This window comes from Battus philenor, unplaced genomic scaffold (assembly GCF_028537555.1).
Source record: "Battus philenor isolate CCGP_79_NKW_IND1 unplaced genomic scaffold, ilBatPhil1.0.hap1 SCAF_17, whole genome shotgun sequence".
Lineage (NCBI taxonomy): Eukaryota > Metazoa > Arthropoda > Insecta > Lepidoptera > Papilionidae > Battus > Battus philenor.
The window spans coordinates 13846788-13918876 of NW_027181679.1; the positions used below are offsets into that span (position 1 = coordinate 13846788).

Here is a 72089-nt window from a genome sequence, read left to right on the forward strand (position 1 = left end):
TAATAAATTTTAGCAGTTTGTCAAAAACCAGTTACTCGATAAAGGCTATGAATTAAGTAAAATTTGAATGACACATAACAAAGATTCTTCTAATGTAAATTGATGTAATGTTTCTAGATTTTTAAAGACAGTAAGTGTCGAATTTCTTACAGCTTCTTCTACATCTAAAAGCTAGGAGTACTTTAAAAAAAGATTTTTAATTTTTTTTTTTATTTATAATGGTTCGAGCCATTACTTTTCGTGTTTTATTATCACTTAAAATACGTTACAATGTAATACAGTATTTTTACAACTTTTTGGCACAGTGGCGTTCAAGATGATGGATATTGCAAAAAGTTTTGGTAGTACCAAACCGTCGTGTACTTCCTGCCGCAAATTTTAATGACCCGACACCATTTCCGGTTTCCCGTCCACGCAGACGGTAGGGGGAGGCAATTGAATTGCACCCCGCAAGTCTGCAGCGATTCCATTTCAAACCGGATATAACTGCTGACTAAAGCAATTAAGTGTCAAAATGAAAGTGCGGAGCTTTTGGAGCTTTTGTACTTAGAGTCGTTTTTAATAAGCGAAGTCACTATTTTGTAACAAACCCTTTTATTGTTTCATAATTTTAAAGAGATATACATGGTTATTGCTAATAGGTGTATAAACTTAGAAGGCTGAATATGTCGCTCATTTTTCAACAAAAACCTTTTACCCCTATTTACAATCACTGTATAAAAAGTGATCACTATGAAATAAATTACTCTAATTTGTTTTTTCTATTGAAATGCGACAGATAAATAACTGCTGACTGTACAAATTCCGACATAAATAAAAATTATTTTTTCATGTACAAATTCGATTTCCGGAAACGAATTATCATTCTCAAACGAATTCTCATAGTATTATCATTAATTTATATATTATTTCTGTAACAGCTGATGCTTATACAGCCTATGAATAGTACTATGTAAAAAGTGGCTGAATATATAGTATATAAATATATATGTCGTTTTTTTTTTTGTTTGGTCCCCGCTGTTGGGGACCTCTCGTTCCCCTATCTCGTGTGGAACAGGGACTTTTTATTTCTAGTAATTTATTCATATTTTTTATTATTATCATTGTTCTCTTGTATGTATCATCTTATCTGTCGTACTGTTTCTTTCATTCTACAATTTTCCCAGTCTTTCTCTTTCATTTCATTAGCTATCCATCCATCCTCAACAACTACATTCTAGGTTTCCTTACTATTTTATTTTGCAACATTACATTTATTGGTTAAATATTTAACACGTATTTTCTTTGTAATTATCATCTTATATTATGCTATTTATTGCACTATTTTTGGTACTACTATATTCCTTTTATTTCTATATTTTAGTGTTTGTTTTATTTTTACCTATTGCATTTATTACCACCTTCCTGCAGTAGCTGAGGAAGCATTCTCTCTCCCCTTCGTTTTGAATGATGGCCGAGACATTTCTTTCCTCTATCTTTTTGCCCATCCGACATTCGGAATCTGCGCGCAGTCTTCCGAACGCCGGACAGTGGGATATATGTCGTTTTAGCCTGTAGACGCTCAATGCAAAGCATAAGTCTTCCCTCAAAGATATCTACGAGGGATATACAATAATCGCCACGCTCGGCAGACCGGTTGGCGATCGTAGTGTACTACTATGGTACACAGAACTGCTGCCCATTATATCGAAATTTGTTTGTGAGCAGTGGCAAAGAATGTATCCCGAGAATCGAACCTGCGACTTATAATTGCAAGTCTCAGTCCTTACCACTGGTCTACCACTGCTCAGGAGTCGTAATAATGTATTTGTTGGCGACTGACTAAAATGATATTTAAATAACTACCATCATTTGCATCTATTTGTTCAGTTTTTACAGTCCACACGCTCGCCAACAGTATTATCTACAGCAAATAAGCTGTATATTCTCCCCTTTAAAACTTTTGCATCTATAATTAACCACCCTGTATTTTGCAAAGTTAAATTTGATCACTATTTATATTAAATCATGTTAGTGATACACTAATTATATTGAACTTTTTATCACGTTGCTCGCCGCTGCCATATACCACATGATTACGAAGTGGTTTAGCAAAACAAAAGACATACATTAATGTTGACGATTACATTTCGTTCCTCAACAATGGCTTAATATGTATAAAAGGTACCGGAAAGTTATGTCGTTTTGTTGACATATTTTACTAAAAAAAAACGATTGATTTTTATCGCTCTGGCATTGAATGAACACTAGATGGTAAAAGCGTTGATAACGAAGATGAATATATTGTTGAATAGAAATATAAGATTGTTATGCAAGTAAAGTCGTGTGAATTTAGCTTAAGAAAGCGACATTACTTTCCGATCCCCCTAATACAACTTAAACATTAGTAAAAATTGTTTTATACTCGTATGAAAAATGTCTGAACTATAGGTTCTAACTTAAGTGGGCTTTTAAGAATTTGGCCTCATTATATCATCATTACCATTTCAGCAGTAGGTCTTTTGCAACAGGATATGGGTATCCTCCATAGATTTCAAATAGGATTAGGTAAGAAAGTTTTACCACGGCTTCAAAAAAGTCTACTGTCTTGTATTCTTACTTACCATCTCACAAATACTCTCAGATGAAGTGGGAAAAGGGAGAGTAAATGAAAATAACAATACAAACAAAATGAAGAAAATTCATCAAATTTCATTAATTAAACGAATAAAATTCAATATTTAATTACAACTGTTCACAATCATGGATTCCGATATCACTGGAGTCACTCGACGTCCGAATGAAGCCTTAAACATTATTTTATAAACAACTTTCAAATACAAAGATCTTCCACCTTCCCTGCTCCGACCATGCAATCATTTAGATAGACGTTTTATTAGCTCAACAAATAACAAACTCGGACGATAATAAAACTCTTTTGTACACCTTTACTCGTGTCTAATATACAGGATGGTTGGTTTTAGGTATAAAAGTTTTAAGGAAGTGAATGTACAGCACACTAGACAGCTGTAACCTTACAAGCTTTAATGCACATTTCTAATCACCTTTTACAAAATGATCACTGTAACTAATGTAATATTTATCTTTTTTTCAATTACTTCTGGCAGTACAAATTATACAAGAACAGATATTAAATAATGTTTAATTTAAATACATAATAATTAGAGTTTGAAAACACTTTTCCTTACATTCTTTAATTGATATAAACCTTAAAGTTTCTTCCATGTATAACCAATCATCTTGTATTTAGTTTTCCATATGACGTGTCACTAGATGATTGCTTGGCCTTATAAATTTTAAAAACATGTATTATTATATCTTAGCTTGACAACGATCACACGTGGAGTCACGTAGCGGCGTAGACCTCGATAACGATCGTTAGCCTAAAATAACCTAAATTACAATTATTATCGTAGAGCGTCGTAGCCCGTAGCACTCTCGTAGCGCTACGCTTGGATTGACTATATTTACATGTTAATTTCCATGGAAAAATTCATCTCTCTTTATTTATTATGAAAGTTCCTATGTACTTACTATGTATGTTCAATACATTCATAGCATAGGTCATTCTGATTTTCCCAATTAAAACATTTTTATATGCTTTTTTTACAATTTCATAAATAGTGAATTTTTTTTGGTATGGTCATAGTCGATGTTAACGTATTAAACAGATTTTTTTTTATTTTAATTTATATCTCCAATTCAATAACAAATACAAAATATTTTCAATATCCTAATATGTAAGAGGCGGCCGTCAATTGATGTTTTAGTATGGTCAGTGGACGGACTCAACAAAACGAAATGCTGCATACTTTCGGTATGTTATAGTACATTTTTTTACTTTGTACATAACCAATGACCTCTGAAACCTTAAGGTTCTGAAGTGTAGGCCCAAGGTCCACAAACGACCTAGTTAACATCATTGGAACACGTTGGATTCAAGCTGCTTCTAAACGTTCCAATTGGAAATTAATATTGAAAGCCTTTGTCTAACAATGGACACCTTAACGCCGAGATGATGATGATACAATTTACCGACCAGTATACTTTCTTTTTAATAAGACCGTATTTTAGCCTATACATGGTACAGTAAGAGCCATTGTCTCTGAAAAGTTTTTACGTAATTTAAATATTAAATTACGATCGAGTTTACATTTATTAACTTGTCTCCAGGAATATGTCATTGTTATGCACAACAACCTTGTCAGAATACCCTTGCAAAACTTTGATGAAATGGTTAATATAGTATATTGAGATAATTGCTTACAAAGTAGCAAAACAACAGCTTTGTACCAGATATAGTGGTTTTATAGTTAATGCGCGTTATAACGCAGCGAATTATTGTCCGCAAACATTGTGTTGATTGGTTACGAGGCGTAAGTCGGTCTGCGGACAATGATCTTAACGCGAGTGAACTATATGTTGACACTGACGTGAAATACCGAAATGTTTGAATTTATAATAAAAAATATTTAACGTTTTTATTGTAACTTGAGGCGTTTAAGCTACACGTTTCAGAACGTGTTAGATTTTCGTTAAAAAATTACTTAAACCAAATTTAGACCATTACAAGTTTACCTGCATACGCTTTTTAAACAACCCACAAGAAAATTTAGGTTTTTAATCGTTCAATCAGTATAAACGTCACCAATAGCCCAATTTTTCTTAAAAAAAAAAATTGACCATCGTTGGTCTACATTCTACGGCATTATTTACAAACATTTCCATTAGGAGTTTCTTATAAAATTTTTAAATATGTGAAAATGGTAAGAATTAAATAAGGTTGTTTTGTGATCAATGGTTCATAATAAAGGTCTGTTAAAAAAAACCTTCACAGTGTTTACATTACAATACATCAATTCGTGTCGTTTTTGTAGTTTATAACAAATCATCATTCAATTATCAAATAACTCTACGCTCAGTCTTATCCAAATGTTACATTCGGTTCAGCCGATTTAAATGCAACTCTCCTTCACCCGTCTTGAGGACGTGACCACCTCTGGCCGAAGCCTTGCCGCCGCTATGTCCGCGCTACGAGCTGTCACGCCCCTGTTTACATGTGCTACGCTCTGCAAAGGAATAATATTGTTAAACATCACATTAACTTGCTGTGTAATACCAAAACTTAGTCCCTCGCGTTGGCCATTTATCCCAAAGATTCCATAAAGCCTATCTAAGAGCTACCTTTCATATACATGGATATATAGAGGTTGGTTAAAGGTGTAAAACCTATAAGGCATCAATATACAGCTCATTTATCAGCGAAAAGTTTTGAAACTTTTACACCTATTTTCAATCATTCTGTATGTATTGATCACTCAGAAAGACCATAGGCTAGTGATTTCTGGCAGCTCAAAATAAACAAGCAACAATTAATTTGAATACGTAGTAGTCTGAAGTTAGTAAACACATTTTCACACTATATTACCGTAACGTTATTTATGATGTCTGAAATATTGATTTTTGAACAGAATTTACCATACATTAATTGGCAGCAATCTGACTTTTATACATATAACCAAACATCCTGTATAAAGTGACTATTCTAAAACTATTGGAATGCGACATACCAAAAACTTCTAAGAATATAAAGTAAATCAATTAATCATTATATATTTGTCTTTGTTAAGTTCTAAACATTACAGCAAACGTATCAAAAACTCCGACAAACGTATGGTTTATATAAACTTTAAATAGATTATTCTTCTTTACAGAGAAATGTTCAATATAAAGATTGATAACAGAGACTTTATCCACGATCTCCACTTATAAGTGGATATATCTAGGTTTTTGTCTACTACGGTAAATAGGTATTTAAAAGTGTCCGGAAATGAAGACTGAATTTCTTAAGCAAGTTTATTTATCTAAGAGCCTTAAAGGTTTTTTAGTGATATTTATCTATATTTTTCACTAACTCTTTAAGGCACTTAACAGTATTTTTAAATGATTGTATAAATATATTACTCAAATGGACCTACCTAATTTTGAAGCCTACAACTGCAGAGCTTTATTTCAACAAAACGACGCAAAATTCCATATACCTTGTGAGAGAGTTGTAAACGAAATTATTGGTGAAAAAATCGTTAAAAAAATTTTTGCCTGCGTGTAATTCAAGTTCTCGATGTGAATAATTGTACATTGTGACATTAAAACCTCTTTTTTTTAATTTTTGGTCGAAAAGCTGTACCAGAGGTAAGCATGCCATTGAACAAAATTACATATGAGATATGTACATATGTATGAAACCACGCAGCATTGCTGCAACGCATCTCTCGAATTAATTAAAGAGATGAGAATTTTACCAACGCATCCCTCGCTACCACTTCTACGTTATAATTATAAATGTACATTTAATTTCAGGAGAGAAGTAGGCCCGAATTTTATGAAATTAAGTACGATACGTAGCTTATTGCGTGAATTAAGTAAAACTCGTGAAAGTCATACTCACGTTAGAGGACAGTGACCGTCCGCTGTATATCCTCATTGTATCGTTTTCATGATACGCTGCCTTCGTGTAACTTTCCATTGGCTTTTTTTCTACAACAATAAAGTATATATTAAAGAAGATTTAAACGAGAGTTACATTTTCTTACACGTGAGCTCTTAGGAATATGAAAAATGGGTAAGACTTGTTAAAGTAAAGAAGACAAATTAAAACAAAGTATATAAGGCAAGGGAAAAAAAGTGTTAAAACTGGGGTTTTATAAAATGTAAATAAACAAAATAAATATAGTCTGTGATAAAAAAATATTTGTGATAATTAATGTAAAAAACTATGATCTAGGAGTGTAGATGGAGAAAGAAGATCTGCAAGCGAAGAATCAAAGATCATGTGAAGCATAAAAGAGAATGAAGAATAAAAATAAAATGAAAACTGAAAAACTCTTTTTACCCGAATTTGTAACGTATATACGCAAGGCAGGAGTAACGAGAGACGACCAAAACGAGGGTCATTAAAAAATAACAAATGTGAACCTGTTAGATATGCCTCTTGATTTAATTGCTCATTATTATGGAATATATAGATATATATGGCTGTACAAGCTTTAATATGAAGCTCATTAGTCAACAAAATTTTTAAAGCACGACTCCGGTCACATACAGACAGATATTAAACATTAATTAATTTTAAAATGTTGTAAATCAAATTTGAAAGTCGCTTTTTATATATTTTATTTTTTATTTATAGATTTTATTTATTTTTGAAAACTTTGATTTTTGGATAGGGTGTACCTCCCATTAATTGACAGCCAATGATATACATTTTAAATCTTTTGAAGCTTTTATACCAACTAACCTGTATAACAATACATATTTTAATTTTGACTGTCTGCGAATTGTGTATGTATCTATTGAATATGTGATATGTATCTCAAGGATCTCTCAAGGCGTATGATACTGGCGTGATAATAGTTTAACTCTTGGACGAAAACCATAACTTATATTTCTTTAAAGATTTTGCGCTTTCCGAGAATCAAATTCGCGATCTACAATAGTGACAGCAAGCATGGCACATCTCTCATGCAACTGACGGCTGAAAGGTTCTCGAGTTGTGATCACGAGACGGTAGACTTAACGTGGGTAGGCGGATCGACTACATAACTACTCGACTACATAACCGGTCATATTGGCGATCTCTGGGGAAGGTCCATGCTTTGCAGAGAGCGTCTATTATGATGATATATCCGCTTACCATAATGAAATGGAATAATGTCGGGATCGGTTTCTTCTATGTCCTCGTTTTCCATTTTCAGCTCATATTGGCTGCTGTAGTCGATTTTTGGAGAAGCGGAATAAGTCACGTCATCGCCTTTGTCTCTCCTCGGAAAAGACTCCACGCTGTCTTCTGAATATAAAGCGTTGCTGGTAAAATAAAAAGTAATAGTTTTGTTAAAAAAATTTTCTCACATGTATAATCAACATTCGTTAAATCATTTGATAGAGTGGAATAGAAAGAGAGAAGTACTCACGTGGAGGGAGGATGCTTCTGATGGCGGGCGGCGTGACGTTTGTACAGCGCTGCTATCACGCCACATACAGCCGCACTTAACACGCCCGCCGTGGTCAGCAACGACAGGAGCATCGGGGATATTGCGATGCTCGTACTAGTTCCTATAGAGAAATCATCTTGCAATTTTAACCCTACTGGATATATACTTATATTAACATGAACTGGAATTCATGATTGTGGTTTTAAGGTGTCTACTGCTGAAGTAGTTACTCTCATAGATTTCTAATAAGACCATTTAAAAGCGGCTTGCATTAAGTTTCTTCCAACGGCATTAACAAAATCGAAGGATATCTAAATGCTGCACTTGACTGTTTGTTTTGTCCACTTTAAAACCCTAGCTTCATCGGCCATCGATTCTTCGTGTTATATCGCTCGCCTGCTACTATTTCGATTTGCTAATCCGTTAGATTAAGTCAGTCAATATCACGCGTCTACGATTCGATCAATAAATGACAGTACGTAGCTGTAAAGAATATTTAAGCAAATATTTTACTTAAAATACTTGTTGTTGTTGTAATACTTAAGTAAGAAAAGGACCAATATTTAGCCCCTTCCGCACATGCAGTGGCAGTCGTTCAATGAAATGCACCACCTGCCAGCCTGCTGATAAATGCAGAGTAGTGACTCTGTGCTTGGCACTAATCGGTGTAACATAACTCCTGAAGATGTCCCGTGGAGGGGTGAAACACGTGTTGTGTAATTTGGTGGTGGCGGTTGTGTGATTCGCATTGTTTGCCGCATACGCATTATCAGCGGGCTGGCGGGCGGTGCATTTCATTGCACGACTACCACTGCATGTGCGGAAGTGGATAAATATTGGTCCTTTTCTTACTTAGGATGGACTTCCGCGAGGTAACCCCTGATTCCATTAAAAAAAAAAGTAATACTTCTTGTTAACGGCTAACGTTGCTCCGAGCGAGAATAAGCCCCACTCCTTATTTCTGTCAAGAGATTAGCCCAAATGACCAGAAGACGATCTGTCCCACCAGCGCATAGGCTCAAGTAAACAAAATAGAGAACCGTGCACCGTGTCCATGCGCACTGTCTCTCAGATAAGGTACCTCGTAAAATAACATAGTTTGTATTGTTTAGTTTTTGTTTTTATTTGATCCAGTTTTACTAGTTACTTTTATTATAAATTAGTTTTTGTATATTTAAAATGTAAATTAACGTGTTTCTTTACTGTATCGTCATTTGAGTTTCTTTTGTGTGCTAACCTGAAATGTTACTTTACAGCTCAATAAATATCAAAGTTAAAGTGCCTGTGCGGAATATGGCCGGAGGTACAGCAATACTTCTCTTTCTCTGTTACTTACTTACTTACTCCGCTGGCTCAGTGACCCAAAGTGGGTCTTGACCTCCGAAGCGAGAGACTTCCACTTTCCTCTATCTTGTCTGCCATTGGTTATTCAATTCGCGCAAGTCTGCCACAACGCGATCGATCCAGCGATACCTGGGTCTACCCACTGGTCTTCGACCCCTCGGTTTTTCCAGGTACGCTACCTTCACGCTCCGATCCGAACCCATTTGCTCCAAGTGACCAAACAAGCGGATTCGTTAAGCTCTTTCTCTATTACTTTATTTTAAAAAAATACATGTATGGAAGGTGGTTCAAAATTTAGCTCAGGTGTAAAGAGATATGTCCCATCTCTTTTGCGTGAAAATTTTAAATAAACGTAGAAATTGCTTGTCATTTCAAATAGAATTTTTTTAATTTTCTACAGACATTAACGTAAGTGCCTTTGTTTTTATAATTACGTTTAATACTTACAAAATTTTTTGCTGCGTTTCAGCATGTCAGTGTTTAGCAAGTTTCCTTGAATTATTTCCTAACTTACACCTTAGGTCATTAAATCATTGTTGTTTTGTTTTTCACGACCTCTAAACAATGTTCTGTTTTTAAAATAACGTTTCGTACGACCATTTCCTCCTCGCCACTCCATCTTCGGATTGTACGCCAGTATTTGTGCGGAGGTTGGTAACCAACCAAACTACAAGTTGTACAAGACACGACAGGACAGTATGCGTCATTTATTGTACTTATAGTACTTCATATTACAGCTTGTTATACATATACGTTTTGAAAATCTACGGTTTATTAGCCGTATGTAGGCAATGGTGTTAGTATTGTTTGTATAAATGACAGCAAAACATCACGGCATCGCAGCATGCGCGTTGTCTCTCAGCGAGCCGCGTCTTTTTCTCTCCATTTTTTAGTTTTATATACAAATAGTATGTAAAGGTAACCTTTCTCTTGTAAGAATTCATAGTGAGCACGCCTGTAACTAAGCACAGAATAATTCCAACTAAGCGGCACTTGGCTGTTGTCTAGAAAGGTAGATTAACCGTGCCATATACAAGCTTGCACGAAAACGTACCGTAAACAACAGGCTATAAGCTACCTGTAGTTTATCCATGAGTTAAAAACATTTCTATTTAAATTACTTATTACTATATTATTCATTAATAATCAGTTTGTAGGAGTGGTCGTAGTACTGTAGCTTCTTGTTCTTCGGTAGCCTCTTGTCCTTCGGTAGCCTCTTGTCCTTCGGTAGCCTCTTGTCCTTCGGTAGCTTCTTGTTCTTCGGTAGCCTCTTGTCCTTCGGTAGCCTCTTGTCCTTCGGTAGCCTCTTATCCTTCGGTAGCTTCTTGTTCTTCGGTAGCCTCTTGTAATTCGGTAGCCTCTTGTCCTTCGGTAGCTTCTTGTTCTTCGGTAGCTTCTTGTTCTTCGGTAGCTTCTTGTTCTTCGGTAGCTTCTTGTTCTTCGGTAGCTTCTTGTTCTTCGGTAGCTTCTTGTTAATGTTGACCGCACCTCCGCTAGCACTTATAATGAGCGCGGAACTCTCAACAGCGCGATGCAAATTATTGTTGCGTCTACTGTGGCGCCATCTGTCATTTATCCGTTTCATTGCCGCCGCCGCCGCGATGCGATCGACGGTCACGTGGGTAAGAGCTCGTTGCTAGGCAAGGCGTGTTTGAGTGGCGCACGATATGCACGCCATAAGTTTATTGACAATTATATAAACTTGTTAACGCATCTTACCTTTAACTTAGATGTTAAAACCTAAACCAAGTTAGAAATTTTTATAGTTCGTACCTGTATATTTGTCCGGAGGCCTAAGCGCAGTTGTGTACAAAGTGACGACTTGGCTGCGTCCCTTGGCGTTGCCGGAGTAAAGGTTCAGCATGTAGCTCACCCTGCTGTTCACGCCCAACACTTCAAAGCTGGGCGTGAAGTTTGACGATACGTTGGCACGAACCTGTGCGTACATTTATTTAGTTATTTCAAATGAATACAGGCTTGGACGGTGCACAGGAGGAACCAACAGAGACTATCTCTACTCAAGGGCACCCACCAAGGTGAAACCTTACTGCCATTACTACAACTTTATAAATTATAAGCGCTGAAAGAAGAAGTGACGGAAAAAAACTTCAGCAACGATAGAATTCTAAAATGTTTTGCGTTTTGTCCACTTCATTTATTTTAGTTTAGTAGCCATACCTGGCTTAATTTATTACTACTTCAAAAAACGAACTGTGTAACACACACACACGCACACGCACACGCGCGCACAAACATACACACACGCACGCACACACACACATACACGCACTGACATGCAGACACATATGCACACACAACACTGTTCCTTTCGAAACAACTAACAGATATAGACTTTCTGTATATTTTTGAAAAAATAGTGTACTATTATTGATCAAGTTCTTTGTCTACTATATTCGGTGAAGTAATTATAATTAAACACATTTCTATCTGTTTTGCCATAACTTCAGTTCATTCTGTTTCATTTTTACTTAATTTCTATTTTGAATTTGTATCTTTTGTGTATTTTGTTCAAGAAATATAGTATATAATTATTATAAACAGTTTTTTGCACAATCCAAAGCGACTTAATAATAATATCACCTTTTTTATATTTAATATATAAATTCAAATTAAATCTGATAAAATACGAGCAGGCGTCGTAGAAAATTTGTTCATACATCTCAAATCCGTTTTAACGACTTCGCCGAATTGTAATCAAAGGCATCTACCGCGTCATAACGCAGATTATCGGCTTCAAATTGGCGAATTGCTTATTAGATAACCGTATACATGATAACCCAAATTAACATATGGTTTATTACTGAACCTATACATGACAGTGAGTATATTTTCTATTTTATATCTCTGTTAACAATTAGAGAAAGTATATTGTTACGAATTTGTTATTTATTTATTCCTCTTTGCGTCATATCTCTCAATATTGAATTGTCACCTTTTTTGTAAAGTTTGTCCCACTCGACAAGCCATACAGGAAACGCACAGAATTTCTTTATGAGATCCTATTAGGAATATAGAGACAGTAGATTAAAAAAATAAACATCATTTATGGCTCAATGTATACGTACACGGAGAGATTAAAAAATATATTATTCTAAATATAAATATATTATTCTGTCCAAGAGTACTATACTAATGTTAATGCGTGGAATTAAACATTGGTGCTTACTCAGGAAGCTAATTGTTGTCGCGCACTCTATATAAAACTGTATTTGTAAAGAGCAACTACCTTCCGAGCCGGTGGCAGCTTCCCATGGGGACAACAATGTCGACTTTTTATATTGATTGAAGATTCAATAACGGCTGTGCCTATTTGAATTAAAAATATTTTAATTTTGAATTGACGTAACTTATGGGATTTAAAATTATCATGTTAAAGAGACATAGTTCAGGCCACGTATTACGCAGAACATATGTCTGCTAGAGATTCAAGGTTCTAGGATGAAGACTACAGACCATCAAGCGCAGTGTAATATGTCAACTCACAAAGTAGACATATGATATAGGCAATACTGAATATAGGCCGATTTGAACTGGTCTTATTGGAAATATTAGCAGAAACCCTATTCCCAGCAGTCGACAACCTGAGACTGTAATAAAGAAGACGTATTTTTTTCGCACGATCTATCACTCGATCTACTGCCACCCATCACATATTCTATCACTCTTTATCATTCGTCTGCTCACATTCTTCACCTTTCAATCTTTAACTTAACATTTTTATCTTAACTTTTTTTTCTTGTTACTACTCACTCGCTTTTTGTATAATATATTTGCAATATTTACGGGAAATATGTCGAAACTGATCGATGCTTATTAGAGAGGATATGGTTTAGTGTCAAGCTAATTTCATTTATAAATTCATTCAGCACAGATGACAGACGCCCGCTGTAAAGCTTAGGACTCCACCAACTTCGAGTTTTTCGTAAGATTATACACAAGTAGTGTAAAAATATAAAGTGTTATCTATATTTATCTAGATAACAGATGTTAGGACGAACGGAACTTGAGATCCAATTACGGTCAGAAAATACGTCCAGCGGCACAAAGCCGGCCCCCGAGTAATTGGCAGACTGAGAAAATAAACCAACGTCCTCTTGTGAGGAAAAATACAACTGAACTAAACAGTTAATTCAGAACATAGGGACGGGGAAAAACTTTTATAGTGATGCTAGCTATATGCTATATAACGAAAGACTTCCTAGATGTAACGTAAATAATATTACGATATGCAGAATCAAAAGGTTAATAATCGTCATTCACAGTGAGGACGGGAAACCTTGTTCGGGAGTCAAAATGTTCGAGAAGCACGAGGTACTTTGTTAGCACCTGTATTGCTTTAAGCTCAAGGAGAGTCCCTAGAACATCTGTGACCCAGAGGTGGACCAAACCGTGGGGCACATAATTGCCGGTTGTTCTGCTTAGAGTCCACCTATCTCTTCAGATTTCAGGGTCAAGATGTCGAGATAGAGATAGCACGCATCGCCCACCTAATGGGCGATGACAATCTGCGCTCTTTACTTCTTGAGTATTGTAAAAAAGTGGTGCAGATCACAATAAATAGGAATTAAACTCAATTCCAGATACTAAGGGTCGGTAAGACTCACAGGAAATAAACAAAACTGTTGAGAAAAATCGCATAAAAAGCAATACAGGCAAAAGAATAGAAATTTTTAAAAATCGAATTGTTTATTCTCTAGTTGTAAAACTATTATAAAAATACAGTGTATATCACGTATAATTGTGATCATGGAATGAAGATGAGATAAAGGGATGTATGGAAAAGATTTGAAGATGAGGAAAGACAGAACATGTGAAGGACAAAAGGAAGCCTTAAATAATTATGAAGTTAGGGTATGTAAATGAAAATAATTAAATTTTAAAATCTCGTTTGCCCGAAATGTAACTTCCCTGCCCCACACGAAGCAGGGAAAGCGAGAGGACCCCAAAAACTAGGACCATACCAAAAACCATCAAAACTTTGTTGAATTGCCGGAAATCGCTTGACGAAGGACGCTTTCGACCAGTCTAGTTGGAAATTTATCAGGGAGACCTACGACCAAGCAACTGACGTCATACTATTGAAATAATGATAATATGTGTGTGTTGTGGTGTAATGAAATAAACGGATGCAATTGAGAAAACCCTAATTTATTGTTCACACAACCACTATACAAAGGTAGGCGCGTCGGAGCGAGAATTTATTACGGCGTGCTTGCGTATGCGCTGATGTGCAGCCGAACCCAGAATGAGACGAGCGACTGAGGATCAGGGCTACTGGCTTACGTCAATGCGCTAGGGCGCGCATGTTGCTGCCGCGGACAGGACAGTCCGACGTAGTGGGACTGTCCGCTATAGGTGTAATGAAACCAAGATACTTGATGTTTACTTGTATAATGTTTAGGTTACATAGATCCAAAGTAATATCGCACAGTTCAATATTTCTAATGCGGGTAGTGTTTTCAAGCAGCGCGAAGGAGCGACGTCAGATATTTAATGTTCAATAAGTAGGACGAGAAAGTTACCACAATAATGATTTTAAAATGTACTCACCATTAACGAAGGTAATTCTAGCACTTCCATAAAGAAGATCTGGGGCAGACCTCCGTCGAAGCCTTCTGTACATTCGACGCTAAGGCTGTCTGAGCTTTGATTAACTATGGAGCAATTCTGTAGAGCCGACGGTCGATCTAGACAAAAATCCAAATTTAAATTTAATTTCAAGTCGAACCTTATTTCGTAGTTGATTTGTTTTACCTGCGGCTACGATCCTGTAGATGCACGGAGATTGTTGTCTCCCTGCCGCGTTAAGAGCTATGCAAGATATGGTTCCGTAGTCCACACTGCTTACTGGAGTATAGTGGAGCATCGACGTGTAGTTTGCCGACGTGTAGAGACTACAAACAAGCATAAACTACCTTGTATACTAGCTTCTGAACTACATCGCAGGCATGCATCATGTTGGCAATGAAGGACAATCTTGGAAAATGTATAATATTAAGAACATCGCTTATAAATAAAGGTCCGGGAATCGAACCCGCGACCTACTATCGCAAATCCCAGTCCTCTACCGCTTGGCTGTTACTGCTTAAAATAAGATATACATTAACACACATATATACATATATGTATATATATATCACTTAATACATATTTGCGTTCATTATCTTCATCATGTCATCGGAAAGATGACCACTGCAAGCCATAAGCCTTCCAAAAGATAGAAACGATGACCGGATGCTATGACATGATGATTTATATATACCTATATACATATATACACATATAGTTTTAGTTACATTAAAATATATGTGGCGACATAATGGCCTTTACGAAACACCTAACTCCCATGTGGTCATTCTGGCACTTTTCATATATATGTTATTCACAGACATTGACACAGACTTTTCCTCTGCTAGGACTACGTATGCTTGTGAATGTATTATTAAAGCATTGTATATATTTAAACATTGGAGTCAGAACAAATGGGAGATTTCATTCCGTATCACCTCCCAAATAAATAAACGTAGGTTAAGTCGATCGTTGCAAACTGTAGTAGTAAGTATAACTATATGAGTCTCAGATGACAACGCCCATCTTCGTCCAAATATTAATAAAAGTGGATCATAAAACTTGTTGCTAAGCAAAAAACTCGAGAACGATTCGACCAATTAGATTAATTTTTTTTTTCATAAAACTTATTAAAGCACGAAAAAGGTTTTAATGGTAATTATAAATTTAAAATGCGTGTGTAATTAAAAACAACTCTTTTTTATCGTACCAAGACTTTATCCAAGAATTTATCCTCTGCCTAATATTTGACGTCGATCAAAAAATATCGGCAACTATGAAACATAACAATCAAAGTAAAAACTTACTATTATTAAAGTCTTCAGTGAATGAAATAGATAATATATTTTTAAATAAAAGCACATAAATAAGCAGATTAATGACTAAAATATACAGGGTGATTGGTCAAAGTTGTAAAAACTATTACGGGGTGGATCTGCAGCTAATTTGCTGTCAATTATTTTATTCTACACCCTGTATAACAAAAGCTTTTATAATAAAAAATAACATAATGATAATGTAGTAAGAAAAGGTGCGTTTTAAAATTTAGGCATTTAGGATTACATTTTATTATTTTATTTAATATCTATCCCTCTAGATTTTGTACGGCCTGAAGTATTTTCCTTCTGAATTTCAAGAGAAATAAATAATTAACGTAACATATTTCAGAGTGACTACACAAGTTATAACTCTGTATACAGAATGTGTCAAAGCTTTCAAGATTTTTTTCATAGACTACACATTGATTCATTTAAAGTTTTCACATTTAGAACTATATTAATATTATAGAATGAATTTTGGAAGTTTTGGCGTTGGAATTGTACTAAATAATTCCACCATCTCCTTTCTCCCATCGGACAACAAGTTGCACGAATTCATGACATCCGTACACGATTGAAATTCCTTCCACCAACATTTAGTGTTTCTATACTATTTAATGGCATCAGGAGTTACCTTGTGGAAGTCCATCCTAAGTAAGAAAAGGACCAATATTCAGCCACTTCCGCACATGCAGTGGTAGTCGTGCAACAAAGTGCACCGCCCGCCAGCCCGCTGATAAATGCGTATGCGAATCACACAACCGCCACCGCCAAATCACTCAACACGTGTTTTACCCCTCCACGGGGCATCTTCAGGAGTTATATTACACCGTTTGTTTCTATACGTATTTTTTATTGGTTAATTGTTACAATACAAAGTCTACCAGAACAGTCTGTTTGTAAAGTGTATAAAAATATAATATTAATTTTCCAATGCATAAAGCAATTGGTAAATTGGTAATTTGTAAAAAGACTTTTCAATATTTTTGAAATATCAGTTGTACCTCTCAACGGATATTTATCAATAAAATTTCCAATTTTATAAAGTGTATACAAATAATATTTATCCAGGAATAATGATTACATAGAATTCTGTCTGTGAATTATATTTATTCTCTACTTGGAAAAAATAAATCCTTTTTAAAGAATCGTTTTTTTTTTATTTACTAGCTGGATGCAGACAGTATACTGAAAACTTGTCATACGGTTGGCTCGAAGTTTTTAAAGTGCTCCGTACCGAAAGAACCAAAAAAATCTTTGAACTGACTCTCACGCTGATGAAGAAGAGGAACAATAGAAGAACAATCGGAAGAAGAGATCGGTCTACTGGACAGAGCGTGCTGACGTAGCTGAAGATCGATAAGGGCAGGATTGTATTTTGTAATTCCGAGGTGATGAGAGAGGTCCAGAAGTTCTATGGGTAGATACTCTTCGACAAGAGAACCAGTTACCATTGGCCAAAGATCCACAAGCTAGATTAACTCTGTCCTATATAGATTTTTAGGACACCAGCCTGTTTGAGATTAGTATGGACCTTACAGTTAAAAAAACAACAAGGCTTTTCAAGGTAAGTGGTGGACATGGCTTAAAACGCTTTCAAAAGCTGACAAAACCAATATCATAATTCACGTGACCTTATTTAAGTATTTTGTAGAGTTTTAAATATAGTATCATAAGTATCTTTTCACGTAAGAAAGCTCAGTAATACTGGCCAATACGCCAACAAACATTTTACAATTAAATTATTCTTTTGGGTTCAAATTTCAAAAACAACTTTTTATATCATAAATACTCACTGCTATTGTGTTTATGTGAAAATTGTAAATAGTCTCGATATATATATAACACACACCTTCTAACTTATTCTGGTTTTCATTTTTTTCGCTTTCACGAAGGAATATATACATATAAGTGTACAACGCGTGAATTTCTTACGTTATAATTCTTTACTGTGAAATCTATAGTGATTTATTCGCGTATGTCTGCACAATATGCTAGGTGACAGGATCTTATGGCAGGTTATATGCGAATGCTTGTATAGCATGTTTTCCTACAACGCAGAACTAATCTACTGCGTAATGTAGTTATTCACTGTATTTAGTTGCTCAATAAATTCGATTTTTTTTTTCATTTTTAAGATAGTGCAAACACATTTAAAGCCTTTTGTTGGATGGAATAGTGTTCATTTTACAAATATTAACACAAAATATACAAATAGACGATATTATATATAGCTTTTCCGAGAAAAATGTTCACATTGCTTTAATTTAATGATGTTTTCAACGACAATTCCGTTGAATTAATTAACAAAAAAAATTCAGTCTTTTTGTTTACAACAATTTTCCTGGAACTCGCAAATCCCTTTCTCATTTTATTAAAACGCTTCATTACTATTATCCCTTTTCATTTTAATTCCAATAGGATTACGTGTAAAATGGGCTAAAGATTTTCGGACTATAAACAAATTATAATTTTTTAGGCAGAAAAATTGTTTACTGGTGTTTAAGCTCTACAGGGATGAGTGTCAGAATGTTTCATTTGTCAGCAAAAGGCTTTGCAGCATTTACACCCATTTCAAATCATACTGTATAGTGATTGTTCTGAAATATGTTACTTAAACTTATCTTTTATATAGTAATGCTACAGGCCAATTACTTTCCACAGTTCCTAAAGTCTGCAGACACATAGTAAATAATGATTTCATATGTTGTTATCCGAATATTTAAAACGCTTTTTCTTACAATTATATCAATACATAATTTATTAAAAACTTTTTTATACAGGGTGTACCATAGATTAATTGACAGGAAGTGATCTATACGTTCATTTATTTAAAGCTTTTATATATATTTCACGGAGAGTCCGCTGAAGTGAAGATAGAGCTTGAAGGTCTAACAATTTGGTGTAATAGTATGTGATGGCTAAGAAAGGGACTAATATGTAGCTACTTCCGCTATAACGCAGTAATCATGCAATGAAGTGCACCCAAAGAGCGAATTAATAATGGTAGTTGTGTAATTCGCATTGTTTTCCGCATGCGCATTTATCAGCGGGCTGGCGGGCGGTGCACTTTATTGCATGACTACTGCTGCATAGCGGAAGTAGAGATATTATTAGTTCTTACTTAGGATGGACTTCCGTAAGGTAACGCCTGAATCTAATAGATAAGTGATGGCTCAGCAGAGTCTCCCCAAGAGCCTTCCAGCTTTGCTACCTTAAAAAAACTATGCTACTTTGAATCCGCGAAATCTGCAAAAGCCTCTTGGACAATAATGAAAGTTCGTTCCAAAAATATATATATAATCAATCCATCTGCTAAGCGTTGCTGTTAGGGTATGTCCCCAATAGATATCTTTGAGGGAGGCTAATGCCTTGCAGTTAGGGTATGTCCCCCATAGATATCTTTGAGGGAGGCTAATGCCTTGCAGTTAGGATATGTCCCCCATAGATATCTTTGAGGGAGGCTAATGCCTTGCAGTTAGGGTATGTCCCCCATAGATATCTTTGAGGGAGGCTAATGCCTTGCAGTTAGGGTGTATGGGCTGAAACAACGACGATTAATATATTCAATGTCAAAGTTACCTGTCCTGCAGTTCAGCCTGACCTCCGGAGCTGTTGAGGGTCCACATGAACTTGGTCGGAGGCGGACTGGAGTCCACTGTGCAAGGTAGCTGTATGGTCTCTTGCTTCAATGCACCGTACACTTCGCCAACATTCGACTGCTTGCATATCGGTGCGTCTAAAACAATTTTTTTTCTTGTAACATTTTTATCAACTATCGGTCAGAATTACTGCCTTTTTTAATATTCTGGGGGGGGGGGTAATCTTCAAGGTTGACTCAATATACCCTACCATCTAAGGCAAGGACTGAGCTATGTGGGATTCCTGCCCACTAAAACCCCGTCTATAGTCATCTTCGGTACTTTTGGACGGGCTTCCAGGTCTCTATGGAAAGCTGCTCCTCAGTACTGTGCCAAGACATATCTCGGGCCTACCTCCCTTAGCAGCGTTACTGCCCCAATAATAATACAGTATTTCCAGAATTAACCATATATTTCGATTTTGACATTTTTTATTAATTTACGAGACAGTAAAATATTTAGCATTATTATCATAGCTTATAGTATACCAATAATAATATTTGGTTCATCATCATTTCAGACGTAATGTGTCCACTGCTGGGCATAGACCATCATAGATTCTAATAATTTCAGTAAGACCTGCAGCACTCTCCGACGACCTTGACAAGGTGCAGCGAAGGGTTTCCATCCACAAGATAAGGTGGAAGCCCTTCGCTGCATTTGACGTTCCGTACCGACGTCACCACTCGCCTTAAAGTCCCAAAGTTTTGCCCAGCCGTCTGTTTTGTTCGTGTGTAGCTTGTTCGTGTAAAATGAACACACTCACATCTAACTTGAAGAGTGACCGTATTGCTGGTAGCGCTGCCTTCGCTGTTGTATGCCAAGCAGCTGTATTCCCCAGAAGAGGAACGGTTTACACCCTGCAGCACCAGGCTTTGGTCACTGAAGATTACTCCTGCACTACTGTTTTGTGGTATTTCCTTCGTCTGCAAATAATTTAGTTAGTTTAATCTCTGTTTGGTATTCACTGGGAAAATTAAAACTGTCATATACCCAAAACCATTTTTGTGTTCCAAAGCTCGATTCCATCAAGAAAGCAATTTTTTCCATGGGCCATATTCAAGGATATATTTTATGATAAGATCAAGATAGAATAATCGGAAAAATAAATTTGAAGAAAAAAAACCTAGTCAATGAATTTTGTGTGGTTTCCCGTTTCGTTCAAAAATTAATTTAAAAAAAATTCTTTATCAACATCAGAGTAAATGAAAAGAAATAATATTTAGGAATATCAAATTCCAAAACTAGGAGGATCGACGGCATAGTTTAGGTTGCAGGAAGCCGCTGAATGTAGACGGCACAGAACTGGTCATCCTTGGAATCTTTTGGGAGAGACTAAGGCCTTGCAGTGGGCATCCATCAGCTGAAGAGATTAAAAAGTATTGCATATGATGTATCTTATTTGCATTTTTAATGGAATCAGTCGTTACCTCGCGGAAGTCCATCCTAAGTAAGAAAAAGAGCACTAAAGGCACTAATCGGTGTAACATAACTCCTGAAGATGCCCCGTGGAGGGGTGAAACACGTGTTGAGTAATTTGGCTGTGGCGGTTGTGTGATTCGCATTGTTTGCCGCATACGCATTTATCAACGGGCTGGCGGGCGGTGCATTTTATTGCACGACTACCACTGCATGTGCGGAAATGGCTAAATATTGGTCCTTTTCTTACTTATTTGCATTTCTTTTATTGATAATATAAAAGGCACGGCATTTTTTTTCGTACCCAAAACATATGGAAAGTGCCTAGAAAGGTTTCGTCTATGAAAGGTATTTATATTATTCAAGACACCTGTTCGTTCGTATATTATATATTATCATATTCCAGGGCTTCTTCAAACTACTAAGATATACTACTCATTGAGTTTCAGTTAGTAAAAACTCTACGCCTCTCCAAAGGGCACTGAAAGCTTCTACCTCGGCTTAAAATTTGAATTACCTACGAAACTTCAGGAACGTTGAAATATATGCAAATGTAATGATTATATTACCCCCTTGTACCACGTGAGCCGGCTGACTTTGGGATTAGCTTTAACGTTGCATTCAAAGTAAACGTCCTCGCCTTCCTTTATGTGGCCCGGATTGAGCGTGGAGCCCATCTTTAACGTCACTATCGGCACATCTGTAATAAGATTGTACATTAGCACAAATTGTAAAGTAGCGTATCAACTCTTGTAGGCAGACTCTTTACATCAATCACAACAACATTTGTTCATTTAAAGTCACATCCTACAAAATATTATAAATTTCACATGTTATATGTATAAGACAATTTCTTTTGACAAGATAGTTGTTGTGAAAACAGAGAAACGACATTTAAATTGTCGATTACTTTGTAAAAGTTAATTCTCATAAATTTTTTTCACTTTTTCATTACGAAAATCCACTTCTTTACCGATCGGCGATCGCAATAGATATGCCATCACAACACCATTATTAACAGCGCTGTCAAGTGTCAAGATTAAACAGCCACTGATTTACTTACATAAAATAATCACGGCACAGTACAAAATATAATTGTTCAAGATACTAGTTCATTCACATACACACACACGCATATATATATATATATATATATATATACATATATATATATATATATATATATATATGTATGTATATGTATATATATATATATATGTGTGTATGTATGTATGTATACGTTTTCTATACCAAGTATTAAGTTAATTAATCAATGCTTTTAGTACTGTTTGTTTTGAAATATATGTAAATATTTAACTTGTAATGAAAATGTACAAAGAATATACATACATGTTCATTAAATATATATTATGTAAAACAATATCAAATCAAAACAAGATAATATTTACGACTTATACGAGAATAAAAGTATTTTTTCATCAATTTATAGTCCTTTATGGAGTATAGGACAACTATTGTATGTTCACAGCTGAACATAAGCCTTCACTATAGAACTCCAATATGACTGATTGAAAGCTACATATATCCAAAGTTATAAGTGCTATTCGGTTTCTCTGAATACTATAACAAATAAGAGATATTTTATATATTCATTGCATATTGTAACTAATAAGGAAATACAAATGTTTAATGTTTGTACACATACAAGCAGTTCGATGATATGTCAAATATTTGTCGAAACTTTCCCGGACAAGAATAATCTTGATACGTTCAGAATTAAATTCGTAGTTCTCGAAAGACAGCAGAATTCATATCGTATTATTAATATTAAACATACCTATTTTTATTGCATATGTATTACTAGAATTAAACAGTGGCAGTACATCTATATTAATAGATCGTCGATCGCGAGTTTGATTCCCGGCACAGAGTATTATATACAATAAACACTTTATTCAATATATAAAGGGGATTTCCACTGCTTGCTTACAAGCAAGTTTCCAGACTGGCAATAATGTTCTCTACGTAACACAATACCACACTGTGATAAACAACACGCGTTCAATCGTGGCGATTATAGTATATTCCCCCATTAATATCTTTAAGGGGGGGGGGGGGGCATATGTCTTGCAACGGTTGTCTATGGACTAAAATGACGATTTAAAATTTGTAATTGAAAATTTTCTTGTAAGTAAATAATATACGATTAATACTACACATCCTTGTTTAATTTGGTCACATTGTCCTTAAAAACGAATCGGCGTGCTAAGATAAGGTTCAATATTGTAGTTATTGTTATTCTAAAACATTTTTAATTTTTAAAATTTAAATTCGACAAATACTGCACCTCTGGTTAATATTTAGTAGACTGTAGCGCAATAGGCAGGGTTGGTTAACAAAAGAAACTTGCAGGACGATACAGCGGGAAACGTTTATTGACATTGGTTTAAATACCAACTAAAAGTAAAGTAAGGCAAATATCTTACAAGGCGTCGTATTTGATACAGTACAAGCGTCTCTACATTTAATTACTCAGGCCTGCGCTCTGGTTGGAGATGTTGCCATCCGGTCGTTTCAGCGAATCTCTCGAAAGCATTGGCTTGGGGTGGCATTCCGCGTATGCATGTTAGCCATGCGCAATGCAAGCAATGTTCTCTTAATTGAACTTTGGTTTTATTCCAATAATTTATAAAAACCTTAAGATCACTTTGCTCATTATTATAATAGTGCTAAAATAATGCAATAAACTACATAGAATAGGGTTATGTGTGAAAGTAAAAATATAACTTACAATGTACGTTGAGCCTCCAATAGTCCTCCACGACTGCGTTGGCCAGACGCGGGTTCTCCGCTCGGCAAATAAGGTTTTCATCGTTGTCTTCCGCTTCCGGCACGAAATTCAAAATGCTCAACGTCGAATTTGTGTCAGAGAACTAGATAAAATAAGACTTATTACAATTCCGAATGCCTTTACTTCTGCGACTTACATTTATAATTCAAATTATTTATAAACGGTCTAAGAATAAAAAGGGTTTCTTGTCATAAAAAGACTTCTTATTATTATTTTTTTAGACCATCATACTACTACTTATTGATCTGATTGTTTTTTGTTGTTTTGTCTTTCTCGTGCTGTGGTTGTCAAAATTTAACATATATCACACAAATTCCAACACATCCTATTTTTAATGGTATTTTATTTGCATGTAACATTGTAAATTTTGTTGGCGATCTGTAATAAATATAATTAATACTTACAATATTTGAAATGTGAATATTTATGATTTAAAAATAAATCGCTTCTAGTTTAATCTTAAATATAGCCTACAATTGCATCCTCTTCCACCTTGCTCTTCCGTGTATAACAGGTAAGTTCCACTTATACAAAATAGAATAAAATAAAGCTACAATTTATTTTATAACTAACAATGATCATGATCATGTCGACCGACATTCTTCCACTGCAAGGCAAAGGCTTCTCTTAGAGAACACCTCGATAAGGCTACGCAGGAAACCTGCGTCCCGCGATTTCCCGCCCCCTTAATAATGTCCTCGGTCTACCTATTATGGACTTACCGACTACATTGCATAAACGTTCAGGAGTAATCAGGTAATCATATTGATAAAAGTAACAAAACCCATTTATTTTATCCGTATTTAAGTTATACAAAACATATCTTTAAATTTTTGACAAAAGTGCACAAGTTTTTGATTAAAGCGTAAAAAATAACGTTATTTTACGTTCACGTTACGTCCGCTGCCACGTATTCTAGGTATAGCCTTCCGAAAATCAATACTGCGTTGATAACTTTATACCAAAATGAAATTTAAATAATTGCATCCAATCGTTATTTGATCGAGTATAAACTTTTATATTTAATTGAACATTTAAATTTTTACGAATAAGTCATGTTTACAGAGTTGTTTTTAATATTTTTATTTACGTACGTGTAAAATGTTTGTAATAGTAATGTATAAAATAAATGTCCGAAGTGACAGCGGCCGGGGTACATCGCTCTTGCGACTGATGGCCGTTGGGGCCGAAAGTTTTCGAGCCATGACCACGAGCTGATAGCACGGTGTATTCGTATTTTCTCGTATGAAGTTAGTGCTGTTAGCCTTGCGGCTCTTACACCTTCATCGGTGGAGAGTTCACGGAACGGAGGGATCCGTGATCTATATAAAATTTACAAGATTCGAGTTTCGGAACTCGCATCAGTGCTCGGCGGAGAGACGTCGAAGACACAGGGAAGTGGCCGCGAGATAGAGGCAGCGGGGCAACCCAGCCTGCCCTCGAGGACACAAACCCAGCACGACCTTGCTGGCCGGCAGAATTTACGACTAGCGCGCATGTCTGGTCAGTGTTGCTGAAGTGTACTGAGTGAAGCACGGTGTGAGTAGGCGCCACATTAAGTGGATCGAAGTTAAGGGGGCGGGAAGTAGCTGAATGCGGGGAGCACAGGACCTGTCATCATAACCATCTTTCTGGAGACCTATGCCTTGCAGTGGGCGTCCATCGGCTGAAAAGAAGAAAAGTGTAGGTCTGTGTAGTTTATTATTAATCAAAGAATGGTCTTATGGAGAGAGGATGTGGTGCTGGAGATGGATGCTCAAAATTCCGTAGACCGTGCACCGAAGCAACGTTTCGATTCACAAAAAATCAGCATAAAAGAGAGGTTATCGTCAAGTGCGTATACGAATCCTCAGCTAGTTTGGACGTGTCCCCGTAATGAGGACTCAGAGGAACGTTTAGTGGCGCAAGACAAAGTGGAAGGAAGCAATCTCGCATTTTATACACATATTCATTATACATGTCCATATACATATACTTATGCATATACATACACATATACATAAACGTATACATATAAATGCGTATAGTTCTCCATTTTGCCAAGGTCTTCAATCGACTGGGGTAATATCTGCCTGGTCCATCGCGGAGCCTTCGATTTCTGATAAATCTGCATATAGCCTCTCGGCTAGTTCTTCTAACTACAATACTGCGATTTAAAAAGCATTTAATAATTGTTTTGAAATACAGACTGTCTTAGCGTTCCGTCTCAACGGCCTCGTCCCCTTCCACCAGGACATCTGCGCCTCGGGCCTGGAGCCCGTGGACTTGCACTCCACCTCGTAACTCCTGTCCGCGGACAGCTGCCGACTCTTGTTCAAGATCTGGACGGTGAGCGGTCGCACTGTAACAAAGTTAATTAGTAACACCAGTCGCAGCACTTTACATGCTCCAAATAAGATTATAAAAGAAATTATTACAAATTAACATTAAAAATAGAAGAAGAACAAAATCGTAGATAGAAGAGTAGAACAGAGTCTAGTTTAGCAGAATAGAAAGAAATGAGCCCTGTATAGAACAATAAAGTATAAAACAGCAGAACATAGAAAATGTTAAAAATGTGTAGAAAGTTGAAGAAATAATAAAATTAAATTACAAATCAAAAACAATCAAAAGAATTAATGGTATAGTACTTGTAAAGATTTTTGTTCGAATAATATTTTATTTCTTCTTTTGTAGATGACATTAATTATTATAATTTACGATAGTATATTTGATATTACATTAAACAAGTTTATAAAAATTCTTTAACCCTCAATAGCCTGATTTACGAAAGTGGTTTTTTTTAATTTCGTTGGAAAGAATATTATACAACAGTAAAATACGTACAGCCAACCTATAAAAAAACTAATAGTAATGTGAACATTCGGTTTGTTCAAAATTGAAACTCTAGGTTATTAAGGGTTAAAAATGACGTCAGTTTGTTAATACGTACAGTTTATCTCTAATATGAGGAGTTTGGTCTGCGGCGGCGCCAGGTTGGTGTTGGAGGCCTGGCACACCAGGCGAGCATTCAGGTGCTGCCGCCCAATGCTGGGGAAGGTGAGCGCGTTCACCGTCACTCCGTCGCTGCGCTGCATGAACGAGTCGTCGATCACTGTATTTTCTAAGTACCAAGTCAGCCGGGGCCGTGGGTCACCTGCGACAATCAAAATTCTGTTAAATAGAACATAGAAAACACTTAATTAGAAGAACATCTAACAAAAAAGAATAGAATCGCTAATAATCAAAAACCAAAAAAAAATACTAGTGTAAAGAAGAACGAAGAAATAACAGAGAAAAGAGCGGAATATAGTAAAGAACAAAAAAACAGTTTACAAATAAAAAACAAAAGTAAATGAAAAACAAACAGTAGAATTGATAAGACATTGTTATATAAGAAAGAGCGGAAAGTAATGTCGTTTCTGTCAACATATTTTACAGAAAAACTGATTGATTTTTAAACACTTGACAAAAAGTTGTTGATAACGGAAGTGAATATATTGTTGATTAGAAATAAAAAATTGTCGAAATTGTAGTCGTGTCAATTTAAGAAAGCGACATTACTTTCCGGCCCTCCTGATATATATGCATGCATTTATATAAATTCACAAATTAATAAATTTACCTATTATTATTATATGATAGGTGTGAAAAAATATTTATTTTCATATAATCCTAAAATATGACAATGATATACATAGTACGTATTTAATGGATATATATGTATATCCATTGTATATATTTCATAACGAATTAAATATCTATTTAAGCATATGTATTTTAAATCAAACAGATACTTACAGCATTTGGTTGAATAACATAATACTTAGAATAGAAAGCTTGCAATTTAACTTTAAGTAAGAGAAAAGGTTTTTGATTAGCTTAAAGAATAGCTTTGTTAATTGTATACTTGCTTAAACCTAAAATCGGATCCCGCTCCGCCTAACTTTAAGAGCAACAAACAATGACATTATCAAACAAAACTTACTGAAAGGATATTTGATTATATCTTTCAATAATTCAAAAAGGTTGTATAGGTAAAAAATTTGTACTCCCGCTATAATAATGTACATCCGCTATGAAAAGCTTTTTATAAAAGTTTCGTTTGAGGAAGAAGACGTGACAAGAATGATTCGAAAACAATATTTGACTACACTTCGACAAAGTGGTTATTTAAATGTATTTCGAATCTTTAAAAAGTGAGATATAAGTTGTTTTAATTGTTGAATAAAAGGTATTTACTTCACTAAGTCACTTTCACTTAACTGTATACAACATTATTTGAACTAATATGGAAATCTCTGATTTTTTTTAAATCTCCCTAATTTTATATTTATATTATAATTAATTAAATTACAACTGATGCCATTTACTATATGATTGAGGAACTGCATATGTCGGTATACTTTGTTATACAGTTCAAAAATGGATAAATGCGGTGCATGAAAATCACCGTTACAATCTTATCAGGTGATAGACGCTGAACTATGTTTTCGTTAAAGATAGCTACCATGACCGATCTTTTGCAGGCACATCACGGGGGGGGAACCCAACTCCGTCTACCAGCTCGAGTTGGGAGCTTTTGAGCCCAACGACCATCGATTTAAAGTAGTAATATAGTTCAAATTAGTAAAATAACAAAATAAATGAAAATTTAAAAAACTGTGATCTAGGAATGTAGATGAAAGAAGTAAGAAGATATAAAAAAAGATCTACAAACGAAGAATGACAGATCGTGTGAAACGTAAAAGGAATCAATAAAAGATAATGTGAAGCGTTAAAAAGAATTTAGAATGAAAAAATTTAAAAGCTCATTTTATCGTTCGTTATGTCCTTGCCGCACATAAATCAGGGGGAACGAGAAGCCTTAAAAAACGAGGGTCATAAAAACAAAGAAAACCGAGCACAGGTTGCACTATCGAAGTGCCCGCGTGTAAATAAGAATGCCTTAATAAAGTTCTTACCGCCTCTAACTTCGCAGATGAGCTCCAAGGTGTCGCCTTCGTCGTAAGGCTCCAACAGCCGCGTCTGGTCCTTTGTCTTGGCGTCAATTATAACCGGCCGGTTGGGAGGTGCTGCGGTAACAACATTTGTGTGACAGTAACGAATTAAAATCAACGTCTAGTTCGCGGACTTGTGATTGATTCAATTTCATTTGCACCTCGATTTGAAAGGGGACTTTAAAATTTATTGTCTAAAGTTATTTAAACTTTTGCTGTCGTGTAGAATTAATAAACGAATTGGGCATATTTTAGTGTTTATTTATTATTTTTTAACTCGAGATGTCTTTATCAATATTGACGCAGTCCTATTGGAAGTTTCTTAGACAGACTTTTGTCCAGCTGTGGGCATCTGACGATTGAAATGATGATGATAGTTTATTGTACTTGTAACAGAAAGAAATATAAACACTAATACAATAATTAAAAAATACAACGAGGCAAGTTTTATAGACAATCACGGAATGGACTCACAATAACAGGTAGCGGGTAGTCGATATGTACGAGATAGAATAGAATATCATAAGTACACAACGTACTTATAAAGACATATATTTATATATACTTATATGTTAATTAAAAATGCTAACTTACAAAATCAAGTTTTAATGTTTTATGTACCTCATGAATAGAACAATAATTGGATTATAATACGTTTATATCGGCATCCAGAAGTTAAGAGCTAAGGACAGGTATTTTTACTTACTTTTTAATTTGTAGAGCGATATAATGTTTAGTTTTAACTATTTTGTTTTAGCTTTTACAAAGATAAGAAAAGCAGTTAATTTTTGTCACACAAGGCTAACAAAGATTTTTAATATGTTGTTATTGTACAACTAACCGCTATTTGAGTAACACATTTCATAGTTTTACAGCCGTCAGCGCCCTTCTCTTTAAATATCAAAATTATTAAATGTTACATTCAAATATCATACATTTCAAAAATTTTATCTTAAGGATTTTGTAACACACAAGCTCATAAGCAGCAAAAGTACATATATATACATATACACACGCCTTAGTAGTATGCGTATGTGGGTGTCTGTGTGTATTTTTATATTCGTATGTATGTTTGTGTGGGTTAAAAGGTATGATCCTTTTATTTAAGAATCAGTTTTAAGCTTTTTGCTAACAGTTACTTATGGTAATTAAATAACGTTTTTTATATTATTACTTGTGTGTACGTAGAATTACTTTGTAAACAACTCCTGAAACCAAGAGACAATCGACCTTAATCCTTTACTAGTAAAGTCCGATCTTTCTCGTATTAAGTACTACATATTTACACCTATAGCGATACATAACTAGGAAATAAAAGTTTCATTATATTGCGGCGTTTTTTAATTAGTATTGAAGTAGTTAGTAGTTTACAAGTATTACCCAAAATCAATTACATATTCTAAAGGATCCAATAAACTGTTTATTTCAGTGTCCTGAAAGGATACCGCTGAATAGAATGACCCTCACACAGTTTGCTTTGTCAGCTAACTCGATGCTCCCCGATATTGTTAAAGTTGAGAAAGAGGAAATTTCTAAGAGTTTAAGGATATCTTTACTGTTTTATGTGGGTCTGGTTAATGGGAAGGAGCAGATTTGAAATTTCTTTTGAAGTTACATAACACTAACTTATAATACTTAATGAAACGCGTATTTATATTTACGAGAGACGAAAAACTAAATATTACTTATTATCTCAAAAATTGATACAAAGAAAATTATAATCTTTATATAGTTTGAAAGCTAATTTTGTACTGAACAATCTGAATATTTATATTTGAAAAAACAACCGCTTCGTAAGATCTTTTTATTTTTTTTGTACTTTACTTTGTTTATTTAGAGAAATGAAAAACATAACATCGCCTTGAGATATCAACCACTTTTAATTAGAAAATTATGGAACAAATTGACAAGGTATATTCGTACTCATAAAAATTGTAATAACGATTTGATTTGAAAAATTGTAATAACGATTGTCATATTATTCGGAGGGGCGGATATATATTGGCTTTAAACTTAAATAACCCAAAGTGTTGATAATGTAAGTTTAATATCTAATATAAAATTCTCGTGTCACGGTGTTCGAACTTGAACTCCTCTGAAACGGCTTGACTGATTTTTACCAAATTTAATATGCGTATTCAGTAGGTCTGAGAATCGTCTACTATCTATTTTCTATATCCCTAAGTGATAAAGGTTGTTCACACTTAAAAAATTATTTTTATTTTTTTAACGAATTTTTTTGTTTTTATTTTTTTATGATACAGCATTCAAAAATACATACAACCATAAATTTTCACCCCTCTACGATCAACCCTTATTTTTTATTTGTAAATTAAAATATCAATTTTTTTTTTGCAAAACAACGTTTGCGGGATCAGCTAGTAGTGATATACATGAAAGGCGTTTAATAACAAAGAAATAAAATGAAATCTAACGAATCGATATCCTTCGCCAACCTTTTACTGATTTTTCTATGAGATCACTTCGGTCTACGCTCCATAGAGTGACTAAGCTCAAAGGCCCCAAGAGGGTTGACCTCGGCTTGGCCGGTTGCTAATGCCTGGTTAATATCACTACTATCACTTCGACAAGCATTAGCGCTGGAAGAAAAAGTGGCGGAAAAAACTCCAAAAATACTTCTATCTAGTATGATTGCTTATTTTGTTTTATTTAACAAAATAAAAAAAAATTACATGTGGAAGTATATTATATAGTCGTACACATTTGCCCACGAAATAATTTTATGGTGCCTAGAGAGAGGTATAACATGATTTTATTTATTTATTTATCTGGTCCAATTTGTAATAGCGGACTTAATGCTTCATAGGCTGGTAAATACATAGAACTATTTTATCATATTTTCTCTAAAAACATACTAGATGGCGCTAGTCAATAAGTGTCATAGATATAGTACTGATTTACCGACGTTTCGTTCTCTTTACAAATCACCCAGTGTATACGTGTAATACTTGTTCTGAAATACAAATAATTATTTATGACAAAAATTGTCTTTGTCTTCCTGGACCTTGAAGAACAGCCTACCGCCGTCTGCATAGGCAATCAACCTAGCTTAAATTTAAGTTTAAATTTGTTTCTGTTCCGTAGGTTGTTAGTTATAAACAGTATCCTATAGGCCTCTTGTATTTAATCTCTTTTTAAATATCAAATAAAGAGCAGCCTGACTGACCACAAATTAACGGAGGTAATAAAAGTTAAGGTCCTCGTTATACTTAACATTTATTTTATGGACCCCATTCCCAGCGCCTCCGCCGGTCTAGTGCTTAAGAAAGTAATTCTGTCTGAATATTATCGAAAACGAGCTCAACTAATGCCTATTGCAAACTGGACCATTTCCGATTACTGTCTTATTAATTACATTTCTACTACCTTCATGATTTACGATTTAAAAATCAAACCGATGATAGTTTTTATTATATATTACGTTTTTTTTTCTCTATTCAACATCATCTTCAATTAATGTACGGAGTCCACTGCTATATATACCTTCCAAATATAATTCAAATGGAACCAGCAAGACGTAGGCTGCATCCGGCGTCTTCCGTCACCCTTACATACGTCGCCTGTCAACCGTGTAAATCAGAGTTCCCCAAACTTTTTTGTGTCGTAGACCCCTTGCCATGTTTTTCCGTGTTTGGTAGACCCCCTACTTACCTGATATTGATTTCCTGTAAATTTCTAACTATAGTGAAGTTTAGTGTTAAAAACCTAAAGTAAAAACACATGTTAATTTATACATTTATTAGGTTTTTACTAGTTCAAAATGTATTGCGATCACAAAGCGAATACCAACATCCTACAACTTACACAATTTAATAAACATATATAATAATTTTTTTACTTCATATGTACTTTTATAAATTATGTAATTTTTTTTAATATTATAAAATAATATGATGTAAGTAAATAGGTACTATCAGTGTATGTGTTGAGATCCACTATCATGGGCCCCCATTTTCATTTCATGGATCTCCAAATTTTTTTTCGCTGAAGTAGACCTCTTGCAGGTTGTCATAGACCCCTAGGGGTCGATATAGACCACTTTGGGAATCACTGGTGTAAATGAACGTACTACGCTGCGCTTTATCATGTCGGAACCTTAAAGCCCAAACAGTCTCAAATTCAGAGCACTATATGGCCAATTACTTCCCTCTTGATCCGTATATCATCATATCATCGGCATGTGAACTTGCCAATTAGGCCTTGTGTGTGAGATCACAAACATTATTCGTAAACCTTGGTTTTTAGGCACTGATGATTATTAGACGAGAAGAGAAATATATTGCAGAAAGCCGCCCAGCCGAGCTTGGTGACTTTGTGAGCTTACGTACTCATAGAATAACTGTTTACCGCAGGGTACACTTTCTCTGAGAAAGCTCCCCATCCGCAGTCCGAGACCTGGACGTCGAAGGGTATGTAGGAGTGGTCGTAGTACTGTAGCTTTTGTTAATGTTGACCGCACCTCCGCTCGCAGTTATAATGAGAGCGGAGACTCTCAACAGCGCGATGCAAACTTTTGTTGCGTCTACTGTGGCGCCATCTGTCATTTATCCGTTTCATTACCGACGCTGCCGCGATGCGATCGACTGCGTGGGCACGTGGGTAAGAGCTCGTTGCTAGGCAACGCGTTTTTCGAGGCGCGGTCCAAAGGCGGAGCGGTTAGCGAGTGGCGCGCGATATGCACGCCACCGGTATTATACCGCGCCATTCACCAACTCCCTTAGCATGGCCTTGGCGACGAAGTCGGGGTGATCCGCCACAAGTAAGGAGTCAAGGCACTAGGCCACCGCCGTTGAAACTGCGGTGGCATGCGAAAGTGTTCCCGTAGTTTCAACAAGAGGCGTTCAATAAGACCGCGGGGTTTTAGCCAGTAGGAGTCCGGCATAACCCTTTCGTTGCCCCCGCAGCGGACGAGTATACCATGCAAGATTTTCCCGCGAGTTAAAAAAAGGATACTCTTACTCTATTAAAACACTAAAATCAATATTTAATGGAATTAAGCGTTACCTTGCGGAAGTCCATCCTAAGTAAGAAAAGGACCAATATTTAGCCACTTCCGCACATGCAGCCGCCAGCCTGCTGATAAATGCGTATGCGGCAAACAATGCGAATTACACAACTGCTACCGTCAAATCACTCAATACGTGTTTCACCCCTTCACGAGGCATCTTCAGGAGTTATGTTACACCGAATAGTGCCAAAATCACTCTGCGTGGCGGGCGGTGCACTTTGTTGCACGACTACCACTGCATGTGCGGAACTGGCTAAATATTGGTCCTTTTCTTACTAAAATCAATTGTATTGTATTAATTAATAATAAATGGAGTATTCAGATTAGATTAGATCTTAAGACATTGTTAAATCCTTTTTTAATATAAGAAGTTTCTTCGAAACCGTGTTTATTAGTAGAGTATTCTAATAAAGTTTTTAACCGCAAAGTTGCTGACATCACATTTTCTACAAACAACGCTCAAGATATTTCTTCGACATGTACCGTTGTTTATTATTTTAATTGAAGTATATCTTTATTACTTACTTTTTCGTGAAAACCTTTGTAATTTAGAATTCCTTTCATATATTCACAATTTTTAAACCAAAAAGCTGCTCTAGTAAAAAGTAAAAGGCAGGTATAAAGTAATACTTTGGTTAAAATAAAACAAAACTAAGTTAAAAGTGGAAAGGAACTGCTTCGTACAATTATTTCAAGTTCTCTTAAAAAAAAAACGTTAAAATTTTATTTGTGTTATTTCTGATATTCGTATGAACAAAAACATCTCAACTTAGATACAATTCTTCATTTATTTACCATTGAAAGATATCGATGAACGTTTCAATTTTGTTATGTGTAAAAGCGAACAGTTTTTTTTTTTTATTTAAAACAATTTCAAAGCTATGGATTTTCTTCTCCTTTATACCAATACATTAAATTTTTTTATCTCTTGTTCGGAATAATTAAACTTGGCTTTGTGCAACTGTTCACTATTTTTAATCACTCAATATATAGAGGAGTGTGCTTTTGGATCAAAATCACTTTTAAGATTTTTTATATACATATAACCAATAACCTTTTATTAGAAGTAATATTAGTGTAATAAGCCTGTATTTAATAATACTAAGCTTCCATTCCTAATTAAAATAAGTCATTACTTCCGGTCGATAGCTGTATTGTACTCATTATATATCATCCATTATGATTTACTTTCACGAAGCCACTATCGCTTCGCTTTTACGTTTAAATTAAGAATTTATAGCACTTCCGGTCTCGAATATTAATTGTTACTGAATGACTGTTAAAATGAATACGATTGTTAATTTAATGGATGTTTTTATAAACTGCTATCGCTTTTTAAAACTGTTAATAGCTTATTAGGATTTCTATTGTGTTTTATTGATAGTTTCCTAAAAGGAATGCTTGAAAGTCTAATCAAAAGGTTAGAAAAAATTTGGTGCCTATATGGAAGCATGAAAAATAAACATAAGTTTGTCATACATTTCTCTAGGTTCCATAACATTATTAATTCTTTTGTAGGCAGCTATGTACAATGCAAAATTTAACAAGTTCATTAAACAGACTTTTTAAAGTAATAATAAGGCTTGGAAATGAATTGTTCCACTACTGTATTATATATTGATAAATTGACGACAGAAAGGAAACAAAACCAGTCTGAGTTTTTTGTAAGTTGTTTTCAGATCATGGTGCGCGCAAAGATCATGGAGTGGTGACCACGACCATGACAAGAGGATAGACGACATAGTGAAGACCGAGGATGCGGGCAGCGCAATATCGATGGTGACGATGATGGTGATCTATGAAGGAGTCCCATGTCTTGCTGTGGACTTCTACTGGCTGACATAATTTGGAACAATTTTCTTTAAAATTTGTAATGATTTCATACATAACCAACGTACATATGTAAGTAAGAAAAGGACCAATATTTTGCCACTTCCGCACATGCAGTGGCAGTCGTGAGAGAAGAGAGAGAGAAGATGTCCCGTGGAGGGGTGAAGCACGTGTTTCACCCTTCCACGGGACATCTTCAGGAGTTATGTTACACCGATTAGTGCCAAACATAGAGTGCACTAATCGGTGTTGAGTGATTTAATGGTGGCAGTTGTGTAATTCGCATTTTTTGCCGCATGCGCATTTGTCAGCGGGCTGGCAGGCGGTGTACTTTGTTGCACGACTGCCACTGCATTTGCGGAAGTGGCTAAATATTGGTCCTTTTCTTACTTAGGATGGACAAAATAACGCCTGATTCCATTAAAGTACATATGTAGACAAAATAAACTCACTTATAACAGTAAAGTTGAGCCTCAGGTTTCTCGTGGGCGAGTTCTTGAAGTCAACCCTGCAGCGGTAGACGCCTGCGTCAGCGGTGAACACGTTGTCCAGAAGGAGTGTGGCTGGCACAGCCGCGGCGCGGAAGAAAGCCCGCGCCCCGAAAACAGCGGGAGACGACCAGAGCTTCGGCTGCGACAAAGCTCGCCCGCGCACGTCGTAGCTGACAAAATAATAAGGTACTTAATGAAATCTGCTCAAAATAAATTGTTAACTAATAATAAGAAATAGAAAAATAAATTTGTAATAAAGAATTAAGTAAAACAAAAGTGTAAATAAAGATAAATTAAATGTAAGATAAAATTAAAGAATAAAAATAAATAAAATATACCTAGCCACCTTAGAGTAAGGAGATGATGGAAGAAAGGCGAGGAAAGAAAGAAGGTATAAAAGAGTAAAACGAAAGATATTGTGACGCGTGAAAGAGAGTGATAAATAAAGAAAAGACTGAAAAAAAAAATATTGAACAATAAAGTCCCTAATCCCAAAAAGTTAGGGGTACGAGAGGCCCCCAATAGCCATTAAAAAAAACTGTCAAAATAATCAATGATAACATTTTTATTTGAATACACAAGAAAGTAAGCTATATACATGGTGATTTATTATAGATTTAAAATGTTTAAAGTGGTAAATAGTTAGTTCAGTCAATAAATAGTTGTCAGCAAGAAGCTTTAAATCTGTTACACGTATTTCTGGTCACCGTGTATAAATTTCAAGACTGAAAAATGGTATATTAATTAATTTTTCCGGTATAAATGTATGACCTAAGATTTCTGATATAAATTCTGCAGCGACAGATAATTAACAATAATTAATTTCAATATGCAGTAATCCAAATTTGCTGAAATGCTTTTTCTTAATGTTTTAACATTACTTTATCTATTTTTTTTTGAATCTATTAATTTTTAGTTAAAGTTTTTACACCTATAACTAATCTTATCGAAAATTTAGATTGTGACCCCTGCTGGTTTTACACAAATAAACGCAATATAAAGTATAATAAATACATTTAAAAAACTTTTAAGTTAAACGGTTTTCTGATACCCATATTGTGGTGGTTGTGGAAATATATGTACCTAGTCCGTCATATTGGAACGGCGTTTATCTTGAATTTTAAATTTTGACATAATCATCGTGTTTTACTAGTGTAGCCCTTTCATTTGATACCCATATTGAGGGGGTTAAGGAACAATACGTAATGCGCCATTTTGTATCGGCGGCCATCTTAGATTTATAATGTTATTGATTTTATTATATTGTATTGTCATCTAAATTAAATGTGTGTACCAAATTTCAGATCAATCTGACAACGGGAAGGTGCTTAAATTTCAATTTCTAATTTTGATCCAAATAAATTCCGTACGGGTCGAACTAAATAAAACTGTTTAATAAAAGACTGAAATGAAGCTCTTACTCAATTTGTATAACATTATATCATAGCGCTGGAGCATCATAAAATATACACGAGTTACCTACAACTTAAATACTTTGAAACCTCATCGCAACTTCGTAAGCCACGGATATTTAATAGTTACAGTGAATTTTGTACAAGTAATTAAAATACTTTTATGACTATGATAACTTAAAATACACTCATACATTATACATGATGTTGTTAAACCATTTCAAGAATATTGAAACATGTTCTAAAATAATTCACTGTTCCAGGAAACAAGTATATCTTAACACCAAAATAATTTAACTAAATAACTATAAATTATCATAATGACATTGTATACGGTGGAGGTAATGAGTAAAGGTAATAACTACGAAATCTTTCTGTAACTTGCTGAAGGATTTAAGCCTGTGAAGATGGAACATCAGCTCATAGATGAGGCGGGCTTTCAAAGCAGCATTAAAAGTCATTAAAAATTTGGCTGGGTAGGGAAAAGAATAACACCACGCTGGTCTTCTTCTTTCTTTTTATATGACTTCCTTTTTTGGAGACCTCACGATTCCCTGTCTTATTGTGGAACATGGACTTTGATTACACTAAGTTTTCCAGTACAGTTTTATTTATTTTCTTCTTTTGTAAGTCTTTATATCTGACATCCTATTTTCTTCAAATTTTCATTGTTACTGCTTTTATTTACATAACTTTTATGCATCGCCTTCTATCCCTAGCCACGTTTTTACGATATTACATTTATTTTATCTATTCTTCATATTCATAATTCATACTACTCGAACGAATTCATGGAACAGAAGCGTCCGTGAGATATATGGTGCTGAAGGTGTATCCTACGAATTTTAAGGAATAACCGTAGAACCAGCGCATCGATGCTGATGAAACTTGGAATCTCCACTTGCTTTTCACTACGTGTACAAAATTGATTTCTGTTTGTGGTCACATAGATGGAAAAGACGGTGGGGAATTAGAAAAGCTTGATTACCGAAGATATGGAAGGACGGCGACCACGAGACCGCAGCACCATGCGCTGCTCTGTTCACTATTCTCAACAATACAATGAAGAAAAGGACCAATATTTAGCCACCTCCGCACATGCAGTGGAGTGCCAAACACAGAGTCACACACACTAATCGGTGTAACAACTCCTGGAGATGCCCCGTGGAGGGGTGAAACACGTGTCGAGTGATTTGGGGGTGGCGGTTGTGTGATTCGCATTGTTTGCCGCATACACATTTATCAGCGGGCTGGCGGGCGGTGCACTTTGTTGCACGACTACCACTGCATGTGCGGAAGTGGCTAAATATTGGTCCTTTTCTTGCTTAGGATGGACTTCCGCAAGGTAACGCCTGATTCCATTAAATCAATGCTACAATAGCCGAAGCCCCACATCAACCAGTCGATTTCAAGATATTGTTGTAGATATCTGATCATTCGTATTATTTTCACGTTTGTGTCGTTTTGACGATCATATAAACGTAATATATACAGGATGATTGGTTATATGTGTAAATATCTCATTTGCTGTAAATTAACATATGGTTCGTTTTATACAAAAATTCATTGTTTTCAAAAGTAAAAAATACATTATTGTTAAAAAATCGTTTTAAAATTCTTATTACTATAATATGTATTACAATTTATTATTGTTTACTGTTTCTGCAGACTTTGAACTGACAGAAGTTATTGGTAAGTTCCTTTCCAATACTAAAAATAAATAAATATTTCAGATTTACTACATACAGCAAGATTGAAAATGTTTGTAAAAGCATTAAAGTTTCTTGCCTTCATCCATTCAGAAGGTCTGAATGGATGAAGGCAAGAAAGGTCTTCATCCTTTAGTCACGACGAAGTTAATGGTGTTTTTTAAAATAATACCTTCAAGAGTTTACCTGTATAGAGGTTCCCCGTCAGACTCTTTGAACCAGAGCACCATCGCAACCTGATCGTCCGCGGACAGGGGCTGAGTGTCGCAGGGAAGAGAAGCCTTCTTTCCCACGACACCTTGAACGTGTACTGTAGGCACTGCGGACAAATACGATAATTAGTTTTGTGAACAATATCTCACATGTTACTGCTATGTATTTTTAACGAAAGCCGAAGGCACAATGTTCTAGGTAATAAAAATATATTCTCACCGTCCTTATTGTCATGATTTTAATTATAAGATGTCCACTATTGAGCATAGGCCTCCTCTATAAATTTTCAATAGGACCAAAGTGGCCTGCATTCAGAGTCTTCCGAAAACCTTGACAAAGTCGTCTATCCACCATGCGGGTGGACGTCTTGCTTGCCTATCCGTGAACACGCTTCAAACCCTTAAATCACCATCTCTTTTACGAGCTATGTGGCCTGATCTTTGCCACCTCAATGACAATCCATTGTTTTATATCGGTTATTTGAGAAATATATAATCACATTATAACTAAACTCTTATAGTATACGAAATAAAAAAAACTGTTTGTTTTACTAAAGTTGTAAATATTCAATACATTAAATCGATAAAAAAGTCATAGCTACAGATCTCTTTTAATTTTTTAATTTTGCTTTTGAACTGCAAAAGGCGAATAACTTGTAATAAATCTAACAAGGCAGTAAATAAATTAAAATAAATATTAATAATTGTCTTAAATTGCATTGCAATTACAGGTTTATGTGTTTCGATATGATCATCGTCATCATATCAGATAGGCGTCCACTGCAAGGTACTGGCCTTCCCAAAACCCTTTAGCCTGCGTTCACTAAAATAAAGCTAAGTTACCCTGTCATAAGTGTCGACTTAAATGGCATCGGGTTTACGAGCGTTGAGGGTGGAGACTTATATCGTCCACTCAATGCATACTTGAGTATTGCAATAACGCGAAGTGGTCTCGTGTTACTCCGGTACAGCGAGGATGCTGAAAGAGAGACAGCTTCTCTGTGCTTTGGCATAGTACTGAGGTGCAGAGATTCGGCCTCTCCAAAGGTATCGAAGGAAACCACTGAGGAGGTTTTAGTGGGTAGGAATCGTAAATAGCTCTGTCCTTCCCCCAGAGGACACGATATCTTGTGTCCATTCAGAAGATTTGCCCCCGGTGCAAAAAAGAGGAATCCCCCTTAGATTACGACGATGATAGGTCTTGCGCAACTTTTCGGGTCATTAATAATTTTTTATATATCTTTTTGCTATTATATATTCTGTGCATTAATATAAATAAATAAATAAATAGACAAGTTTTCCTTTTTCCAAATACGTAATAACGGAGCTTCGACCGCTCGTCGTATCAAATATCCCGAGACCGAACCGATAATAATTTCTCATAAAGTTAAAGAAATAAAGAACGTTAAACTTGTTACTCTTCGTGGGGGAAACGAAGTTATTTTTAGATAAGTTGAATCTAAGAGAAAAAATTTTCCTGTAGTAAATAAGACTTTTCTTTAATGAACCTTAACATCATTTGGATGAAACTAAATAACATTCAAACATATCTGCACAGCTGCGTTCAGATATAATTAAAGTTCAAGTGTCATGAAGTAAATTATTAATAAATTTATTCAGATTAATAAAATAACCATTTACTGTGACTATCTGCATGCGTTGAGCGGTGGTAGCCCAACGGTAGAGGACTGAGACCACCACTGGGGTTCAATTCCTGGGATATTTTCTTTTATTATTACGTTTAATATATCTGAGTTCTTGCAAGTTAGTGTTTACTAAGTCTCAACCTATTTACTAGCTTAAAACTTAAACTTATTAAACTAAGTTTAAGTCAACTAATTATTAACAATATTTTTTAAAATTATTGGTATTTTGTTTGTTTTATACGACACCCTAACAATGTCCAGTTTTTAAAATTACGGTACGCGTGCGATTCCCGGAATACAGCCTTATATAAATTAACACTTCGTGCATTAATTATATAGGTATGCCATACATTAAAAAAGTTTCTAGAAGATGAGCAGCTGAATCCTTTACGTACAATAATACCACACTACAATCGCCAACTCGTCTGCCAAGGGTGGCGATTACAATATATACCCCATAAATATTTTTAGGGGAGACCTAAGACTTACAATGGGTGTCATGGTCTGAAATGACATGTGTACAACATCAAAGAAAACTCGAAGAATGAATATATGTGATCTAAGTAAGGAGGCGATAGATGTCGTCAATATATTTCATCATGTAATATCGATTTGCAATTTAATTTTTTAAAAAACTAATTCGAATTTTAAGTCCTTTATTTTTAATAATTATTATTAAGTAGATTGTCAACTCTTCTAATTACATATGTGTATATTTTTCTGAAGGCAAGTGGTATTTGGAGGTGTTGGTTGTAGTATAGTCGTGTCGATAACTGTATTTAACTTTCAAATTAAGTTATAAATTCTTATTATACGCGTAATTAATGACAACGCCATCTGTATTTGATAATTAACGCCTATTTTAATGCATGATTCTTGGAGGGCCCTTGTCAATAATCATCACTTTAACTGGTCAAGCTACTCCTGCGTACAGAGTCTTCCTCAGGATCTAGAAGATATCCCTTTCTATTATAGACTTTCAATTGTTACACTAGCAATATTTAATAAGGCATTTTAGTGTTATTTTCATTTGTGCGTAGCTTGTGTATTTAAAGTGCCTTATCTTCTGTTTTCTATTAAACTAGATAACAGAAGATAGGGCGAACGGAACTTGAGATCCAATTACGGTCAGAAAATACAACGACCAACGAAACAAAGGCGACCCAATAATTGGCGGGGGAGCGGAAACAAACCAACGAACTCTCCAAATGTAAAAGAACTTCCATTAGGATATTTTAAGATTTAACACGGGAAGTTTTATAAGATATAAAATAAAATTATAATGGAATATATTTAAAGAAAATAAACTTTTTATTCAAAATAAATTGATGATGATTTAAAGTCAGTTTAACATACATATATATAAGACAATTAACTAAATGGTTGACAAATACTCACAACTATATTATTATGCATACAGAGTAAATGACCTATAAGATCAATTCAGGTTATCTTTATTCATTATTTTATAATATCATATACATTAGGGATAATTCATAGTAATCATGTTTATGCGTCACGAGGAAAAAGCCAGAAGAGTCCAATTAGATGTACTGAAATAAAAACCAGGTTGGGTTCCTTCATTGCATTCTTTAACTTATAGCTGCAAAAGTGGAAGTGCTGCCAATTCTATGGGCTAAATGAAGCAATAATTGAACTCATTCTACCCGATCTTAAAATCGTAACTATGGTTTCTACCATCTGCTTGTGAAGAGCATTATAAAGTGTGACATAACTAAGAAAGACTGTACATGTACTCTCATAACTAATGGTTAGAGGAAAAGTGAAGAGCATATCCAAGATTCGTCCGAAGTTAATGTCCCTTCAGCTAGTTCTACCAAACCTACTCGACACTTTAGACTAATGTTCATGCTGCGCTTCGTATATCTCGTAGAAACAGGATATTGACGCAAAGAGAACTGAAAAATTGTGGTTTTTAAACGGTTTTATTTAGTTCGACCCGTACGGAATTTGTTTATATGGGTCAAAATTAGAAATTGAAATTTAAGCACCAACCCGTTGTCAGATTGATCTGAAATTTGGTACACACATTTAATTTAGATGACAATACAATATAATAAAATCAATAATATTATAAATCTAAGATGGCCGCCTATACAAAATGGCGGATTACATATTTTTCCTTAACCCCTCGGGTATCAAATGAAAGGGCTACACTAGTGAAATACGATGATTATGTCAAAATTTAAAATTCAAGATGGACGCCGTTCCAATATGGCGGACTAGGTACATATTTTTCCACAACCACCACAATATGGGTATCAAAAAACCGTTTAACTTTAAAGTTTTTTAAATGTATTTATTAGGTGATAAAAAGGACAAACAATTCGTATTTGTTTAACAATACGCGCCGCTGGAGTGCGACGAGGTGTGTGCTGATACGCGACGCTCGCACGGTGTCGCGTGTCAGCACCGGAGCGGATACGCTCCGTTGCGCCCTCTACGGTTACGAGATCGATATAAATACGACAGTTAATTGAATCGATATATTTTTTATTGTAAAAACAAAAAAGTTATACGTGATCACCTCACTAGGTTAACGACATAGTTAAGGTAACTAGACGTCGATAGATGGCAGCGCAAGACCGATCGTAGTGATTTTAATAGAAGTCTTTATGCCTTGTAGTGGACGTCTAGCTGCTGAAAAGAAGTAATAAAGTAAGCAATATAATTAAAATTACACTTGTTATCCTTTTATGGGCAAGTATATATGATATTACATTTCAATACAATTAATGGTTTACACTGAACTACATGACGATGCATAGCAAGAGCAGCGGGGACAACAGAACCAACCAGGACATGGCCATTGGCCACTCTGACAACAGTGCCCGAATGTGGTGACTACAATTCACTTTCATGTAATGTCATACTTATCATATAATATATTTAAAGTGTATATGAAATAAAAACTCGAATAGGAATCATATTATAGTGTAATAATACAGTATTGATATTATTTTTTGTAAAACTAATAAAGAAAATTCTCTGGCTGCAACCACGAACTAGTAACGGGGCTAGGGTATGCCCTCCATTAAGTAGACTGCCGACATAGTTACATATAGCCGCAAGTCGCTGAATTGCTTTGGGGAAAGCCTATGCTTTGCAGTGGGCATCTAACAACTCAAAAGAAAAACAAAAACAAAACAGCTATTATAATATTGACAACATTTGTGTGACTTCAGTAAGTCACACAAATGTTGTCAATATTAGTTACCGTGGGCTCTTTTCAGATTGGGTCTTCTCTTAGCTATACCTCAGGTTTCTATCAAGTGTAAATTATTCAAAGTGGAATGCAATTTCAATCAATGACATCAATACTAAAACTGTTTGCAATACAAGATCACGTCACTCTACTAATCAACTCTAAATCCTTTATTCGGTCAAACCTAAGCTTTGTTAAAACAAAACCCTCGAATTCCGAATAACGGAAGCGTGGATGTCAAGGCTTTTATTTGTATCGAAATAACAGGACGGATTTTTTTACTTGTCTGTCTGTAAAATTGGACAGGACAGATACGCAGAGATACCTAAATCATGTCAACCATGAGTTTCGAATTTTTTGGTGACAAAAAGGTTTTAGCTGTTGTACTATAGAGTGTTTGGAAACGCTAGTCACCGAATAATATGTGACCGTTGTAGAAGGTAGAGTTCACGGTTGACAAGACCCACATGAGACATTTTTTTCTATATGGTCCCCGCTGTTGGGGACCTCTCGTTCCCCTATCTCGTGTGGGACAGGGACTTTTTAATTCTAGTAATTTATTCATATTTTTTATTATTATCATTCTTCTCTTTCATGTATCATCTTATCTGTCGTACTGTTTCTTTCATTCTACAATTTTCCCAGTCTTTCTCTTTCATTCCATTAGCCATACATCCATCCTCAACCACTACATTCTAGGTTTCCTTGCTATTTTATTTCCAACATTATTTATTGTTCAAATATTTAACACGTATACATGAGACATTTAAGAACAGACGGCTTGAGATCAGGTGATAAATAAGATATAAGGTCGCTTAGGTGAACGATCCATGAAGTGACTTGCGACCAGGACTCCTGAAAAGTACCTGCACTCGTCTCATTATTCATTTCACTGAGTTGAATGACCGACTAGATCTTAAGTCACAGATACGGATGCTTTATGATGGGTGCTAAGTTTTTGACTGTTTGAAATGGCTCCCAAATAGTGCTTGTATTAAGCTGGAGCTCGGATAGCGTTCAGAATTCCTTTTTTTTTATTGGTCCCCGCTATTGGTAGCCTCTCGTACCCCCTATCTTGTGTGGGACAGTGACTTTTTAACATTATTTAATTTTTTCACATATTTTTTATTTTCATTATCTTCTTTTATACATCCTATAATCTTTCGTTCTTTTCATTCTTGCCACGATTTTTCTCTTTCCCTTTCGCTCTGTAACGCCTTTCATACATCCCTCATTACTCTTTTACATTTTTATTATTTTATTTCTATATAGGATTATTACAATATCCCTTGGTTTTACATCATTTTTGTTGTTTACATTTTTATTAGCTTTTATTTCTATTTATTACTATACTTATTATTTTTTTACAGAGTAGGAGGAACTCTTCTTTGGTTTTTTCTTCTCTTATCAGCAGAATTCCGATTAAGGGATGCCCGATAAAAACTAACATCAGCTTAAGTTGCTTAGGTTATTCGTAGACGTGCGGACATAACCAGTATAACCGAGCGGGTTGGCAGGTTGAAATGGCAGTAGCCAGGTACCAGAGTTGAAGTTCTTAAGTGGAAACTGTCCACTTACAAGGTAGACAAATGACCTTCTCAAAGTCTTCGAATAAAGGTGGATACAGGCTGCTTCCAACCAGTTCTGCCCACGACTGAAAATATGTCGATGATGATAATTTGTGATTAAGTGTCGGTAAGGAAATACTCTAAGAATTACACAAAAATGAATAGTCGAACCAACTCTATCAGTTTGTACTTTCGGAGTATAAGGTATTTTTTCCTGAGTCCAAATGCAATTTCTCTGTTACATCCCATCCGTTTCGTTAACTAACTTGATATAGGATCTGAATGGAGTCTAGACTAAGCTTATTAATCTACCTCGCTGCAGGGAGGAGGTTTGGTTAAGTAGGATAAAGCTGAGAGACAGCCATGTTAATATCCTGTCTGAGATACTCGGATGCCAGTGTGTGTGTTACATTACATACATATATATATATATATATATATATATATATACGAGTATATATATAATCCGTATTCAAATTAGTACTCATTTCATGAACTTACATAAAATTACGTCTGTAGGTCTGGAAATATACTCGAATAAATAAGTTAAAAAAACTAGGAATTAAATAAATTATGATATTTAGTAAATTATAAACTACACTTACAGGTTTTTTTGTTAATGTTATATAATAATTTAAAGTTAAATTGATATATATATATATACATATATATATATATATACACCTACAGATTATCACAATCTACAACTACAGATTATAAAACCTATATAATAAAATAAAAAATAATATATACAGATAAGAGTTGCCTTTGCAACCACCAGGTAGATCAACCAATTAGCAGGTACTCTACCATGATGTACAAATAATACTGTAAACAACAAAATAAATAGATTCATTCGGTGGGCGTTTGTAACAAAAAGATCGGGAATCCCCATTCATAAATTGAAACAAAGAACACAATGTTGGGTTTCAAAAGAAATTAATCATCCCTCGCTTTGATTGATCTGTTATGTTGATTGAAATGCTGAAAATAGAGCACTGGCCTGCCTGGTGACGTAACAGAAGGAGTTTCCTTAATTGGGGTCAAACTTGGGTCTTGGTGTTTTGATTACCTTTATTTCCGTTTTATCGTTTCGTTTCCTGATTGCTTGATGTTGATTTCAGCTGTGTGGTTTACATTTATTCTTTAGCCTTCCATCGCAATTACATCTTAGATTAACTGAACCTCTAACTCGTTTATTTGTTGACTTTTGTATGTTTTACGTGTTAATATATATTTATTTGCTTCTTTTGGATATGTTTACAAAAAACGGATTTGTTTTTTTTCCTGTGTAGTACAGGGCCTATTCCGCAAAGAAGTTTCGGTTCGAAAGCAATGTCATATGGATTTAAAAAAAATAAAGTTTTTTTTTTCATTGGTAATTAAAACTTTTAAATTTTCGTTTGGAATACCACGTCAAACAATAAGTTCAACCAGCTTTCTGTAATAACAAATAAAATTACTTAAACGATGCAAGCAAATCGGAACTTTAAACCATTTTGCCAAAAGGCCAAAATCCGTTTTAATAAAAACCCTACTCCAATACGACTGTTGCCAAGTCTGTCTTTCTTTTCGAAGTATTTTATTTTAAGTTGATAACGAAATAAAAACAATAGTATAACACTTAAGTAAGAAAAGGACCAATATTTAGCAACTTCCGCACATGCAGTAGTAGTCGTGCAACAAAGTGCACCGCCCGCCAGCCCGCTGATAAATGCGCATGCGGCAAACAATTACGCAAATTACGCAACTACCACCGTTAAATCACTCAACACATGTTTCACTCCTCCACGGAACATCTTCAAGAGTTATGTTACACCGATTAGTGCCAAACACTGTGCTTAACACTTACCTACAAATCTTAGTGTCCCACGTCTAAATCGCATGGTATGTACTACCTTTTGTAGATGAATTTCATAAAATTCATTCTATGCGATTTTGAATATGACAAACTATCCACTAGGTGGACTGACGATATAGTTAAGAGAAGAAGAAGAAAAATGAAGAATAAAGAGATGAAACGTCAAATACAAAGTTCGAAAGTCTAGAAGGACTCTTTCAAATTTACTAATCCATTACCAAATTTTATCAAGAAACTTTTCCGGTGCCTTGATTAACCTCCTCGTAAAACGTACCAAATGAAAGTTTAGACAAAAAAGAGATTTCGAATTTTGTAAAAAATAAAACTAATCTTTAATTATTAAGAAATTAAATCAATAAATAGAGTACTCAATCTGAATATGGTTTTATTTAGTATAGTGCTACCGAAACCGCTGTACCGGTAGAGGTCAAAAGAGCATGAGCCGCTCTGGTGGTAGCGTTGACGTCTGATGCATTAGTTAGGCCGATACTCACTTCCGTCTTCAGCTGTTTCAACAGTACTACTTGTGGAAAATATAGCTTAAGTAGTTTTTTGAAAAGATTATTGTCGGAATTATCCACCAGCCAATAACACCAGACAATAACTTTTATTATTAATACGATAGCTTAAAGCTTTTTATTTTCCACTCACAGAATAACAATGTCTCACCATCCACGTGGCTCAGTGACTAAAGAGCAAGGCGGTCATAATTGTTCGTCGAACAACAGACACCGTCGGACTGAATACGTATCATGCAATGGTAGCGATATCATGTCGGTATTACACGAACGAGACTCAAGATGCGATCGCAGGGTTCATCGAAATGAACACGGCAATCGTCGAACAGATACGGGTTATAGACAGCAATAAGGAGCAGGGATAAGGAAGTGTTCACACGAACCGTAATCTTAATGACTAGACATTGTTAGGGCATCAACAAAATAGATAATGAGACTTACTTTTTTTTAATTAAACACTGTAAAGTGTAAAAACGTGAGCGAAAAAAAGTCGAAAATATCAATCGTAAAATAACGAAGGAACCGACGCTAATATCTGTGGAACATCGATCCTATATATAACTAGACACATTGTGCTCAGAGCGACAATTTTGTCTGCGCGTTGCTACGTCGACTTTTGTATCCACAATCGAGACTTATAAACATTCACCTACACCACTAAGTGTAAAAAGGGTAAACAATAAAAGAAAGTTATCGTGTACTTTTTAATAAATGTTTTCTCCAATATCCACATTAAAATTTACGAGGTCATGTTTTAATATAACGTAAATGATAATCTTTATATTCCTTAATTATACAGACGCAGAAATATTAACGGCGTGTAATTAATAATTTAATTAACAACGCCGATAAATCATATTAATTTAACCCAATACGCGAAAGACGTAATAAATGAAGATAATTTCCGCTTCCGTTTCATAAAGCTCGAATGAATCCCGTGACTTATGCACGGAATATAATTTATAAGGAGCGCTTATTAAAAAAAATGTTTGGTGTCATATAACAACAAATGAGGGTTCCTTGAGTAAACCGTTTTATAGAACTGGAGAAAAACAAACGTTTTTATTGAATTCTCACTGCTTCTTAAATGGCATTCCGCAGTTATGAAGTATCAGGGCGCAAACTGCGCCTAAGATCTTTTTTAAAGTAGAGAAGCACGAAGATTCCCGGGGGACACTCGGCTTGGGAGGCCGCCGAGTTCTTAGATCACTTCGGTGAACATTCCACGGAGTGACTGCAGCAGAAAGGCTCACTTGTCGATAATAATGTAGTGGAAATCTTCCACTACGACACATTTTGTGCAATTTAACATAGGTGTTTTAAACATTATGTGTGGAAATTTACCTAGTGGAATGTGCCTTGATCGAAGAGGATTTTCCTCAAAGATTCTTACTATGTTCTCTTGACCAATTATTAAATCATAAGTCAGAAATATAACACGGGAGTGTATTGTAAAACAGATGCCCAAAAAAGATTCAATTTTTTTATGGGGCCTATATATAACTAGTTACTTGTACATGTTTTGTAAATAAATAGGTCAACCTTCTAAATCAAGCCTTGCATATTAATAATATATCTACTTTGTTAACGACATGCTATACGTCGATAGAAAATTATATTCTCTTTGTAATTTAGTAAGACATCAAAAGAATTATTATTTACGAAATATACACATTTTTAGTCTGCATCGAGTTTATTTTGCAGAAGTCGAAAGAGTAGAAAAATTCACGTGTTTTCTACAGAGCTATACCCAGGAATAGATTGTAAACTAAATATTAATACAATTTATTATAATTCACAAAGGAAAGTAAAGTAGAACGCTTGCTAATAATTTTTTAAAGTTCGACGAAACGGTGAACAAGACTTGTAATATATTTTCACACCTTACGATTTATTACCCCGTAATAAAACAAAATCAAAGCGAAATTACGTAAACAGATATATTTCAATTAAGCTATAAATTTCATTATAGATTGTACTAGTGTTTTCACGCGTCCCTGCTTCTTTCTTTTTGTTTTGGGTTTAACATGCAGTGTTTCAAGTAAAAATTAATACAAATGTTTATCATTCTTATATTTTATCTTATATATATATATATATATATATATATATATATTTATACATATAAACATGTAAAGTACTTGACTGTGTAGTATATGTACTGCTGCGTAGTATATATATTACTGTGTACTTTATATGCATAACAGTGTATGGTTATTTCGTGGTACTTAGATTATCTTCATCATTTCAACCGTAAGTCGTCACTGCTGAATGAAAGCCTCCCGATAGATTTCCAAGAGTACTGACTAAAACCTGCCAGCGACAAATGTCTTGAACATGTCCCGGTTTATTCCAAAATTACTTCCTCGAAACTTCGTATAATTTTCACTATCTATTATCACAGATACAGCGAAGTTGTTGGACGTTATGTATAGATTTTAATACAAAAACTCCCAACTTGGAAACTCAAATTATTTTTTTACCTGAAACCAAATATTGCAAGTCCTGAATATACCAATAGAGTGATGGTTTTACAAAGCACTTCCGTACCATGTCTTCAAATTATCACGCAATCAGTATAAAGGATTTTTAAAATTTTTGCTTCAATAAAAAAAAAACCTTTTACCGCATAAACAATTTTCATGATAATAAAGATTTTAAAGAGTTAATTGCCCTAGATACTAGATTGAGTTATTTAAGATAGCGTTCCCAATAAAATAGAAACCGTTGGAGTTTTCTTCTCCATTTTAAGGCGGTCAGCACGAAGCCATGTATTTTAAGTTAAAAAGTTTACATTATAGTCAAAGTAGTCTCTCTAAACGTAACCCTTTTAACGTATATAATATCAAGTTATTACAGAATAACAAAATAAAGTACATAAATAAAGAAACTGACACACTGAGTACAATCGCAATGAAAACCGTCATATTATATCTAACGGAGTCTGCTCAGTGCAACGTAATATGACCGTAAAAGGAACGTGTTAAATATGATACGTTCTAAAATTGCCTTAAAGGAATCGAAAGCGGTCTCTTTCTATATCTCTATGCAACTTAAACCATGTCTAATTTCTTTGTATGAAAATGTATGACACTATATCAACTACATATTTACATAGACAACCAACACGTTCATATTTTCTATTTGTAGTGTATCAGCTACAGTAATATATCCTCATCGTCATTTTAATGTATCAAAGTCGTGTCATATATTTCAATACAAAGAATGAGATTATATCTGATACGTTATTATTACGTATTTAATCAGGCGTTACCTTGCGGAAGTCCATCCCAAGCAAGAAAAGGACCAATATTTAGCCACTTTGGTAGTCGTGCAACAAAGTGCACCGCCCGCCAGTCCGCACGACTACCACTGCATGTGCGGAAGTGGCTAAATATTAGTCCTTTTCTTGCTTGTTATTATTACGGTCCTATTCGTCATCGTGTCAGCTGATGTACGTCCACTATGAGGTATGGGCCTCCCCCAAACGTCGCCACGATGACCAAGCTTTTGCTGCCCATAGCCAACGACTTCCTAGACCTTGACTTTATCGTCAGTTTACCTATCCAAGGGCCTACATAAGTCGCGTCTACTAGCTTGTAGTCGCCACTTGAGAACCTTAAGGTCGGCTGTTGTTTGCATAGGATTCAATATGATCCTATTACGGTCACGACATGGTAATTCCTAGCGGTCAGAGTCCTTAAACCTCAAAACAAATCATTCCCCCGTATGTAAACGTTTATTTAAAACCCGCAGCTGCTCCTAAGAATATCTCGTACAAACAAACAGACAAACCTCCTTAGCATTAGTATAGATAATTTATTTATCTATATATAGAACGGTAATCACCCGTCACTCGGCCGACGCGGCGCGGGCGCACCAGACGTGCTGCGCGCGCATCCCGTAAACAAACAACATTAACTGTCGGAGGAAGTGATCGGAGATGCGAGTTTAATGCATGTATATGAGAGAAAGGTGAACTAAATACAAATACTAAAATTCGTTATTTGACAAACGATGGAATATATCATTTATTAACGTCAAAAATGTTCTAAAGATTGTACGGATTATATGCCTCAGATCTGAGAAGAATAGGCAAAAATAACTTACCTAGACTACGCATTACATATTTCATTTTTAAAAAAAATAGAATTACTTATGTAATAACTTTAAGAACAAAATGCCTAGAAGGTAGTTTTTGTAATAAAATACTCAAACATTTTCCTTAGATTTACTTTTATACGAAACGAAAATATAAATTCTTAGCTATAAATGATTTAAGATACAATAACATATCCGTGTATTGTTTTATTATTACAATACTAAACGTCTGTTTATCGTATGATATAGTTTTTTGTTTTATTCAGTTCATAACATTCAAGTGTAAGCTTGCATAATTATTACCAGACCATGTATTCTTACAATAAAACAGGAAAACATGTTTAATTCTATACATTTTTAAATGAAAAATTTGTATTGCTGTTTGCGTGCCAATTTGAAATAATTAAATAAATAGATATTGAAATAACTTGCAATCGAACACTACAATCCAAAGATAGAGAAAATCGCTTGATTTTTGGAAAAAAAAAACCGTCAAAAATTCTACTGAAATCTTTCCACATAAACCATATTCGTCTTTTGACACGATTGCGGAGACAAAAACCGAATCGTAGAAAAATTTTAAGGCTATTTCGGAAAAAAATTATTTCGGTGACTGGGAAAGCGTTGGCAAAAATGTATTTTACCGGACGGGGATTACTTTGCAGTGAATTTACATTTTATAAATGAGTTCACCATACCTTTTAGCTTGTTTCAAATATCACAAAAATAAGTTTAGGGTTCTTACAATTTGCTATAAGTTCAATTGAAATTCCAAAGAGTGAAATTCATTTCAAATAATTCTGTATAATTACAAAAAGTTGAATATTGAGGTAGAGATGGAACTTTTCAGCGTTCTATGGATTGACCGTACGAGTGCCGGTTCCACCGCGTTGTAGGGAGAAGGATCGGTCTCTGGTGGGGGTGTAGGCTGTAATTCTAGAACATCAGACCACCGCTGTTAAGCTTGCTTTTAAAGATATGAAAAACAACTTCCAGCCGCGAGTTTCTAACTTAGTACTTCTTATTATTTATCGCTAATGGAAAAGAGATATCATTTTACTCAACTGGCGCGCTTGCTTCAGTCTGAAAGAAATGTTTCTCAGGCAAATGTACAAAAGTATATAGAATTTCATTCAGAGATATTACTTTTAATAAATATTAAAAAATATTCTCTTGCTATTATTTCTTTTTTAGATAACAATTTAATTATTTATACATGTATATATATATAGATATATATACACACATACAACACAAGCTGCCCCCCGCCTGCTTCGCGAACTTAATGAACGATCTCAAAACTCCTTTACGGATAACATTTCGTAAAATTCATTCTTTCTTAATTTTAATTCAGCAAAAAACAAATATTCTAACTAAATTTCTAGTAATTTAATGCTATGATTCAGCAGTGATGAGTCAGCGCAGAGGTGGAAATATCTTATCCGGTTAAGAACGTAGAATACATCAGAACAAATTCATAAAATACTGAAAAGTAAAGTCATTTATATATATATATATATATATATATATTTATACATATGCAATAATGAACGTTAATATCGGTACTGATATAGATATAGAGCAGTGGTGGCCCTGCGGTAGAAGACCGAGACTTGCGATCTACGATCGCGGGTTTGAATATATATATATATATATATATGTGTGTGTGGCAATAATTGTATGGAATTAACATGGACAGATGAGTTTAAAAGATGGACAGCAGCGTCTTCTTCATACATATTACCATACTGCGATCGCCAAACCATCTGCCAGGATATATTTGCCTCGCAATACGCGTCTATGGAATAATAATACCTGGAATGACGATGAAATATAAAATTAAATTATTTTATTTTTCTTATTACCAATCATTCTGTTTACAAATGGAACCATTGAATAAATAGAAGGGCAATCGATCGTTATCGACGTACCCTCAAGTATGGCCAGTATAAACAAGTGCCTGCGGACATCGTGTTTAACACCAGTTGGGTGTGCACGCGTATCCCCGCCCCAGCTGGGTGCAGGCGCGGCCAAAATAGATTGCAAGATTAATCACATGCGTTGAACTTGAAGCTTGCTTAAGCACTTCCTTTGCAAAGATCTCTTTTGACCGCTTCCGAGAAGTGCTTTGTTCTCGGTTTGTGTACTTTTATATTGGTATCTAGTTTACAATTCACTTCATTGGCCTTTTTAATTCAGTTCTACGGTTTATTTTTATGAAGTAACACTACTGATATCGATACAATGTTATTACTGCAGAAAGGAGGCTTTTCGTACAATATGAGAAGTAGACTTTTAAAGAAATATTTAATTTTGCGAAGTGATTTAAACTTAGCTCAGTGTTCGCCATCTTTAAAGAGCTGCTGGGCTAGGCGCCTTCTGCGACACGCCACCTCAAACTCTTGGAATGCAAATTCAATTAGAATATTAGTGTAAATACACAACATATACATAGATGATAATTGCGCCTTTTTATATTGGTAAACCTATTCCGGATCTGTCACATTCCGATGAAAATTCAAATAACGTGAAATATTTCAAAGTGAGCACTTTATTCAATGATTGGAAATAGGTTTACAAGTTTTTAAGCTTTTTTATGACAAATAACTAACCATTTACCCCTCTACCAATGTACAAAAGTCTTAATTGAAAGGGAAATTCTTTATTTATTTATTTAATATTTTTTCTTATACACGTTAAAATACATTTAATAAGTTTTACAATAATAAACAAAAAAGTACAATGGGCGGTCTTATCACACAAGGCAATCTCTTACAGACAACCATAGTATGGAAAAGGTAAAAATACTAATAAAAGATAGTTTACGTGCACAAAAAAAACATATTTACTAACAAAAGAACTTAAACATACGTATATAACATACATACTTCTAATAAATAAGGTTTAATACACATTATAAATAAAATACAATAATAAATAAAAACATCTGACTTCGATCAGTATTGGTTCGATCGCACTTGCCTCAGAAAGAAACAGAAGAAGAAAAAGAAATGAATTAAGAGATAGATAATTATAGGTCTAGTAAATGATTCTTAACCATTTACTTGAAAATAGGTAGTGAGTTAGCACGTCTTATATTCAGCGGTAAATCATTCCACAATCGAACGGCCTGCGTGGTGAAAGATTTGGCCATAAACGAGGAAGAATGTGCCGGTATTTTTAATTCCAGATTCTCTGATGATCTCAAGAGCTCTCATGTGTATCCTGAAGAAATTGAAACCTTGATAAAAGGCAGTGAGTGGATAGAAAAGAATATTATAGAGTAGATAAAGTGTGTAAGCATTTTTTATCTTTCTTTAAGATTAAGAATCTCTACTCCTTTACCCTGTTCCGAGCGTTCTAATGGCATTGCCGGTAAGGAACATAAATGGAGCCAATTCTTTACGAATTGTTTATAGACAGGCGGGGCGGCGGAGTGGCGGGGCGGCGGGGCGGCGGGGCGGCGCGCGGGGAGACAGCACGGTAACACATTACCGGACTCGCTGATGGACAGCCCCGGCGCTGACGCTGGCTTTTGATGTATGTACGGTATTATTCGTAGAAGAAAACATTTAGAAGTACCTTCTTGCAATGACTTGCATAAAGCAGTGAATGATATTGTATCAGTGTTATTATTTATATATATACGGGGGAGATCTATGTTCAGCAGAAGGCGACATATGACCCAAATGATGAATATTTAATGGAATCAGGCGTTACCTTGCGGAAATCCATCCTAAGTAAGAAAAGGACCAATATTTAGCCACTTCCGCACGTGCAGTGGTAGTCGTGCAACAAAGTGCACCGCCCGCCAGCCCGTTGATAAATGCGTTCACCTCCACGGGGCATCTTCAGGAGTTATGTTACACCGATTAGTGCCAAACACAGAGACTCGGTGTTTGTGAAACACGTGTTGAGTAATTTGGCGGTGGCGGTTGTGTGATTCGCATTGTTTGCCGCATACGCATTTATCAGCGGGCTGGCGGGCGGTGCACTTTGTTGCACGACTGCCACTGCATGTGCGGGAGTTGCTAAATATTGGTCCTTTTCTCACTTAAATGATGAAGATATATTTCTTAATGTTACTCTTGTTATCTTATTCCGGGCACTCCGGTAGTAAAAGACGCTCTTCGTAATGTCTATGGGGTATAATTGACAACGCTATTCTAATGAGGATTGCTACCTACAATCTTTGAATGTTCAACTGTTACGGCCATTGAACCTTATCTTACATTCGAGCGTTATTGCCCACTGACCTTATGCTTTTTTAAAATTTCAACCCGTCTATAATAGTTAAAATATGGACTTTGGTTTCTTTAGTGATTTCATATTTTTTTAATTATTTATATAACTTTTAGGCTTTTATTTACAAACCTTCCTCTCATCGGCACTCATCCTTCATCACAATTGTTACACTATTACATGTTACTTATTTTTAAATATTATATTGCTTATTGAACAGAACTGTAAACGAACAAAAGAGGAAAGTTAACAAGCCTTTTTATTTATTTATTCCACTCACTACTAATTAAAGACTACACTTAATATAGGACAAAAAGGACAAATTTATCACAAAAAATAATAATAAATGAATAACCGCTGCCTTACAACACGTGGTTTGTACTGACTTTTAATTTTTGATAGTGGTTCTTTATCATTTAAACCGATGGTCTTCATGTATGGTCAACAAGGTTTAATTCTGACGAAAAATCCAAGATAATGGTGGTATAGCATAACGTTGCAGTAACTATGCAGCCAATTTGCTCTGCGGTGCACGCGAGTGCACTCCGGGGAATACCCGGCATGAACTGCGCCAGCTTTTTGCAAGCAAGTGTACAAGGAATCTTTAATTAACAATCACTCACGCCGCTCTACCGGCTTCCTCCAATTTAGAAAGTTGCCTTGCGCAGTAGAAGTTGTTTTTTAAAATAAAATGGCTTCGAAGATAAAGCAGTGCTCATTAATAAAGGTAGGTATTGGAGGTTTTCGCCAGCAATTTTTTTTTAAAAAGATATCATCGCGTTGTACTGGTCTTATTCGAATTAGCATATTAAAGTTTGGTAATTTTATTTACTAATTAAATGTCCAATGATTAAATCAATTGTAAGAAAAGGACCAATATGTAGCCAGCACAGAGTCTGTGTTTGGCGCTAATTGGTGTAACGTAACTCTTGAAAATGCCCCGTGGAGGGGTGAAACACGTGTTGAGTAATTTGACGGTGGTAGTTGTGTAGTTCGCATTGTTTGCCGCATGCTCATTTGTCAGCGGGCTGGCGGGCGGTGCATTTTGTTGTACGACTACCACAGCATGTGCGGAAGTGGCTAAATATTGGTCCTTTTCTTACTTAGGATGGACTTCCGCAAGGTAACGCCTGATTACATTAAATAAATCAATTGTGTAATTGAAATAAAACTGTTTCATATAATAATTGAGAACATTAAATAATGCTTTTTTAAATTTAATTTGAGCATTGTTCTTCTTCTTCTTTTCATCCGATGGATGCCCACTGCAGGGCCTCCCCCAAAGGTCGCCACAGTCCTGCTCTGTTCGTATCCAACATCTCTCCACGACCTCAACTATGTGGTCGAGGAGAGACCACCCAGTGAGGGGCCTATCCACGCCGTGTACACCAGCTCGTGGTCGCCACTCTAGAACCATCGGCAATCGCTTGCAAAAGCGATCTGCCCCGCCTACTGCCACTTTAAGCGAGCAATTCTTCGAGCTACATCGATGATCTTGGTTCTTCTGTGGGTCTCCTCATTTCTGATTTGATCTTGCAGCGAGAGTCCAAGCTCCCTCTCCATTGCTCTCTTGGTAACCCTGACTCTTCTGTGGATTTCATAATTTCTGATTTGATCTTGCAGCGAGACTCCGAGCACAGCCCTCTTCATTGCTCTCTGGGTTACCCTGACTCTTCTGTGGATTTCATAATTTCTGATTTGATCTTGCAGCGAGACTCCGAGCACAGCCCTCTTCATTGCTCTCTGGGTTACCCTGACTCTTCTGTGGATTTCATAATTTCTGATTTGATCTTGCAGCGAGACTCCGAGCACAGCCCTCTTCATTGCTCTCTGGGTTACCCTGACTCTTCTGTGGATTTCATAATTTCTGATTTGATCTTGCAGCGAGACTCCGAGCACAGCCCTCTTCATTGCTCTCTGGGTTACCCTGACTCTTCTGTGGATCTCCTCATTTCTGATTTGATCTTGCAGCGAGAGTCCAAGCTCCCTCTCCATTGCTCTCTGGGTAACCTTGACTCTTCTGTGGATTTCATAATTTCTGATTTAGTCTTGCAGCGAGACTCCGAGCACAGCCCTCTCCATTGCTCTCTGGGTAACCTTGACTCTTCTGTGGATTTCATCATTTCTGATTTGATCTTGCAGCGAAACTCCAAGCACAGCCCTCTCCATTGCTCTCTGGGTAACCTTGACTCTTCTGTGGATTTCATCATTTTTGATTTGATCTCACAGCGAGACTCCAAGCACAGCCCTCTTCATTGCTCTCTAGGTAACCTTGACTCTTCTGTGAATTTCATCATTTCTGATCTGGTCTTGCAACGAGAGTCCAAGCTCCCTCTCCATTGCTCTCTGGGTAAGCTTGACTTTTCTTATCAGACCAGTTTTAAGTGACCACGTCTCGGATCCGTATGTCATCACCAATATAAAATACAATTTATATACTTTTATTATAAATAATTTTTGAGAATTACAGTATAACTGCAACAAGATTTATAAGTAATTTCTTGTACATCGTATATGTAGATTTATTCGTTAAAAACCAACATTAAAAAGCTTACAATGAATAATAAACATTAAGTTTTAAAGATGTCGGGTGCTCAAATTTAATAATGCTATTTGTGTTCGCTATACTTAGTAATTACACAAGTTTTTGTGTAATTAAGGCTTTGAGTATGATTTGTGTATATTTTGATTTGTAAACCAATTGGAATTAACAAAAACATTTTCAGAACGTTGATTGACAATCAAGCGAACAATTGCAAGAATTTAATTATCACATTTTTACATTTTCTTTTAAGTTTCATTGAAATTACACAATTTTATTTCCTTTTTATTTTGCCAGTAAATTTTATATCTTTAATTATTGTTTCGATAATTACAAAACAATTTTCAATACAACAGTTTCGAAGGACCTCATAATACAGCGTAACAACGTATTGTGTGATCCGAGAGCTCCGGCGATTCAGAGGCAAATCTTCGCTTGTTATTTTTAAAAATAGAACACAAACAACAGGATTCACAAGTATTCATTTCCATTGATAATTACATTTTAATAATCAGATGTTTATAAATTATTTCTATGCTGCAATACCACATAATAAAAAATTACGAGATTTTTCAATGCGGTATCGCTAACGTATACATGGTGATTTGTTATATTTATAAAAACCTTACAATATAACTCTTTTGTTACCAAAACATCTAAAGCTTTTATATCTATATCCAATAATCCTGTATAAAATTTAAATATGTTACATTGATTTTTTTTTCTCTTATAACGCAGGTCAATAACTTCGGACAGTACTGTATGCCGAAACAGACAGTTTTAATTTTAATATTTATAGTAATATTAATTTTTACAACGCACTTTCTTATTATATTATCATTATATACTTTATTGTATATTTTTTTGGATAGGTAGGTACCATACATTGACTGCAAACGAGCGATATACTAAACTCCTTTACAGCCTTTATACCTGTAACTATTAATCCTGTGCATAATAAGAATATTAACACTTTTAAATTAATGTCTAGGTACCTACTCTACCAAATGAGAATTACTTTCATTTATTTTTAATTTTTACATTTATTACCAATCACCCTGTAGATAAAAGTACTCGTTTACATCAGTAATATTGTAAAAGGAAATTAGTAGCAGTTTAAATGAGTACTTCTCATTATGGGATGATTTGGAGCGTTATACGCTATACAGATGCCAACGAGCCGGAACCGCATGTGCCTTGTTCATTCCCGCGTATTCAGGTTATTTCGACGGCGGAGCCAAAGCAAAGCCCGCAATGAATTATTATACAATGAATAAGTACACGTGAGGTACAGTTTTCGAGCAGGAAATGTAAACGAACAAGTTATCTTTTTGGGCATTTAATTCAGGTTTAACTGAAATGAACGGAATATTCCGTTTTCGATGTTGCGCTCGGTGAAGGCGTGGTTCATTTTTACTAACTTATTTAACACCGATTTAATGAAGATGAAACAAATGATAGCCAACAGATCAGATTGTCTGCACTGACTTGCCTCGGAACACTTGTTATATTTCCACTAAGCAGCGAAATCAATTTACCACGCAAATTGATTTCAAAAATATAAAGGTACGTACATAAGAAAAAGGTTAAGAACCATTTACTAGACATGTAATTATCTATCTCTTAGTTCATTTCTTTTTCTTCTTGCTTCTTTCTGGGGCAAATGCGATCGAACCAATACTGATCGAAGTCAGTCAGATGTTTTTTTTTTATAATATGTATTAAACCTTTTTTATTATAAGTATATATGTTATATACGTATGTATGTATGTCTATGTATGTTTAAGTTTCTTTGTTTGTAAATATGTATTGTTTGTACACGTAAACTACCCTTTATTAGTACATTTACCTTTTTCATTCTATGGTTGTCTGTAAGAGATTGCCTTGTGTGATAAGACCGCCCATTGTACTTTTTTGTATATTATTGTGAAACTTATTAAATGTATCTTATCGTGTACAATAAAGAATGTTATATAAAATAAATAAATAAATATCGTTTGAACTGTGGTAGCACAGCGGTAAGGATTTACGAACGCAGGTTGCGGTATCGATTCCCGGAATACAATCGTATGTAATCCACAATTTGTACAACTATTACATAGCATTGCCACAGCTCATAAACAAGTTTCCAGAGGATGGGTAGCAGCGTCCGATGCGTACCACAACACCACATACTGCGATCACCAACCTGCCTGCCAAACGTGGTAATTATGGTATATCCCCTCAAAACAGATGTCTTTGGAGGAAGCCTATACCTTGCAGTGGTCGTGTATGGACTGAGACGATAATGTATCTCTTAATTTTAAATACTCGTATTCCCCATTAATATATATATATTCTTTCACTTCTGTAGTGATGATTTTTATATTTAAATCAATTTGTTTTATTCACTTCGATACATCAGACATCTTCGGGGTTCAAACTACCACTTTTATAGCATGTTATTTATTTTAATATTTATTATGAGGTAGTGGCGCCAATATTAATTCTATATTCATTTTACAGAAAAGTAGTTTTAGGCTATTTATAACTTAAAAGCCGGAGATTCCCTCGGAGATGTTTTTAAAGAAATTGTTACTTTAACAGTTATTTAATGGAATCAGGCGTTGCCTTGCGGAAGTCCATCCTAAGTAAGAAAAGGACTAATATTTAGCCACTTCCGCACATGCAGTGGTAGTCGTGCAACAAAGTGCACCGCCCGCCAGCCCGCTGATAAATGCGAATGCGGCAAACAATGCGAATTACACAACTGCCACCGTCAAATCACTCAACACGTGTTTCACCTCTCCACGGGGCATCTTCAGGAGTTATGTTACACTGATTAGTGACAAACACAGATCTTTGTTAACAGTTATTTCGCAATAAATTTTTAATAAAATATAACATGGGCCATACCATAAAATCTTATATAAAAATAGTAACAGATACGTGAATAATTCAAGAAATAATAATAAACTCGTTTCGCCTAAATTTCGTATTCAAAAAATTATGATAAATTTCCACGAGATATCTTATACCTTCCGTTTCTTAGTTTTAAATATAAAATTAAAAGTATATTAATAAATAAATCGTGTAAAGCTTTTAAAAGTTTTTAGTTCATCGTAACGTGTGGATCTTGGTTTGTTGACTCATTCACATGGTTGATATTATAATGTACACATGAAACTTTGTTTAATTTCATTGAGTGAAGCAACTGTCGAGTTTCAAGCCGGCTCTTCTCGACAGAACCGGTGGTAACTTACTACTTACAATTTTAAATTGCGTAATTGAATAAAGACATTCTTAATAATTCTTTACTTTTTCTTGTCGGGGGATATATGTTTAATTTGTATATTAACTGTATAAGAGAAGATAATGAGGCAATCTATGAAAGGAAAGTATGATAAGGGATGAAAGACATTGAGAAGGACGAAAGATGATTATGGAAATTAATTACAATGTAAATTAATACCCTGTCCACCCATGATAAGGCCCCAAAACGGAGGACATTAAAAAACCTTCTATCTCATGCCCGCCCAATCTTTTTTGGTTAAAACTTTATATAATGTTTGTGTGGTTTTAATTAAGATTCATTCCCCGCATCTTAATTTGCAATAAAGAGTTAATACAATAAAACATTAGATATCAACGTACTCTAGGATATGTATTCTATATGAGTTTTTTTATCTACGTTGTAGTGAAGTTAATACGTAATAAATGTCTTACGAGTTCTATCTCTTTATTTGATCGGATCAAATACAGCCTCTACTTTGTTATATAAGGACAATTATTAAAAGGGTCCGTTGTTTTTGTATTTATTATTAATATCCTAAGAGAGGATAAGGAGCCCGCCGCAGAATGATGTGTCTCATATATAATTCAGCGCTCACGAATTCGGGCAAAGTAAGTCGATGCGAAGGTAAAAGATAAGTTAAAGCAGAAGTACATAGTGCCTTTGTGAAGTAGCCACGAATGGATTATGGAAGTCAGTGATGCAGAACTTTTTTTTATTTATTTTAGATCAAGTTAGCAAAATTGAGACAACTGTTATAAGTTATAAGAATTTTATTCAATTCATCATCATTATTTTAGCCACATCCAATGCAAAACAAAGGCTTCCCATAGTCAATGATGTGTTGCGAAGAAATAGAATAAGTAAGAAATGGACCAATATTTAGTCCCTTCCGCACATGCAGTGGTAGTCGTGCAATAAAATGCACCGCCCGCCACAGAGTCTCTGTGTTTGGCACTAATGCGGTTGTGTGATTCGCATTGTTTGCCGCATACGCATTAATATAGACTAGAAGGAATTGGAGGAAGCCATCACCCTGAGACTGATCCAGGACCTAGGACATAATATATCTAACACATTAATTAATTAATTACTATTACTAATAATTCAAATAAATGTTAATAAATTCTCGAAATAAAAAGACTTGATTTATTTAGAATACTAAATGTTAGTAGAGCACCTATTCCGAAATGTTTCTTGCTAAATATAAAGACCTTAAATCGATGTTTAAAATGAGTTTGAATGACACGATTTATTATAGTAATAATATTTATGTTTACTACAAACAATACACCTATAGTAATTGAAATTGTCAAAGTCAAACAAAACCCTGCTGTAATAATAAATATTTACACAATATTATGTAGGAAAAACTCATATAAACATTCTTTAGTTATTCCAAACGGAATGGTGTCCGTGTACGTGTATATATGTGTGTGCGTATGCGCATGCGGACCTATAGGACTATGAAAGAGCCGCAGCGCGCTGGTCTTCCAGAGGCCTGTGGTGTTGAGTACTTTCAGTTTCTCCCTTGCTTCAGAGTAATAAGTGTTAGGCAGCAAAGAGCAACCCTGGCTTATTATAACTAATTATTAAATAAATACAGATAAATAATATGCGATATATAAGTAACTCGCATATTGCCACAATCTTTTAGAGGAAATAAACAAAAAGTTTTCTAAATGAAAAAGTACACTCTTTCTGCACAAAATAACTATTAAAAATCTCTTCGGCTGAAAGTCTTCGGATATTTCGCGCGGCGAATCCCCGCTGTCATATTAAATAACTTACACTGAAACTTAGGCTGCTCGAACACGGACGGCCAGCTAGTTTTCAAAGTTCTAACAAACTGACTTTAGAAGTTAACGAGGAAAAATTCGCCTACTCGTGTGTTGGCAGCCGGCGGCGTGGCGACGGGACTTCCGCGACAAATTCTAGCCGAAAGTTTCTCGTGAATGCTATAAAGCTGTCGCAATAGTTACTACACTGTTTAAAAAGATAGATAGCTCCTAATTTTGATATAACTTCACTGTTGAAACAACTTAAAGAAAGTAACGGACTAAGCTCAGCCAGTGGCGTTGCAAGTAGAAGTGAAAGTGGACAGGTCACATAGCAAGCAGAACAGCTGGCTGCTGGGTCCTAAGGTTCTGAAATAGAAACCCCAGACCGACAAGCACAGCGTAGGACATCTACCTACAAGTTGGACGGATAATTTTATAGGATAGGTAAGTAAGAGTCCCTCGTAAAACCAGCGGACCAGAACGTGGTGCACACAATAACGGGCTGCCCCGTATTCTTAAGATAAAGCTGGGAATGTAAAGCATAGATTGAGGAAAAGATAGAAAGCGGAACTATCGCCACCCTTGTAGCAGACAAAATACGTCGCCACATATTTTTAAAATTTTGACTTAAAAAAGTCAAAAAAAATCTGAGGTCTGAAATATAAAAGTAAAGTTAAAAAAGTAAAGATTAAATAAAGATGCGAATAGAAATAGAGATAAGAACAAATTCGTGAAATTTAAAACAGAAAATTGTAAAACATCGTGATACTAAAAATAGTGGAGAAATCACAAGGCGATGTGTATATGAAGTGTGAATGAAAGAAAAAGAATGTAAGGAAAAGTAATATTTGAAAGAGGATAGGAAAAGAAAAATTATTGCCCAAAATGCTATAAGAGCTTACAGCTATAAGATAGTAGGAACAAGAGGCCGAGCTAATAACAGCCGGTTAAGCTCGCTGCGGAATCTGAGCCGAGATCAAATATTAACGGCCGACGAGCGCTGACTGTACCGTTTAATCCTCCCCCCACACCGCCCCGGCCCCCGCCGTGGCCTAAACCGTCACGCCTCCAGACAAATAGTTTATTCACGAAACGGAACGTTCCTCTTTTCGTAATTAGCTGCTCTAGCCGCTCGTCTCAAAGAATACTTGATAATAATAAGCCTTTCATTTGAAATTGGGTTGACATAAAAAAGACTCAATAATTATATTTACACGATGTACAGGATGTTTGATTACAAACGTAAAAGACTTAAAGGGGTGAATATACCTCATTTTCGGCAAAAAGCTTTAAATCTTTTACACATATTTTCACATTCGTTCTTTATAATATATTAAAACATTGATTTATTGTCTCTGTAAGAATGCTTCAGGCCTATAATTTGTCTGTACAAAGTTTGCAGGGACAGATAGTAAACAATAATTCAAATTAATATGTGCTCTTTCTTACTGTGTTATCATTACGATATTTATATCGTAATATTATATAAGTATTCTGAATATATTAATTTTTCAATAGGGTGTACCATACTTTACATTAATCCCTTTGAAACTTTTATATCTATAATTAATCAACCTGTATTTGCCTCCTAGTTTCTCATGTTAGCGGTTTCAATAACCGTGATCAGATGAAACTTAAAATAATCTACATCCTGTATCACATGTTAATCACATAATAGTTAAGATGCATCACACAGTGTATTGTGATACCATACGTAGTTGCCCCACAAAAGAGTTACTCAACGCATTCTAATAAGAGTTTAGAACAAACTGGCTCTCCTATTACGGTTTTATTTAGTTCGACCCATACGGAATTTATTTGTTTATTTATTTGGATCAAAATTAGAAATTGAAATTTAAGCACCTTCACGTTGTGAGATTGATCTGAAATTTGGTACACACATTTAATTTAGATGACAATACAATATAATAAAATCAATAACATTATAAATCTAAGATGGCCGCCGATACAAAATGGCGGATTACATATTTTTCCTTAACCCCCTCAATATGAGTATCAAATGAAAGGGCTACACTAGTATAACACGATGATTATGTCAAAATTTTAAATTCAAGATGGACGCCGTTCCAAAATGGCGGACTAGGTATATATTTTCCACAACCACCACAATATGGGTATCAAAAAACCGTTTAACTTAAAAGTTTTTTAAATTTATTTATTTTATTTGTGAGAATTTACACAAATTTTGTTAGACCTATGACTGCTACGTGGCGTAAAAGCGCTGTGTAATTTTGTCTTGAAAATCGCTGTACAGCGCTTCTACGCTGCAAGTGTCAGCGTGTCTTTGTTGACAGATGCGCGCCTTGCCATGCTACACTCATAACATGTTTAAATTTATTTTTGACTACATTACTGCTTGAAACCATCGCAAGTGGAAATTGTACGAAAATAATAATTAAAATTGATTGATATCTGTCTAAATGAGAGTGTTTTATTTGACAACATGAAATTAAAACAAATCCTGTAGTTTTCGTGTTTCTTCAAGAATTTTAGCAGTGAACGGTAACAGTAAAAAGAACCAATTATTCTAAAGTAGTATCATCAATTATTCGCTTAAAATGTAGTTTGAATTTTTTTATTAAATTTTGTTTAATGAACATTTTAAATTTATTTCCATGAGTGTTCTGTTACAATTACAGAAAAAGAATATTTATTTTAACTTTAAGATTACATGGGTAGTGTTTGTGATAGTTTGCATCTTTAGATAGGTTGTATTTGTTTTTTAAATATGATTAGTTTCCGGCTTCCGATGTCTATTAGTGGATTTTCAGCATGTTTAATCCAGTGCCTCTGTTTAGTCAAGTCTTTAAAACAAAACACAGGCGATAATAAAACTAGATGCATCCGTCCAGTTCTGTAATGAAAGACTGTCATTGTCTAAGTCTAGACCAAAACGTACGAGTCGTTGAACCAGCGCCATTTTAGTTTTACAACCTTTCAAAACTACTTTCCCGAGTCTCTTTACTGTCGGGATGGTAAGTTTAACTAAATTCATCTATTTTACTAGTGATCTAGAGTTTGATAATGACTGGACTAATATTTTTAAACTGTGTTTGACTGCGCTTATTGGGGAGCTCTTCTTATATCAAGTCGTAAATGTGACATCTGTTGTTTTATTCAAAGTTGAAGGAATTGGATCGTTCTGGCATTCATCTCTGGATTTACTGGATCATCATCATCGTCATATCTGACAAAGGACATAGGGCCCCAACAGGATTTAGGCCTCTCCCTTAGATTTCCAATAGGACAGGTTTTTTCATGGCCCCCGCTTTTAGGAGCCTCTCGTACCCCCTATCTGGTATGGGACGGAGACTTTTTGTTAACATTTATTTAATTTTTTCACAGACTTTTTTTTATTTGCTTTTTCTTCTTTCACACGTCACATTATTTTTCGTTCGTTTCTTTCTTTCCACAATTCTACTGTCTTTCTCTTTCGCTCTGTATCGCCTTTCATTCATTCCTCATTACTTTTACATTTTCTTATATTTAGAGGTACCGAATTTTCGCAAAAAATAATCACCAATTTCGCATTTATATTTTTCAAAATTTGCAAATTTCGCATAAATTTCGCATTTATACTTTAAAATTATTAAATTTGGGTAAATTAGGCATTTATTAAACAAAAATTTTTGTTTAGTAATTTTATTGCTAAATATGAAAGTAAAATTTAACAAAATTTTAAAGTACAAGTCTTAACATCAAACAGTTTTAATTAATTAAAAGATAACATTGTAAAAAATAAAGATTCGACTTTTTAAACGTCGTTTTTTGGTCTGTACGACGAGATTTTATATGCAGAAGAAGCGTTAAGCGTCCACGCTGTTAATTGCACTACGTAATGCTGCTTCAGCAAAAAAACGAAAAGTTGCATTTGACGGCCAACAATATGTCCTGCACATTGGGGTTTTCATTTATATTAATGGACCGAATAATTAGCCTATGACAGTGTGCATATTCATCAATTAGCTCATTTTGAGGAAGACCTTGGAAAAAAGAAAAATACCATACATTTCGCATTTATTCGCATTTATGAGTAATTTTCGCATTTATTCGCATTTATTTCGTAAATACGAAATTTCCGTACCCCTACTTATATTCTATTATTATTCTATATTACTTAATTACTTTATTTTGCTTTTATTTTTTTATCTTTGTCAGTCTTATTTGTTTGCAATTTTCTAGTTTTTATTTTTATCTATGGCTTTGTCTACAATTTTTCTACAGAGGTGAATGAACTCTTTTTTAGTTTGTTCTTCGCTTATCAGGGAGGCTATTGATTTCTCCCTGATTTTTACGCCAGACCGGCACTCGAAGTCGAGATAGCACAGGTTAGAAGTGGCCTACGTACAGCTTCTTTCAACGACATGAAGACATTGCCACCTCAATTTGCACTTCCGCCTGGATATGTCGGCCAGTGTCGTTCGTCTACGAATCTCCACATTTCTTCAATTCTTTCATTAGATCTTTTCTATGAATAATAACAATTGTAAGGTAATTTGGACAGAGATAAACCTTTTTTACTCACACCTCGCTCTGAATATCTCCAGTACTAACCTGCCTTCGATAAGGGATCTAGATTTCAATTTCAAATTTTATATTTTAACGTTGAATTTCCGTTACGCTTGAAAAAGTTATCAAAGTGTTCTTAGACCAGTTAAATAATGACGGAAATTGTATTAAAAGAGAACTTTACAATTTTAAACAGGGAGTGAGGTGAGTCGTTGATAGGGGAAACCTACCCGCGTTGCGGCACCCCTGCCTAATTAAAATTACAAAAAAAAGGTGTCCATAAATCTCGATGCTCCAAAAAAATTCGTCTAATATTTCTTCGCGTGATTTACCAGCATAAGGAAATAAACATTTCCATTTGCATATCTGCGGCGTTATGTTTATTTTTCTGGCACCGACCAGAGCTTTCCTACCGGAGATCCGGCTTTATTGCCGCCTCGGACTTAAATCAACGGGCCGGCTAGATTTATTAACTTCATATAATGTCCTTTGTTTGATGCAGCACCGCTGCAATCTGCGACTCTTTTTTATTTTAAGCAATCTATGGCACCGGCCGTTTTATTGAAATGCTGACCAATCAGTTTTTAGAACAAAGAACATTATAACATTGTTAAATACATAGAGTTTTGCGGAATTTTTCCGACAGGAAATAATTTTCCGACGTCTTACATTTCTTCCAATTTCTCTGAGGGCTTTTGTTTATAGAAAATCATATTAACAAAAATACACTAAAACACACTGTAAGTGGAAAGTAATTTATACTAGTATTTAAATTAATTAACAGAATTAAAACCTACATAGAAGCTCTTACATAAATTTCTATTCCTAATCTATACTCGTTTGGAAAATTGTGACAAATTAATTTATTACTTTGATCTTATTTGTCAAGGTACATTGATAAAGGGATAGTATGATATGTTCGATACCCGGGATACAATCTTATATAATTTACACTTTGTGCATTAACTATATAGCATTGTCACTGCTCACAAATATGCTTCCAAATGTTGGACAGCAGCGACCTTTGCGTACCATAATACCGCCACCCCGCGTACCAATTGTGGCAGTTATGGTATATCCTCCCATATAAATCTTTAGAGGAGGCTTATGCCTTGCATCGCGTGGTTAATCTGACAGCGACGTCTTGCAATTTTATTAAAACGAATATATAATCTACAATTGTATTATTGTAAAAAATAGTATATAATAAGATAAAAAACTAACCTTTACAGCGAATAATTCACAAGACGACTTGCGAATTATTCCTGCGGAATACTAAACAAGTACATTCAAGTCACATCGGCGACGACTAGTACGGGTTGTAAGGAATGAAGGCAACCCCGGGCTCATTTTGTCAGGAGATTTATATGGACCGAGGCTTTAAATTCACACAATCTAGCTTTCACCTATCATTATAATACAATATACTTGTATTGTCATTTGGCAATTTTGGCTTCGCAATTCGATTTAATATTCGAGCAAACCAGGACTAAGTTGACAAAAAAATTAATTAAAGCCGTTTGGTTAAATATTTCGTACTTGTTTAACTTAGATGAGTAGTCTTTTTTATTTGTACTTCTTCCCAGCTGAGAGATACGCACTGCAAGGCATCAGCTTCCCCTAAAGATTGCTATGACTTCTCGGGGCCTTGACTATATCGTCGGTCAACTAGTGGAGCCTAACCACGCAGCGTGGCGGCTCGTGGACGCCACTGGGGAACCTTGCAGCTCAAAGCCCACTGCCACTTTAGACACATATTTGTTCAAGGAAGTTTATTACTTCACGTTCGAGTCTTCTTGAAAATAGGACAAAGTCAGAAGACGTAACCACCAAAATCTTAAGGATTCAATTTTTTATATAGGTATGGGAGACACTTAAAAACTTATGTGTTTAGTAAGCTATTAAACAGCAAAGCGTTTCCATGTCAATCTGTTCAAAAGTTTACGTTTTTTTCTAATGTTTGTACTAATAAAACTTATGTTAAACATAGTTATAGACACTAATTGGAACAAGGCCGATAAAGAAATATTGTTACAACCCAAAAGTTTGGAGACAACGAAAGGTCTGGTTAAACATAACAGACTTGATTAGCTAAGAGGAAAGGGTCGTCAAGTTACGCTAGTTCATGCTGGCCCCTCGACCGTCATACGAATACGTTGACTCAGACTTTAGGTTCGCTCTTGCTAGTTAGTGATGTATAGTTGTATAGTTAATGATGTTGTGAAAAATAAATTAAAACATGTTATCATAACATCGGGGGAGGCGTAGATATAGAAGCAACAAAGACACGCTAAAACTGCGTCGCAGGTGTCGAGGCAAAAACTGCACCAATTTCCGCCGCGTAGCAGCCAAACGGTTAAACCAGTATTGATAACCAGTGCTTGTCCAGATATGAGATTCTTTGCTGTATCGTCCTACGAATTAGTTTTGAGTTCAAATCCCACGAGTCTCACTACAGTCCACTAAATATTAAAGTCAAAGCTCCTCCGTGGACCACAGCCGGAGGCGCAACAACAATTTAAAGGATTTTAATCATTAATGGAAACGAAGGTGAAGCTGCCACGCTGCTTGCAGTGCACACAGCGGAGCTTTGGGTGCAATGTAGTACTTCCCTCCCACAGACTCCCCCTTTTGCGTGAATTATTTGCCGACGAATTCTCAGTCGTACATTAGTGGAGTTAGAGAACCGCTACGCGTTTTTACCCACAAACGAACGTTTACAGTTGTAAACAAGTCCAAATGTTTCTCTCGGTTGAAAATAGAATGATTTTCACGAAATGCTCGCGTCTTTTGCGGCTGGTTAATATCCTATGTACGTAAATAATGTTGCAACGCGGTTATATTTGGAAATATATACACATTTACTGAGCTGTGTAGTTTTAAACTGCATATCATCGTCTTCATTGTTTTTTTAAAAGAGCTTATAATTTTCCTTAATTATTTATTATTATTACAAGAGAGATTATAAGAGGGATAGAAGTATGTCCTTTACCTCTTCTTCTTTTCGGCAGACAGACGCCCTCAAC

At 35.2% G+C, this 72089-nt stretch overlaps 1 protein-coding gene across 1 annotated transcript; it reads right to left on the reverse strand.

Moving 5' to 3' along the window:
* Positions 1–4955: 4955 nt before the first annotated feature.
* On the reverse strand, positions 4956–39810 carry LOC137920071 (nephrin-like). The gene is made up of 16 exons (XM_068763303.1): positions 39752–39810; positions 36406–36614; positions 29059–29169; positions 27048–27251; positions 26305–26456; positions 24056–24197; positions 21873–22003; positions 20651–20810; positions 19826–19982; positions 15111–15250; positions 14907–15043; positions 11109–11271; positions 7971–8112; positions 7694–7863; positions 6449–6537; positions 4956–5069 (listed from the first exon to the last, which is right to left on the reverse strand). Exons 1-16 carry the CDS (start codon positions 39793–39795, stop codon positions 4956–4958), a joined length of 2265 nt encoding a protein of 754 aa, XP_068619404.1. The 5' UTR covers positions 39796–39810.
* Positions 39811–72089: the final 32279 nt, after the last annotated feature.

Excerpts from the sequence above, each read along its gene's own strand:
- LOC137920071 (XM_068763303.1), bottom strand. The coding sequence starts at position 39,795 with ATGGTGCTCTGGTTCAAAGAGTCTGACGGGGAACCTCTATACAG. Across the intron at positions 29,170-36,405 it reads GCTCAACTTTACTGTTATAA|CACCTCCCAACCGGCCGGTT; the intron begins GTGAGTTTATTT and ends TTGTTACCGCAG. Across the intron at positions 15,251-19,825 it reads CAGGCTGAACTGCAGGACAG|TCTCTACACGTCGGCAAACT; the intron begins GTAACTTTGACA and ends GCTTGTTTGTAG.